This window comes from Rhineura floridana, chromosome 11 (assembly GCF_030035675.1).
Source record: "Rhineura floridana isolate rRhiFlo1 chromosome 11, rRhiFlo1.hap2, whole genome shotgun sequence".
Taxonomy (NCBI): domain Eukaryota; kingdom Metazoa; phylum Chordata; class Lepidosauria; order Squamata; family Rhineuridae; genus Rhineura; species Rhineura floridana.
In genome coordinates, this window is record NC_084490.1 from 43,094,190 (window position 1) to 43,166,278 (window position 72,089).

A 72,089-nucleotide genomic window follows, 5' to 3' on the forward strand; every position below is an offset into this window, starting at 1 on the left:
CTAATTTACCCCAAAGCCTTTCTGAATAGCCCAGGTTTTCTTAGCAGGTCCCACTTTGGGATGGTTTCATCATTGGGGTGCCATAGCCGAGAAGGCCCTGTCTCTTGGGCCCACCCACCTTATTTTTTAAGGCAGGGGGGTACAGAGTAGAGCCTTAGAGCTGGGTATTGCTGAGGCTGGTGAGAGCTGGAGTCCAACTACTAGTGGAGGGCCACAAGTTCCCCATCCCTGCCTTAAATGGTGACCCGAGCACACAGGTGGAAAGACATGAGATGAGGTGGTCCTTCAGATATCCTGGCCCCAGACTGTTGAGGGAAAGTGTTGTATTCAGCTAAATCCTACTCAGAGTAGAATCGTTGAAATTAATGGTATTAATTAATGGTCCTTGCCCAGGACTCAGAATTTCTTCATTTCTGGATTGCAGTCTTTCAAGTCACAATTTTCAGGTTGAACTCTGATGATTAACTGCTGACAAAAGAATAACAGGAGATTAACAGAAATAATTTCCTGAACGTAAGAAAGAAGAAATTGAGGCACTAAAGGGAATTTGTGACTGCCATCCATGAATTATTCTCTATTCAAATACTGAAGAAGTATGAAATGAGACACAATCCTGGAGATCTAGTCAGTTCATTATTTGAATTGTTTGGAGAACTACTTTGTTGAGAATTTGTATTTGCATTTTGCAATTTTGTGCTCTATAACACTTACTTACATAGGTTCATATGTACTGTTGTTCATGTTCTTACAATAATTATTTTTGATAATTCATTTCCATTGCGGTTCCTGCTACTTTGCCTTTTGGTACTCATATTTGGGGACCCTTTTGTTTGTTTGTTCATTTGTCTGGTTTTGCTATATACCTTAAGGGAAGAATCAAGCCAGGCATGGGGAACCTCTGGCCCACCTCTGGCCCAGGCCAGCCCAGCAGGCCTCTTAATCCACCCCTCCCCAGAATTAATGCTAAATCACACCCCTTCTGCCTTGTCCCACTCTGCAGTGAGCTGGTGATGCAGAAAGAGATCTCCTCTCCACATGACGGTCTTCTTCTTTCAGTTGTCTGCTCCCCGATCCACTTTTGACTTGAAAATAAAACTGTCAAAGACATTTCAGGGTAATACATGTAAAGATGGCCCACATCCTTCTCTTAAGAACTGGGAAAGGAAACTCTTAGTGACAGACAAAGGGTTGAACTTTGAGCTCTCAGACCAGGGGATTCATTTGGTGTTGCCAACGTTATAATTTCCTTGCTGAACTTCAGGTGCATGGTAAAGACTTTATTTTATTTATGATTTAAATTTATATGCTGCTTTTCCTCCAGCACTCATTGCAAATTAGTGTTTGGTTTTATGATTATTGGGGGGGTTGTTATTCTCTGTATGGTTTATTTTTATGTACACTGTTTAGAAGTTCTCATGATGCAGTATATATAAATGCCTTAAATAAACACATAAAATAACCAAATGTGTAATCAAACATGGGGTGGAGTGAGGAAATGGCACATCTGTAATTGGTGCTCCAGCTCCTACTTATCCTCAGGGGAAAAAATGGAAAAGAACCTCTGAGCAAGTGCAAAGTACCTTTGCCTCACCACATGGAGAATAATCACAACTGGCTCCCACGAATCTGGGGTTGGAGGTTAGTCTTCCAGGTCTGAGAATTTGGCATCCAGTAAGATGAGACCCGGCATTCTTCCTTTTTTCTCTTTTTACAAATTCAGTCCATCTTTATTTAATAATACATGGAAGAGATAGGGATGAAGTAGATGGCACCCAGGCATCTCCTAGCCCTGTGATTTCTGAAAGCAGGCAGTGTTGCATCCCTCCTGCACATAACGGCCAGAAGCTGCATAATTCTGGGCTCAGACAGCTTGTTTAGTGATAGTTTTCCATGCTGTATTGCTGTTTAAACAGAAGGCAGGTTAGGCACATGGCCAAAGTCTGTCTTGTGTTACTTCAGATTGTTAGCTTAACTTTTATTGCTTACCTTTTATGTCAAATGATTAACAATAGAAATGATACTTCTAAATGGAGTACATAACTTTCTTCCTCCTCCTCTTCTCCCAGGCATTTTATCATGTGTTTTTTAATTGCTTTTTTAAAATGTGTTTTTAAATTTGTATCTTTGTTTTTAATGTTTTTAATTGTTGTAAACCTCCCAGAGAGCTTCGGCTATGGGGCGGTATACAAGTGCACTAAATAAATAAATAATACCAAGTTCCTCACTACAGTCCTGAAAAGAATGAAACCCAGCCTAAAATGTTTTAAGAAGCAGCTCTTGCAGTTGCTCCTAAGCTCCCCCACATACATGTGCGTCCCACATGGTCATGCCTCTTTGGAATATGACTTGGAGGTTGCTGGCTTAGATCAAACGTGCCTCTTTAGGTGCGAAGGAGGTGGGCAAGAGAGCTGCAGGGGGTGGGAGGGAGCTCAGAGAGTGGCATCTGTTTAGCAAAGAGATGCTATAGATTCTAAAAGTTCTATAGCTCAGAATATGGGATTGCTATGTAGAAACTGAAGTGCTCAGGAGACACACACACCCCAGGCCAAGGAAGATTAGGGGACAGAGTGAACCTGTGGAGCTGAACAGATTTCAAGTCTCTCCTGCACACATCCCCAGCTTCCCTGCCACATCTGTACTTCCTGGAATGTGCAGCAAACCTCTGTGTATGTTCATTTTGGAACTGTGCATTATGCACAAAAGTGTGTATCAGAGCCCAACAACCATTTGTCAAAAAGCAGTTTGTGGGGGCAGTCAAGAGCAAAGAAACAACAATAGGAGTTTAACCCTTTTCCTCTTTGAAATCTCTCTCTCACACACACACACACACAACACACACACACTCTCTCAGGCAAACCTATTTCCCAGAACTGTTGGACGGAGCGATGCTTCTACCTCTAATTGTTTGGAGGAACGGTGCAATAAAAATGTAGCAAAAATTAATGCTGCTGTTGCCTAGGATTGCCCAACATACACTGAGGTAGCATCTGATTTTTGAAAACTGACTTTGGCCATCGTGTGAGAACCTCAGATTTCTGTGCCACAGTTCCAGACAGCTCCAAAGAACTCTTAGCACCCTTAACAAACTACAGCTCCCAGGATTCTGTGGGGGAAGCCCTGACCATTTTAAAGTGATATGATGCTGCTTTAAATGCATGCGTAGTGCTGATGGGGCCTAATTTTGGGACCCTTTGCTTCAGGCATCTGTGGGAGACACATCTGTTCTGCCAGGCTTTCAACTCCTGCTAGCTTTCAACTGGTTAGATTGTTTTGAAGAGCTAGCCTGCCCTCAGAAATATTGTGGTTTCTTTTGTATATTGTTTTGGTTTGTAAATTGGAGAGATGTTGTATTTTTATTGCTTTTCCGCTTAATTGCCATAGCTTGTTGCAGCTGAAACCAGCTGGGCTGCTCTTGGAGCCGAAGGCCAGAACAGGGGAAAAGTTCAGAGGAATAGCTAAATAACATAAAATGTCCTTATCATTGGGCATACAAAGTCAGCCTGGAAACGGCTTCATTCCCATGTTACCCTGAGTCCAGGATTGTGTAATTTCCCCTATTTCCCCCTACCCCACCCTTCAAGGGCATCAAGTTAGCTAAAAGCTCCAGTCTTGGACCATGATCACCCGCTGCCTTTGGAATGCTGTGACTGATTCCCGCTTTGCAATGGAATTTCTCTTTTTGACCGGATCAAATGCAGGAGCCTCCTTTTCAGCTTGGCTTGTGAGGCTCTCCCCCATCTTTCTTTTATGTACAGCGATGCTCCCTCCAGGGCTTTCAAACAGATATATTTCTTTGCTTTTTGGTACAGCGGCGCTTTGTCAATGATGCTGCATGACAACTTGCCCACCGGGGTGTCTGTGGCTTGTGCATGCACAAACATGCGTATATATACACACACCGAACTACTGGCAACACAGTCCAGGAACATGGAAAAGGAAGCACAAGACACTCAATCAGCTGGGTTGCATCTGCAAGGCAGACTGGTAGCCAGCAAAGGTAAATGAAAACTGCTGCTCCCTGTAGTAACTATACAGTATACAAGCCTCTTGGATAAATGGTTTCAGCTCATAGTTAGGGACGGGAGAGAAATCTGATTCAGTTCAAATTTAAAAGCAAGCTTACTTAATTCACGGCTTGGGACCACAATACCTGATGGAACGCCTCTCCCGATACGAACCCACCCGTACACTACGTTCAAGATCAACGGCCCTCCTCCGGGTGCCTACTCCAAGGGAAGCTTGGAAAATGACAGCAAGGGAGAGGGCCTTCTCAGTGGTGGCCCCCAAATTATGGAATGATCTTTCTGATGAGGTGCACCTGGCGCCAACACTGTTATCTTTTCGGCGCCAGGTCAAGACTTTCCTCTTCTCCCAGGCATTTTAGCATGTGTTTTATATTGTTTTAAATTTTTAAATTGTGTTTTAAATTGTTTTTTAAAAATATGTATTTTAAATTGTATTTGTTTTTAGTTACTGTAAACTGCCCAGAGAGCTTTGGCTATGGGGCGGTATACAAGTATAATAAATAAATAAATAAATAAATCCAGACTTTCCGGAACAATGTGTGAACTGAAATGCAACCATCCTTCAAAATTTGCACTTCTCTGAATTTTGAAATGCAGGTCTCCAGCCATGTAATATATACAAAAATACATATACTAAAAATTCATATGCTGCCCTGGGCTCCTATGGGAGGAAGGGTGGGATATAAATCAAATAGCAAATAAATAAATAAATAAATAAGGGTAAAGTGTGCATAAAAATGCATCTATTTATGAAAATAGCATACAAAAATGCGCTATATTACAGGAAAATTGTTCTGCAAAAACGTGTGTATTAGGGGAAATTCGCACAAAATGCGGAGTAATTTTCCTAAAGACTTTTTTAAAAAGAATTGCAAACTAATGAAGAAATGTGCAGAACTGTCCTGTCACATGGTATTTTCATGTGTCCTTGAACTCTGATCATGCCTTTTGCTTGCCTAGGTGGAAGAGAGAGGGATGTGTATGTGTATAGAAACAAGCTGCTGTGCCATCCTGGGCTCCTGCCGGGAGGAAGGGCGGGATATAAATCAAATGATAAATAAATAAATAAATAAAACAAAGGTAAAATTTACATTTGTTGCTATTCCTTCTTTTGCCTCTGGCGCTGGCCGCCATTGGCATGTGGCCCCCAGAAGTTTGCCCAGAAGGGATTGCAGCTCTTGAGCTGAAAAAAGTTCCTTGCCCCTACTTTAAAGAAAGTTACTCTACAGGTGATATGACTGAACTTTCCTATAGTTTCCCAAGATGTATTATTGGCTAATTCAAGTAGCAAAAACAAAAAAACCCTGCTGAACCCTGCTCAGCAGTTGGATTAGACTGGAGCTTCTTGCAAGACCTCAGCTCCTCTGTTGAATGAGTGCCTTTTGTTTTGCAAGAGTTCAGACCAATTACAAACAAAACAGCAGGCTGTGTCCAATTAGGCAATACTGAGAGTAGCTCCATTTAAATCAGTCGGCTTAAGTTCATCATGTCTATTCATTTCCCAGAGTCAGCTCTGGATATGAATAACATTGGAGGCAAAAGCTGAAAAGAGTATTGACAAAGGCTCACTTTTACGATGGGCAAACTCTCCTTTTAATGGGTACTGCCATGTTTAAAAGACAAAGCAAACCAATGCAAGAGCTGCTGGGTCCATCTGGAGCTCATTTCAACAGCTGGGTTTTTGTGCCAGGTAAAGAACCTGAGGTTGACCACAAACTAATCAGCGGACAAATCCACAGGAATCTATTGCTTGAGGGGCTCAGAAAACATAACCAGCAATGAAATTCCTCCTACAAGTTGAACATCAAGGGTGCTTCCAGACTGGCTGTTTTTAGCACTATCTGAGTGGGCCACATATGGAACTGCAACTGACTTCCCACACTTCTGGGGATACAGCACTTTTTCAGAGGATAATACTTCTGCAAACATTCCATAGGCATGACAGCCACAGGGAAGGTGAGTGACAATGCATCTCAGCATGCCATTTCAGCAGCATATTAATTTTTAAAATAAATGAGCTATTTTTTCATTTATATGTTATTGCGCCAATATTTTAAGATTTTTTAAATATATATATATATAGGCCAAAAAGTTTGTTGTGCAAACTAAAGAACTTTAGACACACACACAGCCTAAGTGTGCCATTAAGCTGGAGTTGACTATGAGCTGAAACACACAAGCAATACAGCAATAGGCTCAACCACCCGAAAAGTAACTCACTACACATCATAATCAAATTATTTGTATGCCACTTTCTCACAAAATTGTTTCCAAGGTGGCTCATCATAACATATCAAATAAACATGTATAACAATTTAAAAAATATATCGGAGACAATTAGAAGTAATAATAATATCAATACACATGATCATCAATTTATTTGTACATTTCAAAACATATGTGTGAGATAGAAGCATCAATGCTGCAGTGTCTATGTAAGTCTTTGCAGGAGGCCTCAGCAGCAATAAATCAGGTCAGGCTGGAGGTGACATGTCTCTTCTCACCATGCAGAGATAAAGCAAAATGCTGAGGGAGAGGCATGGGCTTGATGAGGAATCAGAAAGAGGGAAGTGGAAGAGTGGAGAAGAGGAGAGGAATGTTGAAGTTACACATGCTGGAACTATGCTTCTTCAAAAGAAAGGAGGTAATTCCAGGTGGGTGCTTATTGAGGGATTGGTGCTCCTCATGTGTGCAAGTTTTTTGCAGCGGCCACACAATGGCATCAAAATGCCAGCCCGTATTTCCCCCCATTTAATCTAGATTTTCCCTTTCTAAGCTACACATATGCAGGCATTCAACTATGAGAATAACTAGTAAGACACATCCTTCTGAAAGGAGTTAGCTGCAAACTTGCACTCCCTCACACACACACATCCCTGCCTCAGGCTTCCTTGGAATTTTGTTATCTAATCATCTCAAAGGCATGGCACTGTGAGTGAGTACTGTGCCCCACCCTCTAGCAGTAGATCAAGTTAAATACTCTATGCTCATTTGCTCATAACCAAACTTTCCATTGATTTTACTAAAAAGCAAGCAGTAATTACTTAACTGCCAAAGATGCCTCCCCATTAGTGGAAAGTTATTAATAACAATGCATAAATAAGACCATGACCAAAGATTATAATTACTCATAGAATTCTGGTGCAGCACATAATATGAACATCACCTATGAAAGGGTGGGGGGGGAGGAGCACAGGGCAGGAAGTTCAACTCTTGGTTGCTATATAAAAGAAATAGGTGGCTACTTGTGAAATTAAGGACAGATCTACACAATTCGTGGTCCACGAGCTCCTTTCAGTGTGGTCTGTGGAGAGTCTGCAAAACAGGCTGTGAAACAGACAAGAACATCTGCAATTGGCCCTGTATTTAATTTATTTTTTCTGATGATAGGAATCAAGGTCAATTTGATCAGGACCAGATTACTGAATAGGCTGACAAGACCCTCATTTAGGGCCCATGGTTTTCATAACAAGGCTCTCGTTTTGATGATGATGCTAGCACTAGAAAAAAATTATCAATATATGACATATGTGTTTTGATCTGCAGCAGAGGAAAAAGTTTATTAAGACATCTGTCAAGATTCTCAGAAATTTTCAAGTGGTCTTTGAGAAAGGGGAAATGTTGGAGAGCCACTTGTTTTAAATCACAGCCTCAGTTTGTGTGAGACCTAACTAGGCTGTGATGTACTGTTCCTTTAAATCCTACCCAAGTTTGCAGTTTTACTTCCTGTTTTCTGTTTGAAGCTTCCTGTGGCAGTTAAGCTCCTTTGGGTTACTTTAAGGTTGCATACATTTTTTTTTATATATATATATATCTATATTTATGTATTTTATTTACAACATTTTTTTAATTGTTTTTATTGATTTCATAGTAATTTAACATGGATAATGTAATGATACAAAAATACATCAACTTAACTTTAATTCCCTCCCCCCTCCCCCCACTTTAGAGCCAATTCCTGTTTTGATTCGGTTTATGTGCTATTTATGGAAAGTATGTTGGTAAGTATTGATATACAGGTGATTATTGTAGTGAATAAAAATTAAATACAATATTAACATGAGATGGTTTAAAATTGTAAGGGTATTATTATTTGTTTATGAAAACCAGATAGTTTTTGCAGATGAAGAAAGCTGGTTATGTAGATCTCGTTGTGAGGTGTATTCCATATAATTCCACCATACTGACGTGAACAATTCCGGTTTTGCAGCACCTCTTAGAAATCAAAGATGCAGTGTGATTTTGTGCAGTATAGCTATCGTCCAGATTTTGTTGAACCAGATCTGCAAGTTTAGTCCATCTTGATTTTTCCAGTGTTGTAATATTGTTAGTCTTGCTGCTATGAGTAGTTTACACAGCAGATGTTTTGATTTTAATGTTTTGTTTTCATCTTTGAATAAAGATAATAAAAATAGTTCCGGTGTTAAGTGTATCTTTTCTTTCGTAATGTTGTTAAGTTCGGTATGTACTGAAGTCCAAAATTTTTTGATCTGTGGGCAGCTCCACCATAGATGGAAGTATGTTCCTTTCTGATTGCATCCTCTCCAACATAAGGGGGATGTTGATGAAGATACATGAGAGAGTTGTACTGGTGTATAATACCATCTGTGAATTGTTTTCAGCATAGTTTCTTTATGTGCTGCAGAAATTGTTTTGTTGTGTTTAGAATGAAAGATTGAAGACCATTCAGATATTTCTAGTTGATATCCCAGATCTTTTTCCCATTGGTTTTTCAGACCTGTCAGTTTTCCCATATCAATTTCTAGTAATATTTTATATAGGTTAGAAACTATTCCTTTACCAGAGCGACCACTATCTAGTATTATTTTTTCAAACTGTGTGATATTTTTTGTAGCGTATGTTTTGATTTGAGGGTCTTAAGGTTGCATACATAACAAGGCATGTTGGAATTTAGTGTCACCCCATGTGAACTGAGAGAGTGCACTAGAACATGCTTAAACATTTCCCTGCTAGGGGTGCCAGGTCAGAAGCATCCCAAACCCTGAGAATTCAGGGCAGGGAGGCCCTAGTGATGTCAAAAGGATGAGCTTTAGTGATGTCATGGGGGCAGGCCCTAGTGATGTCATTAAGCATGATACATTAAGCATCAACCACAGTTTATTGGAGCATAACACTCAAACAAAAATTTCTCTGATTGGAAATTAAGATAGAAATCTTAAAAGTCTGTGTCTGTGTTGGATGTATGGTTGGTTGGTTGGTGTTACCAGGTCCAGCTGAAGTGACAGGGTCATTCCTTCTCACCTGCTTAGAGAGCCTGGGTAAGGAACATTTAATCTAGTCTACCTAATTCTGGCCAGGCCAGTCTACCTAATTCAGTCTACCTAATTCAGTCCAGTCCAGTCACGTCACCAGAAGGCCATTGTAGGACGAAAGCCTAGTGTAGTGGAGATGTTACATGGGAGCATTCAGGAGTAAGACGGATGCCCCTGAAGGCTGCAAATCTAAACACACTTGCTAAGGGACTAACCCCATAAAACTCAACAAGACTTGCTTCTGATTGTTAAGATTGTGCTGTTGGTAAGGCTTGACTAGGGATCCTCTGCAACCATATCAATGTCAAAGCAGGGTTGGCAACCCCCTCCCTTGAATGCCTTGTCTGCCTTTTAACGTAGCTACTCCAAATTTCTTTAAAGACTTGACCCTTCATTGCAGAGACAGGTTTGAGAAATGAATAAGAGCTAATAAGATTCCCTACTCTTTCCTGCCTACTCTGGGCTGCTATAAACTCACTTTGACAGCCAACCCAATTCCAGTGAGTAATAACTGACAGATAGAAAACACACATGGTTTGGTTTACCAGGCAATAGATTGGGAAAAGCAGCAATTGCAGCCACACTTCCCAGTATGTGAATTCTTTTAACACTATTGGACAAGAAACAAACCATTATGCAAATAACAAGGTGCATCATCAGTGGGTTTAAGGCGGTTGAGCTGACCACATGGTACCACTGTTGTTGCTTCTATGGATGTAAGGGAGTAAGGTCAGAGGTGGTAAATGAAATGCAAACAGAAAAAGAAAAAGGAAAGACAGTGATGACTCCTAAATGCAATACCATACCAACCACAACCCCATTCCTATAAGACAGAAAACTCAGCATCCCACAACCAGTCAGGGTTCCTAACCAAAACTAAAAAGATCCTGGCAGCCAGTCAGCCAAGGTCACAGAAATCCCCATGCAGCACAACCTGACCCAGGGGCTGCAGTTAGTGCAGAATGCTGTGGCACGATTGCTGACAAGATTGAGACCCTATCAGCACATAATACCTCTGCTCTGAAATCTGGGGCTCATCCAGACGACTGTAAAATGTGTGACATGATTGCTTTGTGTTTTCATTATTTTTCGGTCATCCATATGACGCCATACGCTTTTGCGCATTTTCGTGCTGTTAAATCCGCTCCTGCAATACCGCAAATCATGCGATTTGCTTTTTTAAACTGGGAATCATCCGCTGTACCTTCAGGTGCTCGGATGCAATACCGCGGACTTTACAGCTGTGGGCGTTTGATGGGCGGTTCTTGGGCGGTTGCCCATATCCCTTCCCTCATTCTCAGCCAATCACGTATTTCCACTGTTGTGCATGTGCGCGAATGTCCGGGGAAAGCCTGGGAAAAAGGAACCTATCAGAGCAATGGTGTGGTGTTGGGGGGGGGGGCCTGCAACTTCTACTGCACAGATGCAAAAAAGCGCATTTGCGCAGAAGCAGCAACAGCTGTTACTTTTTAGCTAGCCTGCAAACTGGGCAGCTGCTCAGGGTGAGATCTGCAATTGTGGTTGTTTGTAAACTTTTTCAAGGGAGAAAATATTTATCTTTGCCTAACCTCCACCTCCTACCCCTCACCCCCCGCATCAAATGCCCTTCTTGAACATATTGGTCTTTGCTTCCAGGCATCCAGAGTGGAGGGAGAGGGGGGGAGAAGAGAAATAGAGGCTTTCCTCTTAGATTACAGACACTCAGGCACCCTTTGTCAATTTCGCTTTCCTGCCTGCAAGGCTACTCTGTTTGAGTCTTGTCAATTTCAACCACAGCCTGCAGGTTCTCCACAGTCCAGCTGAGCTGAAAAGCATACAGTTGCTTTTGCGAAATATCGCAAATACAAGCAAAAATCCCACAGGAATTATAGGCATGTAAGTGGTTTCCTAGAGCGTCTCAGCCACCCGCAACCATAGAGACTGGTGGTCTACCTTCCTAGACATGACACATTGTTACTTGCTGTTCAGGAGAAATAAGTGGAATTGCAATCATGTGTATCTCCAGAAACGTTTAAGGTAGAAAAGCATACAGTCGGACTTCCGGGAAGGGTGACTTAGCCTGTGCCTGCTTTTGAGACGGGCTCCTGCCTCAAAAGAAGCTTATTCAGATATATCAGTCAGATTTTTTTTTTTTTTTGACTGATTAAACTTCTCCCGGGTAGGGAGAAACGAAGAGATTAACCTCAAAGCCTATTTTTGTTGGGACGACCAGATCTCATTAATTTATGGGACGAGGTCCAGCCGACGAAGGTGGGACGGATTTTCAACAACAAGCTCTATCTGATAAAGCGAACGTTCATCTTATCTTCTAAGAGAGAACGCACTAACAGGCAAGCACCCTTCTTTCTATATTTTTCTTTTACTTGACTTAAATTGTTGCTGTTTAAAAGAGATTTGCCAGATTGATCGGTTTTTGACATCTCACTGGGGAGCCATAACTTCTCTCTGCTACTCACTAATTAATAGCTTATCTCTGTTTTTGTTGCAAAAAGCTGTCCTGGATTTGCATTCTAAAGATATACACAGAAGAGGGATTTCTATTCCAGATTTTTATTTTGAAGAATATTATATTGTCTGAGACTACTCTCTTTTTGGTCTATTTTATTTTGACGAATCTGTTTCCTGACGACCGCCATTAATTGTTTCGATCCTGGGAACTGCATTTTGTTTACTTAAGCATGGAGAGATAAGGCTGTCTGCTCTGTTTATACTGTGATGTCACCAAGTTTGGAGTATTAACCCAATTGTTGCTGAAATAAGAAGTGGTTTTCCTGTATTTTTCTTTTAAAATGGCAATTAAGAAAGTGGCTGAGAATCTGGAAATAACTATGTTTCAGAAAATAATGGATGAGATTGAGATAACGAAACAAAACCTGCGACAGGGTTGTAAGGAGCTGAAAATTGAATTGAGTAAAATGAAGCAGGAGATTAAAGATATAGGGGTCCCTGTGAGAGAGGTGACCCTGGAAGGGGTCCCTGTGAGAGAGGAGACCCCGCAGATTGGAACAAACGTGGAACAGGAAAAAGATTTGGAGTCTATGGACTTTAGAAACAAAATCTATTGTTTGGAGACACAGGAGATTAAAGACATAGGGGTCCTTGTGAGAGAGGAGACCCTGGAGACTGGAACAGGGGTCCCTGTGAGAGAGGAGACCCTGGAGACTGGAACAGGGGTCCCTGTGAGAGAGGAGATCCCGGAGATTGGAACAAACGTGGAACAGGAACAAGATTTGGAGTCTATGGACTTTAGAAATAAAATCTATTGTTTGGAACTCAATGTTATCTCTGAAGAAATTAATGAAGATTCTAGAGATAAAGTTATCAATGGCATGGATAATCTTCTGGACTGGAATGATGTGGTGGAGCCCAATATAGAGAAAATCTATGGAATTAACTGCAGCCATGTGACAATGGAAAAACTTTCAAGAGATGACCCAGTGTATTTTGAAAAAAAGAACAGAGATATGATTTTACAGCAGTATTTCAGCAACCTATTCAGAATGGATGGCAAGAAAATATTTGGGATAGAGGTAATTCCCATCAGACTCTTACTATATGACTATGGCTTTGACAGCAAGATTATTATGGAATACTGATAATGGAAGATTGGATACTGAAATTACTGGACTTAACAAGACTACTGAAGATGGAAGATGGAAAATGGAACTAATAGGGATAATAGAACAATGGCTACTGAAATTACTGAATCTAACAGATTCTGATGTGATGGATTAATTGAAATGTTTATTTTGACTATGGTTATGACAATAAGATTATCATAATTAGTAATGAGATGGATTAATCGATATGCTTATCTGGAAAAAAAATTGATAGATATATTTCTTAAAGAATTGAAACCTCTCTTTGACTTTTTGTGGAAAGAATAAAGTAATGTTTATGAGATTTGATGATTAAGTAAGATAACTACTGGAGGAAAGTGATTTTATAATATGACTTAAGAGACAGGATTGTTATATATTATAGACTTATAACTGATTTGATCTTTGACAAATGGGAAGTCAATATTTTACTCTTTATTTTTTATTTTTTTTTTCTTTTTTTTTTTTTGTTTAACTATTTTTGATTTTGTTTTTTGTCTTTGAATGTTTTATGATTTCGTCTTGTATGTTTTATGAAAATCTGAATAAAAATTATTGAAAAAAAAAAAAGAAAAGCATACAGTCGGTTTTGCAAAATATCGCAAATACAAACAAACAAAAATACAGGAATTATAGGCATATAAGTGGTCTGCATGTTTCTTTTATCAGAAGGAACACCGCAAAGCCTGTGCTGGTCGCTTCAGTGCAGATTGAGACAGCAGCACGCAGGGCTGTTTGCCCACATTGCCTGCCCGAGCCAAGAGCGGCCACCCATGGGGGTGCTGTTTGCTTCCCTCAGGGACAGCATTCCTACCGCCGAGCCGCATAACGGTCCGGGGCTGAACTCTGCAGTGAATGAGCCCAAGGGTTACGGGGGGATTTGCCCGGCGATTACAAGCGCTGATCTCTTGCAGTGCCCACAATCCCCCTGGATGGTCAGGGGCACCTGGAGACACACACTCCGGCCGGCGCTGCTCCAGAGTGGTGAGCGACAAGGAACTCCATTACAGCCACTACTATCAAACCATCAGGAAATTCAAACTTTTGCACTCGTACGTGCAAGCACATGCGCCTTGTTGTGCTTTGTTGCAAAGGGGGAGAGGAGCATACATCATATTTTTGCGGACCAATTGGCTGATAGGGGGGAGTGTTATGGGCGGAGCTGGGAAAAAGCGAGAAGAAGTACGGGTCCTCTCGCTGCGTGTGTGGGCACAAAAAAGCATTTTTTTTATTGGGAAAGAGCGAACAAACAGGCAAAGTGAGGACTGTCAGATGACGAACCGGATATGGAAAACGTGGTTTATCCCGCTCCGTTTGGATGAGCCCCTGCACTGGTTGCCGATTTGCTACCAGGCCAAATTCAAGGTGTGCTTTCCATGTTACAGGTTCAGCATAGTACTTGTTGTTCTCTTGTAAGAAATCGATCCTTAAGTGTGGCAGTGCCTGTGCTTTGGAACTCCCTGCCTATTTACATTAGGCAGGTCCTTCATTGTACTCATTTTGGCACCTGCTAAAAACATTTTTATTTAGGCAAACCTACCCAGGCGTGTAGAAGCTATTATGTTTTTTATCTCTTTTTCACTTGTTGGTTTTATTATTTTGAATTTTTTTAAATACCTGTCTTTAACTGGTTTTGCCAATAATTTTATTGTTTTAATTCCTTCTATAAACCTCTTTGAGGTTTTGTACAATAAAGATGTATATAAGTGTTGTAAATAAAATACATAAACACAATTTGGAGTCACTGTGGCCCTTGGGTCTCTTTCCTCTTTTAGGCACACAGGAATCTGCCTTAAACCAAGTCAGGTAATGTGATACCATCTAGCTCACTACTGATGACATGGACTTAAATAGGGTTGCCAGGTTCATGGCCTGAGACTGATCCTGTATCTTTAGGAGAAGAGAAAGTCAGTTTTAAAGATACAGAAGACCTCTTGGTTGCCAGGCCTGGCCTCCAAGAGGTCTTCTGTATCTTTAAAGGTTTTGCAGGGGGGAGGGAGAATTCCACCTTGTGGTTTTTCTCATTACAGTGTTGCAAAAACACCTGCACTTGGCTGATGTTCTCTTCTCCTAAAGATACAGGATCAGTCTCAGGCCAGGAACCTGGCAACCCTAATGGACTAGCATTGGCTCTTCAGGATTCCAGGCAATAGTCTCTTCCAAAGAATAAAGTTTGGACTTTTGCATGCAAAGCATGTGCCCTACCACTGACCTACAGCCCTGTTTAAAAAAGTATTTTTTTAAATTGTTTTTTTCAGTTCACTAATGATGCACAGCATACTAGGGCAGATCCACACCATATATCATTCAACATACATTTGAAGCACATGAATCACACATGAATCACATCACAGAATCATGGGAACACAATTTGGTTTGGTCTTTCACAGTCCAATCCACTTGCTACTATGTTACCAAATTTTTCCAAGCTACACAGGAAGTGGATTGGACTGTGAAAGACCAACCCATATTGTGTTTGCATTTTGACCAATTTGTAGGGCAGTACAAAATCTCAGAGAGGAGGTCAGGTCTTCTGCTCCCCTGGTGCATTCACTATAGCTGCCCAATTTCCCTGCTTTTTAATGTTTAATAGAAATATCTGTGGGCTATAGGTACGTTCTTAAACCACAAGGTTTTTTGCCTATTAGTGAATTTCTCTGCTTTCTAATCCGGGAGGTAAGAAATGGGATCCTATACAAGTTTGCTGAGAATGGATTGATCATTTGCATGCTTATTGAGTTCAGTGGGATTTACTCCCCTGCAATCATGCTTAGGATAGGTGAAACTGACCACAGGGGATGGGAAGTGGAGGAGGAGGAGGAGGAGGGAGGGGAGGAGGGGAAGGGGAGCAGGAAGGATGGGGAGGGGAGGACAGATTTGATCATTTGCGTGTTTATTGAGTTCAATGGGATTTACTCCCGTGCAATCATGCTTAGGATAGGTAAAACTGACAGGGGGAAGGAGGGAGGGAGGGCTGGAGTGAGCAGGGGAGGAGAAAGAAGGAAGAGGAGAAGGGAGGAAGTAGGGAGGAGGAAGGGAAAGGAGAGGGGAAGGAGGGGAAAGGCAGGTCTGATCATTTGATTGCTTATTGAGTTCAATGCGATTTACTCCTGTGCAGTCATGGTTAGGATAGGTAAAACTGACCATGGGAGAAGAGGGGGGGAGGGGGAAGCAGAAGGGGAAGGAGTGGATTGGAGGGGGGCAAAGGAAAAAGGAGGGTAGGGCAGTTTTGATCATTTGCATGCTTACAGAGTTCTGTGGTATTTACTCCCATGCAATCATGCTTAAGATAGGTAAAACTGACCATGGGGAGGAGGAAGGGGAGGAGGAGGAGGGAGAAGGAGAAGGAGGGGCAAAGGAAGGGGGAAGGGGCAAGAGGGAGGGGATAGCAGGGAGGAGAAGGGAGGGAGGGGATAGCAGGGAGGAGAAGGGAGGGTGGGTTTGATCATTTGCATACTTTTTGAGTTCAATAGGATTTATTAATTTTAAAAAACCTGCATGCACAGTTTTATTATAATTATCACTAAAATTGTTTACTGTGTATGCCCACCAAGATCCTGCTGTAATCTTCTGTTGTAGTGCAATCCTATGCATGTTTACTCAGAAGCAAGTTCTAATCCAGTACCGAGAAAGTACTCTTTATGCTGAAAGCTATATATTTACTGAATTCCTGACGTGAGACAAGCAGGAAAAGGAAATTCTTCTCAGAACTTGAAATGGGGCTTACGTATTGCCAGGGGGAGTCAACAAATTTTGTCAATCACAACCCTGACTTCACTTATTGGCTAAAAACCTGAAAGGGCAGGGATTAAAGCAGTTGGTACGAACAGAAGTTGCAAGGGGTGGCTGACATTTTGGTTTATATCTTTTGAACCAGACCACCTAGAAACTTTTTTTAAAATGAAAGCCAAGAATCCAGAGATTAAGGTGACTTATCCAGATACCTGGAGAGGACCCCCAAAAACCAGGGTCCCCAAGTGAAAACTGGAGACCTAGCACCCTATTCCCTCCAGATGTGCATTACAGGGGGAATAGCATTTAGAGAGGACAAACTGTTTCAGGCAGCTTGCCTGCCATTCCTGATCTTTTTCATTGAAAAATCCTTCTGATCCTCAAAATACAGCTTGGAAACCACAGCTTTAGTTCATCTAATACCTAGGGCTCATATCTAGCAGGAACTTCCATGTTCTCTAAGTGCCATCTAGCCCCATGGCAATATTCCATCCATTGATAAAGGTAAAGGTGTCCCCGCACTTGTAGTGCGAGTCGTTTCAAACTCTTAGGGTGATGTCTTGTGATGTTTACTAGGCAGACCGTATATATGGGGTGGGATTGCCAGTTCCATCCCTGACCACAGATGGATGGAAGGCTGAGTGGACCTCGACCCCTTTTACCGGAGTTTCGACTTCCTCCTTCCACTGGAATCAAACTCTGGCCGTGAGCAGAGCTTTGGCTGCATTACCGCTGCTTACTACTCTGCGCCACGGAGGATCTTCCCATCCATTGATAAAGGGTGATTTATCTTAGTTTTTCCCACTGTTATACCCATTTTAGAGATATGGGACTGAGGTAACACAGAAGTCTCTCTGGAGAAGCACACTGCCCAAAGAAGGCTACATTCACCCTGTTAAACTCATTCTTGTGTTTGCTTGGTTAAGGGGGAGAGAGTTCACATGAAACGTAGACCATCAATCCAAAACTTCCACATTCTTCTAACACTCTAGCAACCAGACCCATCTAGCTCTGTAGGGTTTTGAAAGAGGAAATGAAGGCAGCTCAATGTAGGAGTTAGGTTGATACCTGTGAAGTTGGTGTTGTTTTCCTATTTTACAGATGTAGTACTGAGGCAATGGAGATAATGATTTGGCCATGACCACACCATTAATCTGTGTCAGAGCTATAACTTGAATCCAGGTCTCCTAGGTCCAAACCCATGGGGAGGGTGGTGGAGGTAAAGATGTTTTAGGTGAAACCAGTTCAAATAAAAAACAGAAACGACAAATCTGTTGTCAGCACTTAAGAGCATAAAAATTGGGAAGCCAAGCACACGCACAGATATTTGTGAACTTCTGCCATATTGGCAGCCTCTCATCTGGAACCGCTTCCCAAGCCACTGAACTTTTGAAAACCACTCATTTATTTCTAGCCGATGTAAAGACAAGCCCAAACGGAAGAGTTGTCTGGCTGGGTTTCGAGAAGCACGGTTCCACATTGTGATCATTTGCCAACCAATTCCCTATTAAAAAGCACAGAAACACACTTTGACAGGAATGCACAAAAAGCATCCTCCTTGAGATTAGGATCCGATTGAAATATCTCTCATTGTCTAAAGGGAACAATAAGAACATAAGAACATAAGAAGAGCCTGCTGGATCAGGCCAGTGGCCCATCTAGTCCAGCATCCTGTTCTCACAGTGGCCAACCAGGTGCCTGGGGGAAGCCCGCAAGCAGGACCCAAGTGCAAGAACACTCTCCCCTCCTGAGGCTTCCCGCAACTGGTTTTCAGAAGCATGCTGCCTCTAGGGTGACTAGGGTGGCAGAGCACAGTCATCACGGCTAGTAGCCATTGATAGCCCTGTCCTCCATGAATTTGTCTAATCTTCTTTTAAAGCCGTCCAAGCTGGTGGCCATTACTGCATCTTGTGGGAGCAAATTCCATAGTTTAACTATGCGCTGAGTAAAGAAGTACTTCCTTTTGTCTGTCCTGAATCTTCCAACATTCAGCTTCTTTGAATGTCCACGAGTTCTAGTATTATGAGAGAGGGAGAAGAACTTTTCTCTATCCACTTTCTCAATGCCATGCATAATTTTATACACTTCTATCATGTCTCCTCTGACCCGCCTTTTCTCTAAACTAAAAAGCCCCAAATGCTGCAACCTTTCCTCGTAAGGGAGTCGCTCCATCCCCTTGATCATTCTGGTTGCCCTCTTCTGAACCTTTTCCAACTCTATAATATCCTTTTTGAGATGAGGCGACCAGAACTGTACACAGTATTCCAAATGCGGCCGCACCATAGATTTATACAACGGCATTATGATATCGGCTGTTTTATTTTCAATACCTTTCCTAATTATCGCTAGCATGGAATTTGCCTTTTTCACAGCTGCCGCACACTGGGTCGACATTTTCATCGTGCTGTCCACTACAACCCTGAGGTCTCTCTCCTGGTCGGTCACCGCCAGTCCAGACCCCATGAGCGTATATGTGAAATTCAGATTTTTTGCTCCAATATGCATAATTTTACACTTGTTTATATTGAATTGCATTTGCCATTTTTCCGCCCATTCACTCAGTTTGGAGAGGTCTTTTTGGAGCTCTTCGCAATCCCTTTTTGTTTTAACAACCCTGAACAATTTAGTGTCGTCAGCAAACTTGGCCACCTCACTGCTCACTCCTAATTCTAGGTCATTAATGATTAATGATTAACAATAATGATAATTCCTCAGCAACAGCCCCAGGTTAGTGAGGATGAACTTTACAGAAAAGGATCAACTTCCTGGCATTTCGACAATCAAAACTGAGCTCCTCTCAATAATCACTTAAAAACATATCAAAATTATTTTCTTTAAGATGGGTTTGGCCCAATCCTAGACCGCAATGGTGGCACAAATTAGCACTAGATGTTCTCCACTCTAGTAGATGGGGAGAAAATGAGAGCCTGTGACTATATTTGCAGGGCTGGCTCCAGGTTCGAGAAGACCCTTGGCAATCTGCCTTCTGATGGCCTTTTCCCTACCCAATGGGCCTTGGTGGTGGACAGTGGGAGTGTTGGGTGGCTTGGAACCATTTTAACTTCCCACAATGCCTTCAACGTGGTGCCATTCCAGGGCATTGTGGAAAATTTATATAGTGCCTACTATTTATTTATTTATATCCCACCTTTCCTTGAAGGAGCTCAAGGGGGTGTACATTAGAGATGGGTGAGAAATTCAATGCAGTTAGCATTTCAAGCCAAATCTACCAAATCCACACTTTCCAAACCAATACGAGAACCAAAACACAGTCATCCTTCAAAATTTGCACTTATTTGAATTTTGCAGTGCAGTTCGCCAACCAAACAATGTTTTCAAAATGCATATGTTAGGGGAATGTGTGGATTAAATTGAATCTACGAGTGAAAATAACATACAAAATGCATTATACGATGAGAAATTGCTTGCAAAAAGGTGTACATCAGCCAAAACTGCCTACAAAAATGTGTTTCTTAGGAGAAATTTACACTAAAATGCAGTAAAATTTTCATTAGGATTTTTTTTAAAAAAGCCAGTTGCTACAGAAATGTGGAGAACTGAATTTAAGATTGGAAAAATGAGAAACTGAAAATTGACAGATCTTTCCATCCCTTGCATACATGTTTTCCCCCTACTAATTTACCCTCACAACCACCCTGTGAGGTAGATTAAGCTGAGAGACAATAACTGGCCCAAGGTCACCTAGTGAACTTCATGGCTGAGTGGGGATTTGAACCCTGGTCTCCCAGGTCATAATCCAACATCTTACCCATTACATCACACTGGCTCTACTAGCTGTCCAGTGCTTTTTAAAAGGGTGCCACAGGGCAGGTGTCAGTGGTGGGCCCTGCTGGGTCAATGGCAGCTGCCCAAGAATATCATGCACTGATGCTGGGCCTGACTTTTTGATAGCTTATAGTGCAGCCACTCACTTGGCTTGAACAGGCAAGGTTATTTTCTGTTTAAAATGGGATTACCTGTTCATCTGGTCGATGAATGGAATTCTGAACAATGACATCACATTTCAACTGCGATATCTAGCTGGGATGAGGGAGGTCTGGGTTCAAACTCTCACTTAACCATAAAGCTCACTTAGTGAGCCCAATGTTACAATCTCTCAGCCTAACCTACCTTACAGGGTTGTTGTGAAGATAAAACAGGGATAGTGAGGACCCTGTACACTAACTTAAGCTCCTTGGAGGAAAAGGTATTGTGGGAAGCAATGCCTGTTTCTTTTCTGTTTGAACATATTTCTTTTTCCATGTGGAAGCACAAAGACACAGCTGAGAAAAGGAGAACAGGACCTGGCAACCTCATATTTTAAAACAAAGGTATTAGCCCTCATGGATTCAGAGAGATGTTAAAAATGTAATGAGACAAAATTGTCCAGTCAGAAATGGTTGTTCGAAAGTCACTCTTCACTTCTTACAGAGAAATCTTCATAGCCCCAGAATTTAAGTCACTGTTCTTCAACTTTGGGTCCCGAGATGTTGTCGGACTATGTGACGCCCTTCCCTGGCTCTCCCTGTCAGGTTCCTACCTGCTTGTGGCTACTGCCTTTCACTAGGCACCACCAGGGACTCCACCAGTCCGGACTGTCCTTTTTTATGGTTTCTCTCTCCGCTCTAGCACAGATCTCAATAGATCCCTCTGCTAGGCAGCACCACCAGTCACGTTCTACAACCAATGTTCCCAGAGACCTTGCCTGAGTCTCTCTATCCGGTTACATTCGTGACTGCGTGCCTATGCTGCTCCCAACCCCCTTGTATCAATTCAGATAACTCATAACTCGGGGTTGCTCTGCATACTTATAGTGTTATCTTCTCCTCTTCACTGCTGCCACCATTTGTTACTGTTTCCCTTCAGCCTTGGTTATTACCTTACCCTCCCTTCTGGTCTGTGAAACCCCAGCCAAGGATCAGGCCTTCGGTAAACCAAAATAGTATTTATTAAATAACATTAATAACAAGATAACTTTGATAATGATCTACAAGCTTATGGTTTCATCTATTACTGTGATATTTGACTTATTACTAATCCGAACTCCACCTCCCTCTTTCTCCACACTCCTGACATACACCAACTCACACCCACCTCCCAACTCCACCAAAACAACCCACTAACGTCCACCCAGATTCAACTGTCATCCTTCCATTTATACTCTCAGCCATCCACTCAGCCAATCATCCAGCATTCTACTGCTCATTTACTCCCCCCTCCTCTTTCATTCCACTTACCATGTATCTTCTATACCAACCAGTTGTCGACACACTTGGATGAAACGGATTACTTGGATCCATACCAATCGGGTTTCAGGACTGGTCACGGAACTGAAACAGCCTTGGTCGCTCTGGTAGATGATATAAGGAGGGCACTAGATAGGGGAGAATTCACCTTTCTTGTCCTCCTCGATCTCTCAGCGGCTTTTGATACTGTCGACCACAGTATCCTTTTACAGTGCCTGGAGGGATTGGGAATTGGAGGCACTGTATTACAGTGGTTCCGTTCCTTTCTCTCCGATAGGTACCAACAGGTAGCATTGGGGGAGGAGGTTTCAGACCCTTGGCCTCTCAATTGTGGTGTGCCACAAGGCTCTATCCTCTCTCCCATGCTATTTAACATTTATATGAAGCTGCTGGGGACAATCATTAGGAGATTTGGGCTGCAGTGTCACCAATATGCGGATGACACTCAGCTCTATCTCTCGTTTAAATCTTCACCAAAGTTGGCTGTGGAGACCTTGTCCAAGTGCCTGGAATCCGTGAGTGGATGGATGGGAAGGAACAAGCTGAAGTTGAACCCCAATAAGACCGAGGTGCTACTTGTGGGGGACAAGAGAAGGTTGGGAGATGTTGACCTGAAGTTCAATGGGGTGAGTCTACCCCTGAAGGACCAGGTCCACAGCCTTGGGGTTGTGCTTGATTCCAGGCTGTCCATGGAGGCTCAGATTTCGGCAGTGAGCCGGGCAGCCTGGTATCAACTACACCTCATACGAAGTCTGCAACCCTACCTTCCTGTTCATCAGCTCCCACTGGTAGTACATGCCCTGGTCACCTCTCGATTGGATTACTGTAATGCGCTCTACGTGGGATTACCCTTGAATACGGTCCGGAAACTACAACTTATACAAAACGCGGCGGCTCGACTACTTACGAATAGTCGCCGCCGGGATCCCATCACACCAGTGTTGTTCGATCTACACTGGCTTCCAGTTGTCTTCCAGGCCCAATTCAAGGTGTTGGTATTAACCTTTAAATCCCTATACGGTCTCGGCCCAGTTTATCTAAAGGAGCGCCTTCAACGCCACCAATTATGCCGCCCGACAAGATCAGCCACACAGGGCCTTCTCTCAATCCCGCCGACAAAAACAGCTAGATTGGTGGGAACTAGAGAGAGGGCATTCTCAGTGGCGGCCCCCACCCTTTGGAACTCCCTCCCACAAGATCTACGGCACGCCTCTTCCCTAAATGTATTTCGTAAAGCCTTAAAGACCTGGCTCTTTCAACAGGCCTTTGGGATTTCCGGGGAGGGTTAACTTTTATAACTGAAATGCCTCTTACCCTGCACTAATATTGTTGTTGCTGCTGTATTGTTTATATATTGTATTAATGTATTTTATCACATTGTGTTTTAACTGTTTACATGTACGTCGCCTAAAGTGGCCATCGGCCAGATAGGCGACACATAAATTAAATTTTATTATTATTATTATTATACAAACAGCACTTACCATATATACATTAATACAGGAACATCACAGACTACAACTCCCATCAACCCCAGCCAGCTTAACCAATGGCCAGGGATGATGGGAGTTGTAATCAAACAACAGCTGAGGACTCAAGGCTGAAGAACAGGGATTTAGATTAACCTTAAATTGTTTAGGTAATTAGGCAATGTGAAGCTTCTCATGAAGAGAGTATATCTCTATTTGTGGGTCCAACAAATACTGTACTGACATTACATTTTAAGAGAACACAAGAGACAATTACTTAGAAGAACTCAGGCAAAATATAATCCAACACAAAAATCAGCATAAATGTACAATTCGGCAAAGAACACATTACAACGGAAAAAGATGGTTTTAAAGAGAAAGTTTCAGTACCTTACCCCAATCAGTAGGGCTTTCCCAGACAATCAGGGCGGTGAAGTTTCAGATGGTCCCTCTGCAGCAGGGGCAGCTGGTGGGTCAGGATGAGTAGGGCTATGCTGCTTATCTGCATTCCCTGGGCCACAGTTGCTGCCAGTTGCCAAGAGGAGGAGCAGGGGAGGTTGGCATAGGCACAGTGGTAGGAACATTGGATTGGCTCTGCTGCTGCGCTCATGAGACACTAACCTCTTTCTGCCTCACCTTTCCCTCTCTTCCGTGTGGTAACCAGCAGCAACCCTGGTGTTCGGAAGCCAGGTAAGCAGTGCCGACCCACCCTGCCTTGCCCGACTGCGACAGCTTTGCAGTCTGTCTCTCTGAATGGAAAGCTCCCTTTTAAGACTGTTTTACAGTAGGGATGGACAAGAAATTTGATTCAGCTCACAGTTCAAGCCACGTCTATCAAATTCGCAATTTCTGAAACAATTTGAGAGCCAAAATGCAGCCATCCTTTGAAATTCACACTTATTTGAACTTTGCAATGCAGTTTGCCAACCAATGTTTACAAAAATGCATATGTTAGGGCAGCCTTTCCCAACCAGTGTGTCTCCGGATGTTGTTGGACCACAACTCCCATCAGCCTCAGCCAGCATTGCCAATGGTCAGGAAAGATGGGAATTGTGGTCCAACAACATCTGGTGGCCCACTAGTTGGGAAAGGCTGTGTTAGGGGGAAAGTGTACATCAGATGAATATATGAGTAAAAATAAAATACAAAAACACATCATATGACAAGAAATGGCTTGCAAAAATGTGTACATTAGTCAAAACTGCCTACAAAAATGTGTTTCTCAGGAGAAATTCACACAAAAATGCTGGAGAATTTTTGTGAAGATTTTTCTTATTTTTTTAAAAAAAATGCAAATTGGTGTAGAAATGTGGAGAACTGAATTTAAGATTTGAAAAATGAGAAACTGGGAGAACTGAAATTTAAAGATCTTTCCATCCCTATTTTAGAGGGTTTTCAATTCCTATTTTCCTGGTTTTTCCCTTAAAAACCTCAATACTGATATTGGGTTCTCATCTGTGATTAAAACAGTAATAACAACAACAACACCCTGAACTGGGGATTTGATTTAGTGCAAGTGACATCCGAAACCCCAATCTGGGCTGCTGGAGAGGGTTAGAAACAGGCGGAGGTATCCCTCTGCAGGGCTCCACCACTAAAAGCGTGGGCAATTGGAAAGGTACTGCTGGCATTGTTCCCAATGGTAGTAATCCGTGTAAGCATCTGAAACAGGCCATTATCAGGAAGAACCAGCAGTGGATCTACTGGGATCCAAAGCCAATCCTGTTCAGGCCCCTCTGTTGTGCTAGCCTGGGGCTGGTGCAGGAAAACATTAAAAATAACTACCCCCACCTTCTGCCTTGGCTGGTGCAAGTGGCAGAGCTTCAGATGCAATTGTCAATCTGCCAGTTTGTTCCACCTAGGGATGGATGCACCTGTCAGTTTCAGTTTCTCTCAGTTTCTCATTTTTCCAGTCTTAAATTCAGTTCTCCCCATTCCCACAGCATTTTTAAATTTTTTTTAAAAAATCCTTATGAAAATTCATCAACATTATAGTGTAAATCTCCCCTAATATAAAATTTTTATATCCAAATTTGGCTAATATACACAGTTTTGCAAACAGTTTCCACTAATGCATTTTTGTATGTTGGGTGGGGAACCTTTGGCCTCCAGATGTTGCTGAACTACAACTCCCATCAGCCCCAGCAAGCATGGCTAATGGCCTGGGATGATGAGAGTTGTTGTGCAGCAACATCTGGAAGGTCAGAAGCTCCCCATACCTGTTACAAGTGTGTATTTTTACACACACTTTCCCATAATCTATGCAGTTTTGAACACATTGCTTGGTTGGAGAACTGCATCACAAATATTCAGAGAAGGGCAACTTTCCAAGGATAATTGTATTATAATTCGTGAATGGATTCAAAAAATGTGAAACAAAAGCGAATGGCTCCCTCATTCCTAGTTCTGCTTCACTGCTCCCAGCTGGGGCTTTGGATTGCTCTGCTTGCCACTCATCCCCCAAGAAGGCTGCTGCCTTGGCTTGCATCATATTAAAAGAAAAGCAATTAAAAAACAGTTAAAACTACTAAGACAATCAAATCCATTTAAACAAGAAACAACTAACAGTTAAGATCAGTCGGTCCATAAAACCTTTTAAAGAATACAAATGACCTAACTTCACTCCAGCAAACCAAAGGCTTTCTCCAAGAGGAGGGGGGCTTGCTTGGCTAATCTTCTGGCTAAAGTTTGTGAAAAAAGAAAAGAAAAGAAAAAAGTGGGCCAGCTCAAGTTCCCTGGGAAGGAAGTTTTAGAACTCGCAAAAGCAAACTGTGGTAATGGGCTGTGACTTCTACCCTATACAACGTGGCGGTGGGCAGGGGGATATATGCTTGGATACTGTCCCACATTGAGAGGCCCAGCCAGTGATGCAGTTAAGTAATTTTAGACTCTGCATTGGGGGGAGGTGTCCGAGTGCATTGCTTCCCCTATTCCAAATAGTCTTTGGCGGTGGTGGTGGGCTCTTTAGATTACAATGCATATCATTTCACTCGCTTCAAAATGTGATAAGCCAGCCCTGTTGCATTTGGGGTCCCTCCTGCTCATCCTGCTGCGTGGGCCCCCCGACTTCTGCCTCAAAGTCCTGCATTGAGGGCATGAGTGGACCGAATGAAACCCCTGGATTCTCTGTAAACATGCAAGTTTACAGGCAGCCCCTAGTCAAAACCATTTCCCCATAGCTATACTGCGTATTTGGCATTTATCTGGATTTTAATTAAAGGTGAAACATTGATCAATTATTTGGTCTGCTGTGTAATCCATTAAGTTTAAGACTTAAGTCCATATGAACACGAGCCCTGCTGGAGTAGGCCAAATGCCCATCTAGTTCAGCATCCTGTTCTCATAGTGGCCAGCCAGATGCCTATGGGAAGCTCACAAGTAGAAGCTGACTGCTATTGCATTTTCTCCACTTATGATACACAGCAACTGATGTTCAGAGACAACTGCCTCTGTCTAATCTGAACATTATTTTATTGTTGATGTTATGCTGTCCACCAACATGGTTTTTTTGTTTCTTAATGTTGGTAGCATAGATCCCCCCCCCCAAAAAAAACCTCTGGAAGTACTACATAGCCGTCTTCTCTGTTAGTCATTATAGCCTTATCCATGAATTTGTCTAATCCCCTTTCAAAGCCATCCAAGTTGGTGGCCATAACTACATCTTTTGGGAGCAGGTTCCATAACATACAAAAACAATTGCACTGGGGAAAACTGTTTGCAAAAAAGAAAAGAAAAAAGTGTATTTTTGTCAAAACTTCAGACAAAAGTGTTTTTATTGGAAGAAATTTGCTCCCAAATGTTGATGAATTTTCCTGAGGGTTTTTTTTTAAATCACAAATTGCAGCAGAAATGGAGAACTGAATTTAAAGCTGGAAGATGAGAATCTGAGAAGAACTGAAGTTGGCAGACTTGTCCATCCCATCTAGGGTTGCCAGGTTCAGGGCCTGGGACTGATCCTGTATCTTTAGGAGAAGAGAAAGTCAGCCAAGTGCAGGTGTTCTTGCAACACTGTAATGGGAAAAACCACAAGGTAGAATTCTCCCTTCCCCCTGCACAACCTTTAAAGATACAGAAGACCTCCTGGAGGCTAGGCCTGGCAACCAAAAGGTCTTCTGTATCTTTAAAAGTTGTGCGGGGGGGAGGGAGAATTCCACCTTGTGGTTTTTCCTATTACAGAGTTGCAAGAATACCAGCACTTGGCCAACTTTCTCTTCTCCTAAAGATACAGGATCAGGCCCTGAACCTGGCAACCCTATCCCCATCTGTCCTGAAACTCCCACTGTTCACCTTCATTGAATGACCCAGGCTTCTAGGTTTCTGAGAGAGGGAGGGGGAAATTTTCCCCTATCCAGTTTCTCCACACCATGCATAATTTTATAAACCTCCATCATGTCCCTCCTTACTTGCCTTTATTCTAAACCAAAGAGTCCCAAATATTGTACCCTTTCCCATCCCTTCATCATTTAGTTGCCCTTTTTGGAACCTTTTCCAGTTCAAAAATAGCCTTTTTGGTGTTGCATTCCAAAATACTTTCGAGTAAGCCCTTTGGAACACAGTGGGACTTTTTTTCCAACTAGTCATGCCTAGGATTGCACTGCAGTTGTGTGAACCTGTGCGTGTTTACTCGGAAGTAAGGCCCACTGAGTTCAGTACAGCTTGTAATTGTGCACAGGACCAGAGCCTTGGGCTGCATTTGCTATTAGAACAAAGTTAACATATTAACTGATTGGCTACAAGCAAGAAAGGATATACGGTGGATTATGTGGAGAGAGAGAGAGAGATGCATTAATTATCTACAGCAATTTAGTAGGTTGATTAATTTGCTGGTTAATGAGTTAAAAGCAGCACACTTAATCTGCTAAAAATGTCATTGTTCAGCAGTCCCAATTTCAAGATGATTTACACCCTTTGGAATACATATTTGAACTTCAATGCATTTAGATAAAGTTCCTGTTCATTTCCGGAAATCCACATTAAATTATCTTTATGTGTTAGCTGCTACACCTTTCTAGTACTCATGCTGTCCATTCCTGTGCAGAAGAGATCCCACCTGAGTTTGATGGGCCTGAACTATCAAATGGATGATTTGCTTTCTGTTTCCTCCTTCCAATGGGGATTGTGCAGGAGAACCTCCCAACAGATTGCTCAAGGCAGCTGGCACTTCACGCTGCTTTGCACCACCAAGACCACCACCCCCTTGGCTAATTAATATGGAGCACAATCCCCTAGGAAGTTTTCCTGTGCATGCCTTATTGAAATATGGCTAGGAAGTCCAACCTGATGAACAGAGACTTCAGTTCTTCTGTCTGCAGGAGTCTGAGCAGGATTTAACCCTCCTCTCATCAGCTGATGAGTAGGAAGTTAAATCCTAATGCTTTGGCTGCCACTTCCCTGTGGGAACACAGAATTGAACTCCATCTCCACCCTGCCCATCAGTTGATGTCACCCACCCATCGGAGTGACATCGGTGTGGTTTTGGGGAAACATTCTTCCAGGACAATTTGGCCTGCGTGCAGGCTGGAGGTCCCCCAGTACTGCTCTATTTGAAGGGCTGTCTGATCCAAGTCTGCTTTAAAGATAAAGAATCTGAAGAAGGGAGACTTGCTGGGGCCATGAATTTGCCTATCAGCAGTGAGCACTTGGACAGCAGACTGAGCAAGCATGCAGGCCCCCTGGTCCCCACCACGGGGAGATGCATTGTATTTCTATATTAAAATTTTAGTAATTATTTTAAAAGTTGCATCTGTATGTATAAATGAGCATATGCAAATTGTAGGCAAATCTGTGTCCTTTTTGGGTAATGGTGATGCATTTCACCTCACCTCCACTGTCACTTTATATATGAGCTAGGGTGGGCACATGAATACGTGACCTCATCTGATCAGATTCTCCCTCGTGGATCTGTCCAAGAAAAGTCACATAGATTCAGCTGAGTGTGGTTTCTACATATAAGTGCTCTTGGAATCGCTTCACAAACTGACCCCGGAAGAGACTTTTCCAGTTTTGCTAGAAGTTGATAACAGGGCGCTACAAGGAAGAGACTGTGGCATCTTTGTAACAGCTGATGCATGAGAGTAAAGTGACAGCTACGTAGCTGCTATATAAAGCAGATTTGATGTCAGGGCATGGGTAAGTGGTGGCTGGCAGTGTGCTGTTACTACTCTTTTAAGTTATGTACAACTTAACACTGCCCATGTTGGATGACTTCTAAAAACAATATTTTTAAGATGCAGGGAGTAAGTGATGCTATGTTGCAGCCATGTTTAGAAGTACTACACGCTTTCAGTCTGGTATGGATTGTATTACAAACTAGTAAAAATGCAAAGAACAAAAAAACTTGCCAGCTATTGGCATCCTGATCCCCTTAACTTTGTACAAGGTAAATGGGCTAGAACATGTTTCCACCCTTCCCCCCCCCTCCAAACTCTACACAAAGTCTGATTTCCATTAATGTCAAAGGATCCTGCTCTGGTTTCCATTACAGCCCTTGATTCGCAACCCTATAATTTCTCCTAATGTTGCCCCGCCACCTCCCATTTCACTTGTTAATCTTTTTTGGTTAAAGGTTTCCTATCTTCCTTTCTTTTCATACAAAGTGTCCTTTCAACGGGATGTCTCATTCTGAAGAATGACAGGCCAAGGGGCAGCCGACGTAACACGGCTTTGATTTTTTACAAGGAACCGGCGCAACCAAATGCAACAATGTCCACGAAATGTGATCCGTTAGAAGAGGAGGGAAGACAGCGAACAGAACTGAATTAGAGAAAGATGTAAAAATGGATGTGCACGTGGGATTGTGTGTGTGTGTGTGAGAGTGAGGGGGGAATGTTTTCTAAAGAAATTCAGATTATGCACTGAAGGATAAACAACTGTAGGTTTGGGGAGGGTATTAGAAAAAGATCAAGTTCCTTGTGGCGAATATAATAAGGCACATAAATATGTCTGCAAATGCTTGTGGATTGCATTATCAATATTTTTCTGCTTAAAATATTGATTGATTCCACATGCAAAGGGCCCGGCAGCCTTTCTTCTCACCGGCCAGGGCTTTAGGAGCCGATTGATCCGCTTATGTTGTTGATAGAACAGGATTTCTGTTGTTCAAAGGAAATGAACTTCAAACACTGGGTTGCTGTGGATATAGGGAAAACAAAAGAGAAAAAGAGAGGTGCATGCAAGCAGCCTTGTGTTAGCATTTACAGGGCAGAAATGGCGAGGGGGTGGCAGAGAAGGGGAATCTTTTACCCCTCAGTGCTTAATTTCTTCAGTAGTAGTAGTAGTAGTAATAAATGCAGTGCCATTGATGTTTTGCTTCCAACTTTGCAAAAGAAAAGTATTCATGGATGCAGAGAGATGTTTGGAATGCAGTGATCTACTCCAGCAGTCTTCAACCTATTCAGACCCAGCTGGGAGCGATCTTTAGCCCAAACATAGATTTGGAGACCCACTTCTTAATTTTTAAGCCATTATTTCTTTAACATATGTTTATATACTGCCTTTAATGGTTAAAAACGTTCTCAAGGTGGTTTACAAGTCATAAAACAGTAGTGCTTATATAAAATACAATTAGCTAAAACAACAGCCTGTAGAAGATTTCCACACCAAAACAGTTAAAATTATAACTGCAAAATCTAATGCATCAATTAAAAGCAGACTGAAACATCTAGGTCTTTCAGGCCTGTTTTAAAAAATGTCAGGGAAGGAGTTAGGCATACCTCATGAGGAAGGGCATTCCATAGAGAGGGGGCCACCACAGAAAAAGCTCCATCTTTTGTGCTTGCCATCCTAATGGACCTTACCAACTGGCGATGAACAGGGCCTCTGTGGCTGTTCTTAGGGGTGCATAGGTTCTTACAGGTCCAGGCAATCTGAAGGTCCCAAGGCATTAAAGATAATCACCAGTATCTTAAATTGGGCCCAGAAGTGCACTGGCAATCAATGAAACTAGTACAGAATCAGTGTTATATGTCTGGTTGCCTAGCCCCAACAAGCAACTGAGCAGCTGCATTCTATACCAAATGCAGCTTCCAGACCTTTAAAGGCAGTCCCACAAAGAGTGTATTATAGTTATCTAGTCTGGATGTTTACAGGATGGTTTATATTTATATAGTGGCAGTGCTGCTGTCAGGTTGCAACCCAGAATGAGTCCCACCCAGTGCTGGCACCAGGCATGACTGAGCCCTTGGGCACCAGCCTGCCCCAGGCCCACAGCGCTCACCCGCATACCCCACCTACCTTTCCCATTGTCTTGAATGCTGCACTACTTGCACACATGCCTGCCATCAACCAAGATGGCGGCAGGGGCATCAGCCTCTTAGGGAAGCCTCTGCCACCATCTTAGTTGATGGCGGGTATGTGTGAGCAGTACACACAGCATTCAAGACAACAGGAAAGGTAGGTGGGGCAAGCGTACAGGTGTTGCAGGGCCTGGTCTGTATAGGGGGAAGCCTGGGAGCTTGCTCTCTGTGATCTGCGGCAGGGTCAGGAGTCAACGGTGCCGCAGATTGCAGAATGGGAGTGTTACCCTCCTGCCCTAAGGAGTAGACCTGGCTGCCGTCTGGTGTTGGCCCTTGTCCTGTTAAGACCAATGGTCTGTTCAGCTTTTACCCAAAGCCCTGTGCTGAACTCTTCAGCCTATAGTAACCTTTGTCATCTCTGCTCATATTGCCTTATCTCCCCACTCTGGAATATCATTTACTGCTCTACTGTTGTCCTTATTGTTTGCCTAACAGAGGGTATATGGAGTGGTACAGCCCAGACACCACAGGAACTCAGAAGCAGGCACTAAGGATGGGAAAAATCCATCAGTTTCAGTTCTCTCAGTTTCTCATTTTTTTTCAATCTTAAATTCAGTTCTCCACATTTCTGCAACAATGTGCATTTTTTTTCAAAAGCCACATGAAAATTCTCCAGCATTTTAGTGTGAATTTTTCCTAATAAACACATTTTCGTAGGCAGTTTCGATTTATGTACACATTTTTTCAAGCAATTTCCCATCACACGGTGCATTTTGGTATGTTATTTTCACTCATATATCAATTTCTATGCACACTCCCTAATACATGCAATTTTGTAAACATTGCTTGGTTGGCAAATTGCATCACAAAATTCAAATAAGTGCAAATTTTGAAGGATGGCTGTATTTCGGTTCTCAGATTGTTTCAGAAAGTGTGAATTTGATAGATTTGGCTTAAAATGCAAATGGAATCAAATTTCTCCCCCATCCCTGATAGGCACTATGTAACAGTTCAGTGTTAACAAAATTAGTCCTTGAGTTTAGCAGCCATGGGAGCAAATACAACTATCTTACAGGCAATAGAAAGGTATCTAACTGTACTCTTGTGACACTGAATTCTACTTGTCTGAATTAATAACATATTTTGTTTAATTAGCTTTCTTTGCATGGTTAAAGTAAAAAGAAATATTAGGCCTGTTTTGAATTCATCATAGAAATGAACTGGGAATCACCTTGCTTGTGCTAAAATGCTGATGGTTAATTTACTTGTGTGTGTGGAAGGAGAAATGCTAATTTGCTGAATTGAAGAATCATTGTTTGTTTAAAGCTGTGTCTGCAAAATAGATAACTATGTTGTTCTCACAGGCTTTTAGTTGCAAATGCACCTGTGCCCAGACTATGTTGCAAACTATGTTGCAGAGATACAAGGTCAATATGAACATAACAAGTGTGAAAAACAATCTCCTAATATGGTTACCAGGAGGAAATGGGCATGGATTAATGATGTAGTTATGATGTAGATATGATGAGATTGATGCATGCATAATTAGTAAAATAAAGCTTATAAAAAGGCCAACCCAGCAGAGTCTGTCAGAACTGGCTTGGCCCTTCTCCACGTGCACGTGTTAGAAATAAATATACTCTATCCTCCATCTTGTTTTGTTCGTTCTTAAGCTCTATTGGGTGAGTATTGGGAGTGGATCCAAGCTACCAGAATCCCTAAAAGGGACTGGGGCGTATTGTTTGTAACAATTTGGCGACTCCGCCGGGACTCATTTTGTTGGCATTCCTCTTTGCCTTGGACGTGGTCCCTGCAGGGGTTGGGAAGAGCGCTCCAGGCTATATTCAGCCTGCCCAAGCCTGTGGGAGCGGATTGGGGCGACGAGGTATTGCCATGATGACTCCCTTTTAAATCGAAACAAGGTTGGAGAGGATTGGAGAAGAGCAGGGGGTTTCAACGTTCCAACGTCTCTTCGAAAGGGGTAAGAGCTCATTGGGCTTAAGTGTGAAGAGAGTGGTGTGTGAAAGTGTGTGCATGAGACAGGGCTTATCCTCAGAGGTTTACCCTGAAGCGAGTGAGGACCGTGAGTAGCGCGTTTCCCTACCTCCGCGAGGAGAAGGGCCGCGAAAACCGGGAAGTGAGTGTTGTACGTTATTTGTCCGTTGTTCCGTCTTAGGCATCTCCCCTGGTAGACAGAGAGGCTACCCAGACAGAGAGGCTACCCGGGTGTCATTTGGACACGGGAGGGGAAGGGTGCATCGGAACGTTATCTGTCTGTTGTTTTGTCTCAGACATCCCCCCAGGTAGACAGAGAGGCTACCCCCCAAAGTCATACATCATCTGCAAAGGGCAGATAGGACTGGACAGGGAACATGGGGCAGGGTGCTTCAAAACAGGACAAGATGGAAAGGACAGAACAGAGGAAAGTTAAGAAAGGGTCTCGAAAGAGTCAAAAGAAAAAGGGTGATTGGAAAATGACCCCCCTTGAATGTATTTTGCAAAATTTCTCTGAGTTTAAGAAAAGTGTTGTCTCTTCTGGAGGGCCGGTCCCAAATGAAGAGCAGTTGTCAATGTTTTGTAATGAAGCATGGGTGGAGCTGGGTATTGATTGGCCACTGGGAGGAACGTTTAACATTACAAGGGCTCGGCAGTTGGAAGCCACCCTTTTTGACATGCTGCCAGATGAGTTAACATCGTGGTGGTATGCTAGGGGGTGGAGAATCATCTGCCTAGACCCACCTTCAGAGTGTGCGCTGGAAATGGCTTTGGCTCAATGCCAAATTAATAAGGGAAATAAATTGGAAATAAAACCCCCAGTTCTTCAGGCAGAAGAAGAAGAATGGCTGGTTTCGCCTACGGCCCCACCTCCGGCCATTCCTTTGCCAGCACCACCAGTATTACTAGTGCCACCACAGGGAATTCAGCCACCACAGGCGGTCCAATTGCCACCAGCCCAAATTGAGCCACCTACCCAGGCTCAGGCTGAATCGTCAGTTCAGGCTGTGCCATCAGTTCAAGTACAGCCCCCAACGTATCAACAGTCTATTGTTCAGCAGACCCAGTCCGCCAGTTTTGGAACCCCTTCCTCTGGAAGTACAGCAATGGAACAGGATTTAAGTCAATCACCTATTGCTGGAACTTCGTCTGGAACTGCAGTGACGTTCCAGGATTTAAGTCAATCCTTAAGGCGAATACGACAAGAATATGATATTTTGGATCGTTATGCTTATTCTGTGCGACAAAGCCAGAATTTAGGAGCCTCGCCCCAAATGATTGACCCACGTCTCCAGATGATTGAGGAAGTTAGGAGGGAGAACCAAGGAATGGATGGACATACCTTGCGGAGCGGGCGTACATATAGCTCCACTCCCATAAGAAGAGATGAAGGCAGAAATAGTCTTGCACCAGAAGATATTTTGGCCGATGCCTCTCACCTTATGGCACCAATGCGAGAGATGTTGGATGGCCAGAGACAAGTTGCTTATGTACATGTGCCCTTTACCACTTCTGATTTATATAACTGGAAAAATCAGACGCCAGGCCTGAGAGAAGACCAAGATAAACATTGCCAACTATGGGAGACTATTTTTGCTAGCCACCACCCTACTTGGGCTGATATTCAGACATTGATGAATACCCTTCTTAGTTCAGAAGAAAAGTCACTAGTACTTTCTCAGGCCATAGCTCTTGCATTGGAAGAGCAGAGACAAGGAGGTAATGCACCTGGTTTAGCCCCAGTACATGTTTTACCAACACAAGAACCTCGTAGATGGATTCAAACTCCAGGAATAGGAGCCCCTGAGATTACTAGATACAAAAGATTGATTCTACATGGACTTAAGCATGCTATTCCTAAGCCAATGAATGTGGCAAAGATATATGAAATCCATCAAGAGAAAGAGGAAACTCCCTCTTCTTTTCTTAATCGCCTTACCACAGCCATGCGAAGATTTACCACTCTTAATCCAGAGGCGGATGAAAATCAACGGCTTTTAATTTCCTTGTTTATTGGCCAAAGTTCTTCAGACATTCGGAAGACGTTGCAGAAGGTGGAAGGGGTGATGGGTATGAGACTGGGACAAATAATGGACATCGCGTTTAAGGTTTATGTGAATAGGGATGAATTGACTAAGAAGGAAGGAGAAAAGTTGATGAAGAAGCAATGTAGCATGCTTGAAAAGCAGTGCGACTTGATTGCGGCAGTAGTTAGTGTAAACCAAATGGATAAGCCAAGAGGGCCACGGAGGAGACTGGAGAAGGACCAGTGTGCGAGGTGTTTGAAGAAAGGCCATTGGGCAAAAGACTGTAGAAATAAGGAGGTACCTAGACCTCGCCAAAATGGACGGGAAGGCCCGAATCCACCCTATGAGCGGATGATGGCTGCCAAAGGGGAACAGGAGGAATCAGAATGAAGATGGACGGGATATGAGGGCGGCTCGCGGGAAGAACCATATGTGTCCCTTACCCTGAATAATTCGGCGATCCAAGGACTAGTAGATACAGGAGCGGCCTTCTCTATGATTCCACGAGCAATGTCCCGTCTACCCTTGACCCTCACTAAAGAAACCAAAGATGTAATGGGAATAGAAGGACACCGTTGTCGAGTCCCTTTGTCCCAACCCATCCAGGTACACCTTCCAGGAAGAGAAGATAAGCAACAATATTTTACACATCAGTTTTTGGTTTCGGATGATTGCCCTATTGCAATATTTGGAAGAGATCTTGTAGCAAAACTTCAAGCCCAAATCATATTTAAAGGAAAAACCTTGGAAGTAATGATACCAAAGCAACAAGAATGCGCTCTCCAAATGACCTTAAGGGGGGAGCTAGAAGTTAAAGAGAAGCAACAGTGGGAGCCTCCAGAGGAAATCCATCCTGATATTTGGGCCAGAAAGAATAATCCTGCTCATGCGGTCAATGCTGAACCAGTAAAGGTCAGATTGAAGCCTGGGGTAGGCCCAACTCCAGTACGTCAATTTCCTTTGAAGCTAGAAGTACGCTTGAGTTTGAAGGAACTAGTAACGGACTTTATCCATTACCAATGGTTACATCAAACTACTAGTCCTCATAATACCCCCATATTTGGAGTTCCCAAGGAAGGCCGCCCAGGACAGTATAGGATGGTGCAAGACTTGCGAACTATCAATGAAAAAGTTTTAGAAGATGTTCCAGTAGTGCCAAACCCACATACTCTGTTGGCTCATGTACCTGGCGATACTACCCGGTTTACTGTTATTGATTTAAAGGATTCATTCTTTTCAATACCTCTTCATGAAGATAGTCAAGACCTTTTTGCATTCCAATGGGAAGATCCAGTTGATCATCGACAGTGTCAGCTAACCTGGTCTGTGTTGCCTCAAGGGTTTATCAGTTCCCCATCAGAATTTACAAAGGCTTTACAAAAAGATTTAGGACCATGGTATCAAAGACAACCAAAGTCAGTGTTGCTAGTCTATGTGGATGATCTTTTGATCTGTAGCCCAGATAAGAGGAGCAATGAACAAGATGCTGTGAGTTTATTGAATCATTTGTATGCCTGTGGATATCGAGTGTCCAAGGATAAGGTACAATGGAACCAGAAGCAAGTAGCGTACCTAGGATACCAACTATCACAGGAGGGACGAATGTTATCAACTGAAAGGCGGACAGCGATTTGTGGTTTACCACCACCAACAAATGTTAGGGAGCTACGATCGTTCTTGGGTTTGGCTGGCTTTTGCCGACAGTGGATACCAAACTACAGTAGCTATGCCACTCCTTTGTATGAGTTATTGAAGAAGGAAATAGATTGGAAATGGACTAAAGAATGTCACCAAGCTTTTGAAGATATCAAACAAGCTTTGCAGAAAGCACCAGCTTTAGCCTTACCAGATGGGCTTAAACCATATAGACTTTATGTTTCAGAAAACAAGGGAACTGCGAGTGGAGTTTTGACACAGCAGTGGGGCCCTGACCATCTACCAGTGGGTTACTACTCGTCTCAACTGGATCCTGTAGCAAGGGGATGGCCAGCATGTTTGCGAATTGTGGCAGCTACAGGAATTCTTTTGAAGAAAGCTGAAAAGATCATGATGGGAGCTCCTGTAGAAGTATTAGGACCTCATGATTTGAAAAGGATCCTGGGAGAAAAGGCAGCTAAGGTCCTTAGCCCAAGTAGGCTTACCCAGTATGAACAACAGCTGCTAGGACGACAAGGCTTACATCTGAAAGCTTGTAATACTTTGAATCCAGCAACACTACTGCCCCAACCGGAAGAACTAATACATGATTGTATCCAGACATTAGAATGTTCATTGAAACCTCGGATAGATTTGACTGATCAGCCAATAGCAGGACGACATTTATATGTGGATGGAAGTTCGAAGGTAATAGATGGACAGCGGTATGCAGGCTGCGCTGTGTGTGAGGACCTGAAGCCTATAAAGAGTGTTAAATTGCCACCTACCTATTCAGCCCAGATGGCGGAATTGGCCGCAGCCATAGAGGCTCTGAAAGAATTGAATCAACAAGAAGGAAATATATACACTGATTCTAAGTATGTATTCCAAACTGCACATGCCTTCGCTATGTTGTGGAAGGAAAGAGGCTTTATCAAAAGTGATGGACACAGGATTGAGCATCAACAGATGATAAAGGAATTTTTGGAATGTGTTCAACTGCCAAAAAAGGTAGCTGTTATTCATGTGAAAGCCCATGGAAAAGAATCAGATTCAGCTAGGCGAAAGGGGAATCATCAAGCGGATGAGGCAGCAAAGGAAGCAGCATTGAGTGGACAGCCGTTGGAGAAGAATTTAATGAGCATCATGATCCCATGGAGAGAGTTGATCCCTCAATATTCTAAGAAAGAAGAAGATGCTGCAATAAAGTATGGGGCTCAGAAGTTATCCAATGGTTGGTGGCAATTACCTACTGGATTAATTTTTGTCCCAAAGGCAGTGCTTCGAGCTCTTGTACTAGAGACTCATAAACAGACTCATCTTGGAGGCAATGCTTTAGGGGATCTTTTAATTAGACAAATAGTTGCACCAGGATTGTATGAAGAAACAAAGCGGGCAGTATATGGATGTACTATTTGCGCAGCAACTAATCCTGCCCCAAAGCCACCACCAGCGATGGGAGGAAGACCATGGGCCTACTATCCTTTCCAGCGATTACAAATAGACTTTGCAGAATTACCAAGATGTGCAGGGTATAAGTACCTGCTAGTTATAATAGATCAATTGACAGGATGGATAGAGAACTTTCCCATGCGAGCAGCAACAGCAATTACAGTAGCGAAGATACTGTTGAAGGAAATTTTTCCAAGATATTCTATGCCAGAGACATTTGAGTCAGACCAAGGCCCACATTTTGTGAGTAAAATAATTTGTGCTGTAAGTGTGGCCTTGGGATTCAAGTGGAACCTCCATACCCCGTGGAGACCACAATCATCCGGTCAAGTCGAACGTGCTAACCGGACGGTTAAGACTTTATTGACCAAGCTTTGTCAAGAGACTAAATTGAATTGGATAACAACATTGCCATTGGCTTTAACTATTATGAGAAATACTCCCAGGGGAAAAACAAAACTGACTCCCTTTGAGTCACTGTTTGGCAGACCTCCCATTGAGCCTGGGCCCCAGACAGAGATTAATGGGGAATTGGGAAACAGACAATTATTAGAATATGTTACTGCCTTGCAGGGTGTCTTGTCTTCTATTCACAGGCATAATCGTGAGTTTCAGAGGTTACCCTTGGATGTGGCCATTCACCAATACCAACCAGGAGATTGGGTACGAGTTCGGAAGTGGAAGCAACAGCCTTTGCAGCCTACGTGGGGACCCCCGGAGCAGATCATTTTGATTACCGAATCGGCAGTAAAGCTCGTAGGCCATAAGCGGTGGGTCCATGCCAGTAGGATAAAGAAAGCAGAGCCTGTCATTACTGAGGAACCAGAGAAGGGAGTAGCCAAGGACTCCCCACCTGGAGAGGCGAAGGATCAGACGCCTGAAGAAAAGTGGTTATCGGAAACCATACCGGGTTTCAACTTGAAGCTCAAGTTGAAGAAACAGAAAGACTGAGATTGGAGAAAAGTTCCAATAATAGTAATCCAATTTATAGATACAGAAAACAACATCTATATAACATTGCTCGAACCTTTCTGAATTCTGTTTTTCCACCCGATATTAATCTCAGAACTGGACGCCTAAGGTGGTAAATGGGAGGGTCTCCACCAACAAAGCCACCGGAAGCATACACTGTAGATTGGAGATTTGAATCTGATCAAACTTGGGGACGTACAAGAGTAAAAGTTATTTTGCCCCATGTTCCATTGATTGCCGATATACCAAAAGATCCTAGACAGTATTATTATCATCCCATTATAGAGACAAAACTCACACACAGGCGATGAGTGTGGCGTGTAAGGGCAGGTCGCTACGTCCTTGATCAAGGCCCTTAAGTCAATGGGAGGAAGTGTTCCACCTTCCCCATTAATTGCAATAATAGCTGCAAGAAATGAAAGGAACTATCAAAGGTATCTTTGAGTTCCTGTAGTAGTAATTCAGAAACGACCACCTTTAACTGGTTCACGTCTTGATAGACAATATCAGTGGCATACAGTGGTTCGGACTTGGGTGAATCACAGAATTCCAAACAGTGGTATTAGATTTGTGTACTAGATTTGTGGCCTAAGTTGTATCTCGTGTTAAAATGGGAAGAAACTCAGCAGATATTAATTCTCTGGGCTTTAAGCCTATCCTTGGTACTATTTTGTGTTTCACTTCTTTATTTGTGGTATATATCTGCCTCCCAACTCCTTTTTCTACTCAAGAAGCGGGAATATGTAGAGGTCAAAGGAGCTCATTCCAGAAGGAAAAAAGGGAAAATGTGTTTGTTGAACTCGCTCAGGAGGTAGCCAAAGGGTTTAACCTCACAAATTGTTGGATTTGTGGAAGTCCAAAAGGATTTTTAAAATGGCCATGGATAGGATTTCCCCTTGCACCCTACTGGCTTTTAAGTAATAAAAGTGAAGTACATGTTAATCTGAGCACCTGGACAGAGCCACATGAATGGGAGTTGTACAAATCAAGTTTGGGCAAATATTGTCTCCAACAGAATATTTCAAGAGGCAAATATGTTGGAGCCAGTAAATGTAATTGGACGTTGGGATGGCGAGAGTATTGTTCTATTGGTAATTGTCCAGTTACAAACTGTACTAAATTTGTTTCTCAATGGAATAATACACACATCCAACTCGAAAATGGAACATGGTGCTCATGCATTCCTGGTGCACGTAATCGGAGTTCATGCAGGTCTAAATGTTCAGATCCTTACACAGATGTTCAATTGAGTGACTGCCAAGAAAGGAATCTAACGATTCCTACCATCTTAAAAGATCAAGGTTGGCTATGGAAACACCTTAATGGAACTGTTATTATGGGATTTCAGAATTATTGGACAGTATGGAACCAAACTAATAATGATACTAGATGTACATACAGAAATGAATCCCAATTATGGAAGTGTAATTTTGTTTTGGGACAAGGATACCGCATTGTCACAGGCCCTCTCGGTGCAAAGGATACATACTACATTCCTTATAATAAAAAGTCTCCAATTTTACACAATACTACTATGCCTGCACTGAAAGGACACTATTGGATTTGTGATCAGAAAGCTTATGCAATCCTCCCCTTAAATTGGACTGGCATTTGTTATGTTGGAATCATACAGCCAATGTATACCATAAAAGGTGGAAACTTAAATCCTTTAGTCCCAGTGTTTGATGAAGAACAGTCTGAAAGAAAGAAAAGGGCACTTGATCTTTCTTTGACAAAAGGCCAAGATAATGGTTGGAGGGACACTTGGCCTCCAGAAAGGATCATTGAACATTATGATCCTGCTTCATGGGCACAAGATGGTTCAGCGGGATACCGTGGCCCAATATATATTTTGAATCGCCTTATTAGACTTCAGGCGGTAATAGAGATAATAACCAATCAAACAGCTGAAGCTTTAACCTTGCTTGCTGATCAATCAACTCAAATGAGAGAAGCGATACTTCAAAACCGACTGGCCTTGGATTATTTGTTAGCCAAAGAAGGAGGTGTCTGCGGACTCCTTAATTTGACAGAATGTTGTGTGAAAATTGATGACAACGGCAATATAGTAAAAGACATTGCTAATAAAATCAAAAAGCTTGCTTATGTTCCAGTGCAAACTTGGAAAGGAATAAATCTTGGAGCCTGGGGAAGTTGGTTCAATTGGTTTGGAGGAATGAAGACAATGATTGTATTGGTTCTTTTGATTTTAATGGGATGTATGCTTTTACCTTGCCTAATGCCTGTAATCATGAATGGTATTCGCAGCATCATAGATAATGCAGTAACTAAAAGTAGTATGCAGATGTATGGCAGAATTATGTATCAACAAGTGATCCAGAATGAAGAAGCTATATGATATAAATATCAAAAAGCTTCTAAGGGGGGAATTGTGACACTGAATTCTACTTGTCTGAATTAATAACATATTTTGTTTAATTAGCTTTCTTTGCATGGTTAAAGTAAAAAGAAATATTAGGCCTGTTTTGAATTCATCGTAGAAATGAACTGGGAATCACCTTGCTTGTGCTAAAATGCTGGTGGTTAATTTACTTGTGTGTGTGGAAGGAGAAATGCTAATTTGCTGAATTGAAGAATCATTGTTTGTTTAAAGCTGTGTCTGCAAAATAGATAACTATGTTGTTCTCACAGGCTTTTAGTTGCAAATGCACCTGTGCCCAGACTATGTTGCAAACTATCTTGCAGAGATACAAGGTCAATATGAACATAACAAGTGTGAAAAACAATCTCCTAATATGGTTACCAGGAGGAAATGGGCATGGATTAATGATGTAGTTATGATGTAGATATGATGAGATTGATGCATGCATAATTAGTAAAATAAAGCTTATAAAAAGGCCAACCCAGCAGAGTCTGTCAGAACTGGCTTGGCCCTTCTCCACGTGCACGTGTTAGAAATAAATATACTCTATCCTCCATCTTGTTTTGTTCGTTCTTAAGCTCTATTGGGTGAGTATTGGGAGCGGATCCAAGCTACCAGAATCCCTAAAAGGGACTGGGGCGTATTGTTTGTAACACTCTGACTAAAATGTACACATCACTTTCAAGCCCCCTCAAACTCTTGCCATACCCATGCAGCAGATGGGATAAGCAGTAGTATAGCAGCAAATTCAGAAATGCAGGGTCCCTTCATGTTAGTCACAGCCACTCCCACCCCTTTTTTGCTGCTGGGTTGAGAATGAGATCCTTGTTAACACCTTCTTCCACTACCACAGATATCCCTAGGAGCCAGTAAGTATGAAAGAGGAAAGTGTTAGCTGCTGAGATGAGCCTTCTCAATGGCTGACTCACCTCCTTTCACTCTGGCTCCAATCAGCAGGAGAGGACAAGGAAGCATGTTAGGAGACTCTTCTCAGTGACTAGCACACTCCCCTTTCATGCTGATTGGCTCATAGGATGTTGGAGACATAGGGACCCTTTTGGGATCATGCTCCCAAAAAAGTAAAAGATCTAAGACCCTCTGAGACCCTGTATGTCTACACTCCTGGGGATAAGTATGCAAACAGAATTAAGGTGGACAGCCGTAACTAATTTCTTGTAATACCTCTATGGGGAAATGTGCACAGGATTACCAATTTAAGATGCTGGCTAGTACCTGTACAACAGCCTTGGTCTCATATATCTTGTTTGATTTTTAGGGTGCCAAAGGACACTTCTTTATTTTTGATATGCTAGGGGTCACACCTCAGGGAGGTACTTTCTTAGAGTCCCCTCTTTTCAAGAGGTGAGGCAGCTGGGGGCTCCAGGCAGGGCCTTCCCTGGGTTGACCCTGGTCCCATGGAATCATGCTTTAGCAGCCATCCCTAAGTGCAGGCCCAATACAGTTTGCTGTCAGAGGCAAAGCAGCCACTGGCACTCCCCCTCCAAGTAATGGTGCATAGCACCCTCTGACACAGAAAAACCCAAAAGCGTCTCTCTCCATCCCTGGCAGTAGCAACAAAATAATAATCACTTAAAGGAGCATTCCTAACCTCCTGGAGAGGACAGCTGAAGGGCCATAAGATACTGCAGAACTTTCTCTGCACAGGCAGAGAGGAAAGTCCACAGAGAGGCGTGATGACAAAAAGCTCTGCTACCATGGCTGACCTGCTGGCAGCTCTCTGCATGTTTAGGAGCCAAGAGCTGGGCATTCTGGGGGCATGTTAGCAGTAGTGTAGTGACAAATTCAGAAGTGCAGGGTTCCTTCATGTTAGTCATAGCCATGCCCCCCCTTTTTTGTTGCTGGGTTAAGAATAAGATCCTTGTTAATGCCTTCTCCCACAACAACAGATATCCCTAGGAGCCAATAAGCATGGAAAGGGAGAGTGTTAGCTACTGAGAAGAGTCTTCACTCTGATTAGCTCCAATCAGCAGGAAACAAGGAAGTATGTTAGAAGACTCTTCTCAGTGGCTACCCTTTCATGCTGATATGCTGGAGACATAGGGACCCTGCTGGGACTTAGTTCTCCAAAATGTAAGGGTCCCTGTGTCCCCAGATGACTGCATCCCTGCCTGTTGGAGGAAGCTGTGACTCTGCAGGATCCAAAGCCTCCTCATTCCTTCAACATTCCTCCAAACAGGCTAGTGGTTATAAAATACACAGGCTGGAGCTGGCGTACTTGAATTCCCTCCCATTACAGCCAGTTGGAGGGAAATTTTAAAAGAAAAAAATGGAAAAAGGGGTGGAAAAAGACACCCCTCCCTTTTCCCTTGGTGAGGATGAGCCAGCAATGCTCTGGAAGTGGAAGTGGCTGTGCTGTGGATCTTCCCTATCCTGAAAGATGGGATTGCTCTGCCCATAACTTGACAATTTACTGCTTTCCCATGACACCCAAAGTAACTGCTTTGGTGGCCCACCTGACTCTCCCTGATGGTGGGGCCAGCTCTGTGGGGGATCTTTATAGGCTAAGGGTTAGGAACCTATATCCCTCCAGATGTGGTTGGACCCCAACTCCCATCAGCCCCAGTCAGCATAGCCAGTGGTCAAGGATGATCTTTGTACACATTTTTGATTAAAGGACTGCATCACAAAATTCAGAAAAGTGTGAATTTTGAAAGAGCTCCATTTCGCTTTGGGAAGTATATATTAGGTCAGTTCATATTAAAATGCAAATTGAACTAATGTATCCCCCACCCTTAGTCTGGTCCAGATTAAGAGGCAGGTGAACAAGCAGGTTGCCATGATGAGCAGAAGAAACAGGTCCAGGTGGAGCTCTTGTCAGTGAATCCCTAGATAGAGTGTGCCCAACTATGCCAACCTTGACACTGGTCATGAGCAAAACAGAGACAGCAAAAGTCCTCTCCCAGTCTTCTTGCTGCTATTGTGGACTGATAGAAATCACAGAACTGGAAAACACCCAAACACCATCCAAACCAAACCCAGAACCAGCAATCCGTCCAAAGGCATATCTATGCAGTCCAAGTCTACCTTGAGTCACAAAAAGCAGGAAGCCAAGTGCACCACGGGATGTGTTTTCAGAGCAAATTGCTCTAGATGTGTCATGCAGGAGGAGAGGGAGCAACATCACAGTTATTGGCCAGTCAATCCTGCTTGGGATAATTCCTTCCAGACCCCAATGTAGGGATCAACTCAAGCCCCAGTATGAGTCAAATGCATCCTCAAACCTAGACTCAAAACAATAACTTAGGGTTAAGTCCACACCTTTTACTTGTCCAACAACCTGTGTAGGCAGAGGTTTTGCTGGCCCCGAACTGATTTCCCATCTGTTACTGCAAGGCTGTTGCAAAATTGCTAGGATCAATCAGAAAGCCCTGCTCCCGAGTTCTCCTCAGGCTGGCTGCCAGGAAATGGCTCAGATTCCTGTTTGCGGATGGGAATCCCATCCCTGGACTCGTTAACTCGAAGCATAGTTAAATCACAGGCCACCATCCTTTCTTTGGACAGCTGGGTTGATTGGCGTGCTCACCTCCTGCTGCCGGGGCACCCCCAGAAACCGCTGGTGTCTGGATAGCAAGATTCATTGACACAGTCACCCTGCTGCTCATTCATCATCCTACACTTTGGGTCAATGGCCTTTTGAGGTTCCCTGCCCTTAAATCAGGTTTATTTCCCTTTCCCGGTCCCTCTCCTTAGCTTAAGAAGGGCTTTGTGGTGCGGGAGGGGGGAAATGTGCAAATGTGGAGGAAGACAGGAGGGCCTGTAAATGTGAGCAGGTCAGGGCAACATATGTGGGGCACAGCCCTATGATGTCAAGGGGCCGCATCCAGTTCCCAGGTGCACCCTAAGTCTGAAGTTCAGAGATGGCTGTTCAGGACTATCCCATAAAGCAGCCACTTCCTTTCCTTTTGACAAGAGAGCGTGCTGAGGTGGACACGGAAGGAGATGTGCTGAGCCACCACAGCTGTGTCTTTTATTCATCTGTGTCTGCTTCTTTTTTTACATTATATGCATCATTGTAATCTCTCTGAACTCCTTCATATTTTAAGAGACAGGGCTTCCAGTGGTGCAGTTAAGGTAGTTTTAGACTCTTAATGGTGTTGTGAAGGGGGCATCTCTGGACTTAATAATCTGAAGGCCTCTCCCCTCTTTAGATGGCAATGTGAACTACTTCAAAATGTGATAAGCCAGCTCTGCTGCATTTAGCAGCCTTCAGGGTCATTCTGCTGAGTGGGGTCCTGGACTTCTGCCCCAGAGCCCTGTCCTGATGGCACCACAGGGCCTTGACTGTGGTTTATTGATTTGTCATATTTCTGTCCCTCCTGTTTACACAAACAAGGGGTATTTGTACAAGAGCAGTGGCCGCTAATGGCTCTTTGTCAGTGGGGCAGTGAAATCCACTCTTGGTTTTAGTCCAAACTTTCAAGGAGAAGTTCAGGCTTCGGCACCTTGACAGCTCCTTGAAAATTCGGACTAAAACCTGGAGAGGTTTCCACTGCCCCACTGACATGAAGCCACCAACCGGCACTGCATATAATAAAAGAATTTTAAAATGTAATGCATATAAAATTATTGAACATTTGATGACTTATATTTTCCTTTTCTCTCTCCCCTTCCTTTTTCTTACTCTATGAACTATTCAATATACGGTATCTTTTTTTAACCCTTGGAATTCTTCAGTATATAGCTTGTATACTTTGTACAGAGACATAATTTAAAAATGATAAAATGCTTGGCAAAGCAATCCAAAGTATAGGAAGCTGTCAGAACCTATGCCAGTGTAAGTTACCCCTATTCCAAACTCCAGTCAGGAGCTGGGCTGCTGCTGGCTGATGTGAGCCTGGCAGAGGGAAAACAACCCTTTAAAACAGAGTTTGACTTACATCACCCTTTTAACCCGTGTAACGTCCGGTGAGATGATAGGCCATATGACCAAGCTGAAAGGAGTTTGGAACAGGGGTAAGTCTCCCCTTGCCCCATCCCCACCACACCCCTGCTACTCCCGCAGAATGCACAGCCTCAGCTCAGTCAGCTTCAGCTGAGCTGGGATGGAGGACTTACACCAGCGTATCTTCAGCTGAGCCAGTACTTCAGCTGGCTGAGACGCAGGTGAGACCAGGCTCAGCCAGAGATCTGCCTGTTCCAAGCTCTGCCCATCCCAGTGGATCTTGGGTTTGGATAGCTCCCAGAATCAATCAGTTAAAACAAAATCATTTTTAAAAAGCAACAGAAAAAAACACATTTTCAGTTAAATCACACATACTGAGCAGAGTTAAAATGTTTTAATATAGCCAAAACCAGACCAAGGAAGAACACAAATGGGTGGAACTTGTCATGGAAGTATATTTCACAACTTCAGGGCCACAACCAAAAAGACGCTGCTTTATGTTAGTGCTGATCTCAGCTCCTGGAATGATGGTGTTTGGAGTAGAGCGTTGTGGACAAATTTTAAAACAGAGGGCTCAAATATGAGAAGGCATTTTCTGAAAGAGTCAGGTGCTTAGCAATTTCTAAGCCCTCCACCACTTCCCTTGGAACTAACCTTGGGGAAAGTAAAGATTTTTTCATGGCCCTTTATTGATGCTGAAATTCAAAGTTCACACTGCTCAGGTAGATTGCTCCTGTTCAGACATGTGTTGCAACCCCCCCCCAAAAAACAACCCAAAATCCCAAAACTGCCAGCTGCTGCAGTCTAATATTACAGTCTTTGATTTTTCTCAGGCACAGGACCAGTGAGAAACTGCAACAGTGCTACTTTCTGGCCCACTGGCTGGCAGCTCCCACTAAGCCTCTGAGCAAGGGGTGATATCTGGCTTTTCATCTCCATCAGAAAAACAGGCTTCATTATTTAACACTGAAGAGAAAGCATGACATTATTGGTTGTATCTGCTGCTAATCATACTCAAAGTGGACCTATTCAAATTAACAGGCACAACTACCTTAGGTCCATTAATTTCAGTGGATCTACTCTCAGTAGGAATTGAATTATCTGCCATTTTCACTTATCTCAGTTTCTCATTCTTCAAATATTCAATTTGGTTCACCACATTTCTGAAGCAATTTGCAATTTTAAAAAATCCTCATGAAAATTCTTCACATTTTACTGCGAGTTTCTTCCAATAAACACATTTTTGTATGGAGTTTTGAATAATGTACCCCTTTTTGCAAGCCATTTTCACCATATAAATGCATTTTTTTATGTTATATTTGGCTTTAAATGCAAACGGAATCGAATTTCTCCCCATCCCTAACTCTGGGTGGAACTTAGTTGGATACAAGCCTATGCAATGTTATTTTATTAACTGTCAATGTATCACATATCCCAGGCCGCTGTCTTAGGCAGGCTCCCTGTCAGACACCTACCCTGAGTCCCCCTTTTCAAAAAGCTCTGGGCAGCTGGGTACTGCCATTTTCATTTTCTACAGTACCCCAATGCATTATTGGGGGGGGGGGGAAATGGCTTCCAACCACCCAGCAGTCATTTAAGAGCAATGCTCAAGCCCATCAAGGTAGGAGGAAGCTCCACTAGAGGGCACCTTGGTAAGCAGCCCCCCCCCCGCTCTTTGGGAAGAAAGCACTGATCAGAGAGCACCTCACATGCCACCACAGTCTCAACATAATGCACCCCCCATGCTGAGAGATGAGGTGCTCTATCCTGTACCACTTGCCTCCTCTGAATGTCCTTCAAAGGCAGCCCTCACAAAGCACTTTACACAAGTCAAGGAGTTAGAAAGGTGTGAATGATTCTAGCCAGATCCAGCTTGGTAGGAAAGGAATTTTAAGCTCGAAGGAACAAGGAACAGCCTCCTGACTATTAAGGAAGGAAGGAAGGAAGGGAGGGAGGGAGGGAGGGAGGGCAGGCCAGTTGGTTTGTATTTTCATTGTCCCCCTCTGGAGTCTCACGTCGGGGTTTGGAAAGCATCCTCCACCATGGTATATGAGCCCTTACAATTTTCTCCCAAGCAATTAAGTGTTTGTACTAAAGTTTATCATATTACCTCCTTATTACAATCCTATGACATTTCTGATGATGGAACAGAGGGCCTTAATATCCCTCATCTGATGGCTGAGTGCTTTCCCAGCTATTTTCAAATTAACTGAAACTCTAAATATTTAATTATCTTGCTGACTTCCAACAAAAAACAAAACCCAGCAACCTCAACTAAAGAGGTGCCACTGAGTTTGCAGACAACACTTCCAGCCCCATGAGACAACCACCTATTGACAATGGGTGGCTGTCGCTGGTGGAGTTTATTATTTATTTACTTCTATCCTACCTTTCCTCCAAGCCCCTCAAGGTGGCATACATGCTTCTCTCCCCCACCCCATTTTATCCTCACAACAACCCTGTGAGGTAGGTTAGGCGAACAGACAGCGACTGACCCTTGGTCACCCAATGAGCTCCATGGCTGAGTGAGGATCTGAACCCTGGCTTTCCAGGTCCTAGTCCAACCCTCTAACCAGCACACCATATGGGCTCAGTTAGGTTGCAATCCCTTGCTCTCAGGTTTGCTGTGGATCAGGATCTTTCTCTTCCCATTTCTTAGCCATCCAGACCTTGGGCCTATTACTTTTGTACAACTGAACTGAGGGTCTTGCCTTGCAGTGTCTCCATGGAAAAACCTTCCATCTCAGAGCTGGTCACCTTGGCAATTTGATTCATCTTTTGGTTATCTGTTTTTAAGGTTTTATCCCACAGGTGAGGAATTTCAGACCCTGGGGGCCAAATGTGGCCCTCTGGACTTCTCTGACTGGACCTTGGCCTCTCTATCTCTGCCACAATCTATCCCTGGGTCACACCCCTCACTGGCTCTGCTCTGCTCTCTCCCTGAGTGCCTAACTGTGACAATGGCTCTTTTTTTGCCTGGATGGAGAGGTGTGTATGCACCATTTTGGGGATGTAAATGGTATCTAAATTAATACATGATAATAATGTTGAGAAATCTCTAAGTTTCGCATGGCTGGAACATAACTTACTGTACACCAGCAAGAGTCACAGCCATTGTTCTGTGCATTTTTGCCTCTGACCCCTCCCCCCAGCATGTGGCCCCAGAAGATTGTCCATGAGGAAATGTGGCCCTTTAGCTGAAAAAGATTCCTCCACCCTGTTTTATCCCATGCATTGTGACACAGCTTTGTCAGGGCCCCATTCTCAGACCACAGGCACAAGAGAAGCAAACTGGAGATGCTCCTGAGTCTGGCTCTCTGGGGGTCCCACATGGCACAGCCACTGGCAAGAACCTTGGCCACCTCTGGTTGCTTTCACTCAGGGATGCTGGAAGCCTGTGGCCCTCCAGAAGTTGCTGGACTACAACTCTCATCAAACCTGACCAGGGGTGGGGAATCTGTGGCCCCAGGCTGGCCACCTGCCTGGGGGTGATGGGAGTTGGAGTCCAACAGCAGCTGGAAGGCCGCAGGTTCCTCCCCCCCCTCCGCTTTATATGTTAAGGGAATGGGAGAGGCACTGAAAGACTGAGAGAAGACAGCTCAGTGATGATGAGAAGAAAAAATGAGGAAAAGGTATGGCCAGCCGGTTCCCCCATTAGCTGACTTGCCTTTGGGAGGCTGACTTTGGTGCCAGTGCACGTAAAAATAAGTGGCCAGAAAGATCTTCATCCTCCTCAGGTTTCTTCAAGCCTCCATCCCCACTTAATGGCAGAGCGAGTATAAATGCAGTAAAGGCCAATGAAGAGACCGCACAAAAAATGATACTTTCTATGAAAAATGGTTTATCTTTATTAGATTTGTTGCAACCAAAGAACATGATTGGTGCCTCCCCACCCCTTCAGTGCATTCCTCCTTGTGAAGGGGATAGATCTCTAATACCTTACTGATCAATAATTTCTATCGCTTGGTTTTTAATATCCCCAATCCCTTGTTTCAACTACTTACTCCTTTTTCCATATTGCGTATTGTAATTCAAATGGGTGGAAATTTTATTTTGACCCCTATTGTGTGATGTAACGCATATGGATGAAATTTCTTTGTCATTCTCACATGCCCTGCATTGCTTATTTACTTTTTTATTCTTTCTCCTCCTCCCCCTTTTGCTTATGGAAGTGGCATCAGGATGAATGCTACATCATAAGTTCCCTTCTGGCTCTCTGAGGATTGATGTTGACTCCACCCACAAGCAAGAGGGGGAATCTGCATGTGCAGCATCCCCATCAGCTCAAACATTGCCCATACCCACCCATACTCATCATACTGGTGGACATATGCAGCGTGGTCCTATCTGTCTTTACCTGGAAGTAAGTCTCACTGGATTCAACGGGGCTTCTTCCAAAATAAGTGCACCTAATCCCCAAGAAGACAGAAAGCACTTTATCAAGCAATACACCCCAAAATGTCAACACTTTCTCTGCATGATGCACAAACATACCAGTGTCCCTGTCCTCTTTCAGGCAACGCAGAATGAGTGTTACAGCAGGGTTTATGAGTTGTTCTAGGTCTGGGCAACCTGATAGCAACAGTCCAGGCAAAGGGAAAAGTGGGGTCCAAAGCAGGGATGGGTGAGGAATTTGATTCAGTTCACATTTCAAGCCAAATCTATCAATTTGGCACTTTCCGAAACAGTAAGAGCTCAGAAACACATCCATCCTTTGAAATTTGCACTTATTCGGATTTTGCAATGCAGTTCGCCAACCAAACACTATTTACAAAACTGCATGTGTTAGGAGAAAGTGCATAGGAATGAATATAGGAGTGAAAATAACATACAAAAATGCATTATATGACAAGAAATTGCTTGCAGAAATGCATACATTAATCAAAACTGCCTACAAAAACATTGTTTATTAGGAGAAATTCGCACTAAAATGCTGAAAAATTTTCATAAGGATTTTTTTTTAATCACACATTTATTTTGCTGCAGTAATGTGAACTGAATTTAAGAATGGAAAAATGAGAAAGTGAGAGAACCGAAACTGACAGATCTTTCCATCCCTAGTCCAAAGACAATCCACAACCTCCTCACACAACGGGGTTCAGCAGAAGAAGGGCAAGGAGTCCTTTAGCAAGGCAGACATGTTCCAGCAGCTCTCTCACCCTGATGTTGAGGCTTTTAAGCAGGAGCTGCCAGAACCCCGACCAGGGCTCAACTGTAGCTCCTTAGAGTCTTCTGGAAGAAGTCTGCCTCATGAGGAGGGCCCTACTCATGAAGAGTCCTTTTCTGTCAATGGGTGTTTCTCTTGAGCGTGAGGGTCCTGGCCTATCTCTTGAGGCACTGTCACTCCCAGGGACTTGGGGGTAGTTCTGTTTCTCATTCAGAGATGGAGTTCTCCATCTGCTGGGTGAGAACCCTGGCAGTCTTCCCTGCCAGTGTTAGCATAGGCTGCTCCTGGGTGCTCTTGGTTTCTGGGGGCTCCAGGTCCTCCTCTGAGGAGGAATCGTCCAGGGTGTGCATGACAGTCCCTTTCCCTCTGGGCCACACCTTCACCCTCCACCAGCCTGAAAGTATCTCCCAAGCCCTCTCTGGGTTAAAAGCAACATCCCAAAAGTCTCATTCCCCCATACAATAGACAATATCCGAGGTCATCGCCCATTACACTTTCAGGTTCCCTCCTTCATTCAAGTACCAGCCACAGGTGACCTTGGTTACAATTTAGCAGAGGCTTTCCAGTTGTTTAAGGCCTCAGAAGAGATCTGGCCTTTTCACATTTTTCCCACCTGCTCCAGTCAGCCATTTGCTGGCGCATGCACCTCCCAACATTTCACCAATGCAAACAGGGAAACTCTTGTGTGATCCCCCTGTTCTCTGTGTATGGGCCTGCCCTCTACCCCTCTACTATTACAAAGGCACATCTCTTTCTGCCATATGCTGTTTTCATTTTTCTGCAGTAGCTTTCCCTGCCCTGGCTTCTGAAACAGAGGGTGTTAAGAAACCGTGATAGTCTAGTTTTGCTAGCTGGCATCACAAGCTGCTGTTATGGACAGAGTCAAGGGGGAAGCACACCCTTATTGGTAAGGCTCCACGTGATTGCTGATTAGTTAGCCACTCCCATTGACATCAGCAGCCCATACACAGCCTGGAGGCTGCTAGCCAGCCAGCAACTGTGTGCTTACAAAATGCTTATTGAGCTACCTGCTGCCTCCACCGTTGCGTGCAGATGGTTTTGGTAAGGACAAGCATTATCCCTTCTACTGCAGATTGCTCTGAAGCAATCCTCACCAGCCATGGAACTATTTTTCAGGCTGTTGCTGTTAATAAACAAACAAAGAAGGAAGCTGTTATCTTTTAAAAAGTAAAGAATGCTAAACAGAATGCATAATATATCTGGCTGCAACTTCAACTGGACTCAGCAATATTGACTATCTGGACAGGTCAGGGATAAGGAACCTGTAGCCCTCCCAGGTAGGTGTATAGAGCAGGGGGAGCTAATGTGGTGCCTCTGGATGTTATTGGACTACATCACCCATGATCATTGGCCATGCTGGCTGGGGCTGATAGGAGTTGCAGTCCATCAACTTCTGAAAGACACCACATTGGCTGCTCTTGGTGTATAGGGTTATAAGTAACCTCTGCTGAACAATCTCAAAGAGGAATCTCGAAGATACTGAGGAGGAGTAAGGATCATACGTGATGTTCAGTAGATGACAAGTTTGAATAGATAATAACCCCCTTTCTTAATCCCTGTGGAATGAGGGATTGATAGGGGAAGTGGATATGACCGACAGGTATGGCCATGTGGACTTGGACACAGCTCTAATTTATTACGACACATGAGACATGACAGGTCTGACATGTCCACACACACAGATGGGCCATTGGCAGTTTTCAGCAACCCAGGAAAGTGGAAGTAAAATGAGAGACCTGGGAGAAATATCTAACCTATTTCTGGTAGACAGAACCAGGAGGAAGGGGGGAAAATCTACCCTCTGTGTGTAGGGTGAGTGTTTGAAACATGATGGGTAGATAATGCTAAGTAATGGGGACTCTAGACCAAGGTAATTGGATTTTTAAGGAGACAATATTTTTTTTCAGAGGGCTTTCTTGTATTCCCTAGGTTTTACTGAGGGGTGGACGGGAGAAATCTTACTTTGGAATAGGGTTGCATTAACATTTGCATTGGTTACCTGGATGCAAACGTACTGCAGAACCCTGCTCTTAAAATTGGGGAAGATCCTGTGCATAAAAATTAAAAAACCAACCAGTGAAAACAGCCTCTCCAAAGGATGGAAAGAATACTAGGATGAAGATTATTGCTTTTGTGTCACCACCACTACCCAGTCTCACTGCTACTTTCTAGAGAAATGACCTTGAAATGGAATTGCATGCTCATAAAATCAGGGGCCAATCCTTTGCTCAAAAAGCCCTCAAACAGTGCAAACAGCCTCTCGAAAGGAAGGAAAGAAGATTATTAGCAAGATTATCATTCCTCCTGTGCCCTCCAGCCCTCCCAGCCACTTTCTGGAGAAATTACCTTGAAACCGAATTACTCCCATGCAAGGTGGAATTGATTTTATTTTGTGCATGCTAGACATTGTTGCCATTTTCATGGAAATCTGATGATTTGTAACCTTAGCTCCTTCTTCCTTTTCCTCCATCAGACGGGTGCTCTCCTCGTCCTTCCTCCTGTCCATCTGTCCAGGCGCATTTCCCCTCCTCTGCCACCCTTTCCCCTTCATCAGCTTGGCACCACTAACTCTCTAATCAATATGAATAGATTAATTCCCCATTGGAACACAAATGCCCCTAAGCTAAACACCTTGTTCTTTCCCATCAGCCCCAGCTCTGGCCTTTGAAAGAGTGCTGTCTCCAACACGCTACATGCGGCAGATTCGGTTACAAGAGCCCTCCAGGCTGTGTTTCTTGGCACCGATGAAGAATTTGGTCCCCTAAAGACACCAAGAAGGGGAGAAAAAGGGAAATGGAGCAAAAGAGAAAAACAGCCTGAGCTGCCACTCAGAAACACTGTCCCCATGGCAACCACCCCATTCGACCTCAGGAGCATCCTCTCCTTCCAGCCCCCGCTGCCCTTTATTTTCTCTGGCTGTGCATTAAACTGCACTGAAAGGATGGCTCATCATCAGTTCCAGCACTCTCAGGCTGAAGGAGTAGGCCTTGCATGGGAGGAGGCTCTCCAAGAAACTTCAAGTGCAAGGTGGAGTGTGACAAAGGGCTAGCTTTACCTTGCAAGTTCCTGTCCACAGCAGCTCTATCCTAGGTGGGGGTGTCAGTCAGATGGGGTTCCAGCCTAAGCAGGGGGTTCAAGGAAAGTCTTGCGGTCCTAGCCAGGTAAGCAAAGGAAGGCAAAGTTAGTTTCCAACAAGGCAAGGCATGGCAAAGCAAAGTTCTGTTTCCAGCAATGCAGGGGCAAAAGTTCAAATTCTAGGTAGCACCTTGGATAGCTCCCTATGAAGCTCAGACTGGAGATTCATCCAAGCAACCTCAAATGTTACTTCAGCAACAGAAAAAAAACTAAGGCCTAAATAGGACTTCAGCTTAGTCTGATTGGTTAGCTCCATCTCCATCTGGAGCAGTTAAAGGGATCTTGCCTGCTTCAGCAGCCATTGGCTCTGACAGCATGGGAGAAACCACGGTTCTACAGGGGCTTCTGGGGTTGAGTCCTTCAATTTAGAGGACAGTAGCAGGACCTCCTCAGGCCAGGAAGGTGATAGCGAGACATGGTCAGCATTGGGGGCAATTTCCTTTCCTGATCTCTTCCTCCAAGTTACCTGGAGGAGTCTGACCCCAGGGTCATGACAAACAATGTGCACAGGAATCTTAACAAGAGATGTAGATCTGAAAGAATGGATAAGAAAGTAAGGAGAGATTGGCTGGGTGAGACCAAGGGCCCATCTGGACCACCATTCTGTTTCCAATGGTGAGATCAGCCAGATGCATCTTGGAAGGCTACAAGCAGGACAGAAAGGTAACATGCATTGTGGGCCTCCCAATAAGAGAAAGGCTGAAATACACTGCAATTGAACATGGAGGTTCTGTTTAGCTCCCCTGGCTCATTGGAGATGTTGGAGGAGAAAGAAAGGAAAGATGCCAGTGCAAGAAGCTCACACTGTGGTTCCTGATGCTGCATTGTTTCCAAGAATCATTGCTGGGAGTCAAGTTACTCATTCATAGATTATTTATTTATAACACTTTTTGCATCTTCTTCATTCAGAGTGGGGTACAAACAATTAAGACAAAAGCAATTCCGATAGTATTAAAAGAGTGAGTGAAATATAAGAAGTCCTCAAAGTTACAGTCCATAAAAACATTTGGAGTCATCCACAGCCTCCTTAATCGCAGGAGCATATTAGCACTGATATCCAACAGGTAAGCAGGTAAAGGCAAACAGGTAAGTCTTTACCTAGCACCGTAACAACAAAAGTGTTGGCAACAGTCACACTTCCAGGGGAGGACATTCCATAATCAGGGTGCAACTACTGAGAAGGCCCTATCCCGTGTTACCACATAATGTACCTTCCTCAGGGGTGGGACAATGAGAAGAGCCTCCCATGGAACTTTAAGGACACAGGCAAGCTGATGTGAGGAGAAGCATGGATTATGATATGACCTACTGCTGTGTACTGAAACACAGGTGGAAAAAGGCATTTCTAGATCATTTCAGTTATACTGGCCAGTAGTCTAATGGATCTAGGTCCAGAGTTCCCACAAAGAAAGAAGCACACACACAAAATGATGTGCAGCTTTAGGAGCTTTCTTTGATTCTTTGTAAGCATCACTGGTAGCAGGAAGTGAATCAAAGCAGCAGTTTAAAATTACTCTTTTTTCCCTCTTCATGTGCCTGCCCAAGCTTGTTTTCTGTGATTACTCCACATTTGTGTTGTTGCTTGGTTTTTACCCTGCTGGCTTATTAATGGAGATCATTAGTTTTCACTTTGTTGAGGCACTGGGGAAAACATCACTTGTGCCTCTTGCTCATTGGAGAAGATTAATGGAGGGCATTATTCAAACACTGCGGTCCTGGCCTCAGGCAGACATACTGTGACTGTAACTGAACATTGGCCTAAAACAGCCATCCTCAGTCTGGTGCCCTCCAGATATTTTGGGCAACTTCCATCAGCTCCAGCAAGCATGTCCAATAGTCAAGGATGGGATGGGAGTTGTAGTCCACAACATCTGGAGGGTACCAGGTTGGGAACAGCTGGCTTAAAGTGTATGTGGCCAGGGTTAACAGTGTGCTACTAGTTCTCTCTTGGTGAAAATGCTGATTTCTGGCTTCTTTTCTCTGTGCTAGCACATCAGCTATTATGATGTGAAGACTTGGTTGATGAACTAAGAGCTTGTTCAGATAGTAGTATTTTCCCCTACTGCAGGCCTCCCTGTTTGGCCTGTGAGGCCATTTTGGCCAAGTCATGGCCACCTGGCCTATACCTGATGTTCTATTTGCTACCATGTGGAGGGGCAGGTAAAGTCTTGGCTCTGCCAATAGGGGTTAGCAGGCACAGCCAATCAGCTGGCTGGAGTCACATGAAAAGCTCTGTGCAAGGGGCTTTGCAAGACCCAACAATCTGCTGACTGCCAGGCCTTACGGAGCCCATTGTAAAGCACTTTGCAAGGGCTTTCCAAAACCCAACAGTCAGCTGATTTGGGGGGGGGTGTCTTGAGGAGCATTTTTTAAAGTGCTTTGAGAGTTGTGCGTTTGCTGGCACGGTTTAGCTTGCTAAATTCCAGTTTACGGGGGGGGGGAGGAAGAGAAATCCCATTCAATTCACATGTTAATGCAAAGCATGTACTGTAAGTTGCCTTTCCCAAAACAATATGTGACTGAAACACAACTTTCCTTTGAAATTCACACTTCTATGAATGTTCTAATGTAGCTCTCCAACAACAAAATGGATATAAAAATGTGCACCTTGGGGGAGTGTGCATTAAAATTCATATATTAGTGAAAATAACATACAAAATGCATTTTATTAGGGGAAATTCCTTGCACAAATGTATCCACTGGACAAAAAGGGCATACAAAATATGTATATTAGGAGAAATGTATACTACAATGCTGACAATTTTTTGTGAAAGCTTTTTCAGGAGGTGTGAAAGGGGATCACAAACTGATGCGGAAATGTGGCAAAGTGAATTTAAGATGGAAAAAAAATCAGAATCTGGAAGAAACTGAAATTGACAAATTCATCCTTCCCTGATCCCAATCTGTCATTACTGGGAGCAGAGGTCAGTGCAGGTCCCATGCAGCTTTGGGGTATCAGGTAGAGATGCATGCAGAATTTGATCTTTACAAATTCCAATACAAACTGACCTGATCCACACCTTCTGAACTAATGTGCAATTCAGAAATTAGCTATCTATTGGTTTTTAATGTTCCCAAATGGTCAGCATGGTTCTCAGCTAAAAAACAACAGTTTAAATGTGTGTTTTGAGGGGGGAAAGACATTTACACAGGTACACTGTGAAAGATAATACATTTAGAAATGTGTATTTAGTGAAGTACATTGAATGTATATTTTTGAGATAAAATTCATTAAATTCAAATACTATATACGTTTACATTTGGGTGCAGATTTAAAAGATTGCAAATGAATGCGACAACAGTTCAGAACAGACTGAAGAGTTGAAGTGACTCATATTAAAACAGACTTACTCAGCTGTCCTTGGAGCAGGGATGAAGAACCGGTGGCCCTCCAGATGATGACTCCAGTTCCCATGATTCCTGACCATTGGCCATGCTAACTGGGACTAATGGGATTTGGAGTCCAACAGCACCTGTCCTGGAGGGACAGCTTTTTCCAGCTCTGCATTGCCCCTCTCTCCCCCCCCCCATATTATTCTTGTGCTGGATTTCCAGAAAACCCACAAGATCCCCAACCTATCCTTTCACAGAGATGGTGGTCAGAGCCTTGGAGAAATGGCAAGTCCACCCTGAGTAGAGTTGGATGCATTATCACGTGGCAATGTGGTTCTGGTAAATGCATCTTCAACCCATCTCCTTGCAGATGAGAAGACACTCTGATTAATGCTCAGAAACGCAGTGTGCTTCAAGGTCAAAAGAACAAATGTGGTCATGGTGAGGGGGGATGTTTTGGCTGTCGTGGGTATGTTCATTAAGGTTCCTGGACAAGGACATAAATTTTCAGAGTGCATCAGCTGTTTTCTAGAGAAAGGTGCTGAAAATGGCAAAAAGCTCCTTTGAAGCTCTTGGAATCTATCAGTCCATCTGTCTATCTGACCGCTTTTGCACTCCCTCGAATACTGAATTCAACATTGTGAAGTCAAGCATTTAAAAGTGACTAAACAGGGTTGTGCTTCCTCCATTGGCATAAACATGTATCGTTATTATTAACAATGTATAGTCTCTGTAGAACTCCAAAAACCTATATGAGATGGGTTAGGCTGGGATCAGAGCTGGTATCAGGGACTGGCATAAGCAGGCACCTGCCAGGGCCCACATCTAGAGCTTGGAAAAGTTACTTTTTTAAAACTACAACTCCCATCAGCCCCAGCCAGCATGGCCACTGGATTGGGCTGATGGGAGTTGTAGTTCAAAACATAACTTTTCCAAGCTCTGCCCACATCTCAGCAGGGCCCCACTGCTGACCCCCAGAGCCATCTGGACCTGATCCTTGCTTTATTTATTTATCTAAAAGCATTTATAAACTAGTTAATATTTAAAAATCCCTAAGCAGTCTACAACATAAAAACAACAAACAATATAATTAAAACAAAACAACCTTGTCCCCCATAAAACAGTAAGATAAAAGCATATAAAAACAAATAAAATCAGGAATTAGGTCTGATAAAAATCAGGGTTTGGTCTTATGGGCCCGGGAAAGCCTGTAAAAAGATATCTCTTTCTAAGATATCTGAAGCAACTGGTGGATGATGCATCACATATGGCAGAGAGAAAGGCATTCCATTGTACAGGCACAATAGTGGAAAATGCCTGTTTTGGGATCACTTCCCCATTATATTCTGTAGAGTGCAGTACCATGAGTTTCTCCAGATGATCTAACAGATCTTACTGGTCTATACAGGAGCAGGTGGCCTTTCAAGTAATCTGGTCCCAAATTGTTCAGGGATTTATATATTAACAAGACAATAAACATGGCTCAATAGCTTACTGGCAGCCAGTGCAGTACAGTACTATCACCACAGGTGTAATATCAGAGCTTGGAAAAGTTACTTTTTGGAACTACAACTCCCATCAGCCCAATCCAGTGGCCATGCTGGCTGGGGCTGATGGGAGTTGTAGTTTAAAAAAGTAACTTTTCCAAGCTGTGTTTGCACATCCAAGTGCTCCTCTCAACAACTTGGCCATAGCATTCTGAACGAGCTGCAGCTTCCGGACCAATCCCAAGGGAAGCTCCACATAGAGGCATTACAGTAGTCCAATTGTGAGGTTGCCAATGCACGAAGTACTACCACTAAGAAGGCGTTTTCTCTTGTGATCACCCAAGATATCTCAGCTTGTGACAGCTGCCTTATCTATTGTTTTTAGAAGGCTACTGGGAGAATATGATTTGACTCAAATTGGGAACAGAGTCAGGTTTGGGGCTTGTGGGTTTCATTAAGCTCACACCTTTCCCCCCCAAATTCAAGTATTGATCCCACTTCAGGCAGTGAAAGTTATGGAGAAGCAAATGTTTGACATTTTTCATCCAGAGTAAAATGTCTCTTAAACCCCTTCCCAGAGCAATTATTCTAGGGACTGCACCATCTTTAAAAAGAAAAGGGAGGAAGGAAGGTTTCTAGCTCATATACCTAATGAGATATGCTTCAGAGTTTGTAGCCAAAACTTTGTGAAATCTTAGAAGAGATGAAGAAGTCCAAGCAGAATTTCCTGTAGCCAGAGGATAGGACAGGTATGGGGAACCTTTGGCCTCGCAGAGGTTGCTGAACTACAACTTTCATAATCCCAGGCCATTGGCCATGCTTGTTGGGGCTGATGGGAATTGTAGTTCAGCAACATATGGAGGCTCAAGGGTTCCCCACCCTTGGAATAGGGCATAAATGCCATGTATAGCTCCTTGTCCACTTCCTTTTCTAGTAAGACACATAAATGATGGAAATGTGTGCATTTGCTTAATTTGGATAATATAGTCAGAAAGCAGAACAGTTTTTTCCTCGTGATGCAGGATTTACTTTTATTTCTTATATAGTGTATAGCAGGGAGAAAAAACCTGTAACCCTCCAGATGTTGCTGGACTCCAACTCCTATCAACCTCAGCCAGCATGGTCAATGGCCAGGGATGATGGGAGTTGGAGACCAACAACATCTGGAGGGCCCATTCCTGGTGTAGGGAGTGGAGTGTAGGGTAGTAAATATTAGAAGTGTGACAAGAAAAACTCCCATTTGATCCTCTTTGCATGGGGAGAGAGATTGCCCTCATAGCTGGCTAGGCTGCCACTGACTTGTGCTCATCTTTTCTGTCAGTCTTCAGTGTGTAAACTGATGTGTCTCAGGGAGCTATTCCTACCTCTGACTCACCTTCCTGTTTCTCTCTTCACTGCTGACCACTGGAGGAGAGGGAGCCATGTTCTCTTTGTCTCCTCTCCTTTAGCATGAGGGCCAATGTCCAAGCATGGTCACTGCAGCCTCCAACTTGGAAATGGAAAATGGACTGCCTTCAAGTCGATCCCGACTTATGGTGACCCTATGAATAGGGATTTCATGGTAAGCGGTATTCAGAGGGGGTTTACCATTGCATCCCTCTGAGGCTAGGCCTCCCCAGCTGGCTAGGGCCTGCTCAGCTTGCCACAACTGCACAAGCCAGCCCCTTCCTTGTCCGCAACTGCCAGCTGGGGGGCAACTGGGCTCCTTGGGACTATGCAGCTTGCCCACAGCTGCACAGGTGGCAGGGCACGTAACCCCTGAGCCACTCACTGTGTGGGTGATCTTTAGCTGGCCCTTGACACCAGGAAACATGAGCGGGGATTTGAACTTGCAGACTCTGGACTCCCAGCCAGGCTCTCCTCTCCACTGCACTATATCAGCTGTCCGCAGCCTCCAACTTAATTAGCTAGATAGAAGTAGCAACTCTCCTATCCAGTATGTATCAATAAAGTAGTATTTTCTTATTTTGAAACCAAGTCTGAGTCATTTAAAGCCAGGTAAAAGCTTGCTTTCTCTCAGGGAAAATCACACCCATGCAGCACAAAACCCTGAGCAAGCTACATTATGCTAAACTCTGCTAATTTACTAAGTCTCTAATTGGTCTACCAGCCACTGGAGAACCCAACAGTAAGAAGGCACCAATTTCCATTCTGACCCATGTTTGCCACAGGCAGCGGACTGAAAACAACAGTGAATACCAGTTGTATTCTGGACTTGGGACATCTGCAATTTTTGTTCCCATTTCCACTGGAGTTCTTGTACATCCCTAATGGAATGTGCATTACTTCAAACCCTATCATTACTCTACACCATCCAACCTTTCTCAGATGAAAACCAGAACATGCTTGTAACACTCCCATTTTCATACTGAGGATCACTTTTTGAAGCCAGCAACACATTTTCTGAAAGGCTTTTCATATCCTGTGGTATGCCATATTCATTTACTCTGCAGTAGGCCTCAGCTGGTTTAAAAGCCAGAAAAGGGCAATTGTTCTTTTGCTTAAAAATATACTAGAAAAACCTAATCATCCTACAATATGCTGTCAACAGTTCAAAACAAAGCATGGCAGCTGCTGTGGTTGAAATGGCAGACTGAGGACTGTGGGATGCCTTAGTTTATCTGTAAATTTGTGTACCCCTCAATCAAAACCAAATTCTCTCTAAGCAGTGAACGATCAAATCACAGAAGACAATATAAAAATTCAGAACATTAAAAATAACAGTCAAATAAACCAATAATGCAAAAGCTGGCCACGCTTCAGGGAAAAGCTTGGCTACACAAGGAACTTTTAGGCAAGTCTCTAACGAATAAAACAGAGGCAGTTTGTTTAATATGCATGGGGTGGGAGTACCATAAAATTGGTTGTGAGATTACTCACTGCTTTCCCTTCAGTGTCAGGAGTTTGTTTAGGCTCAATGTGCCCTTAGAGCCCCAAAACCTTATATCATTCACTGAGGGCTTCTGGTGAGTCATTTATTCCTCCAGGAGAAAGTCCAGGACTCTTCTCATCATAGGGCACCACACTTGTCAAGTATTATGTTTGTTTGCCCCTTTTTAGTTACAGAACCCCTCACTATTCTGATCCCCTATTGAGAGCCAGTGTGGTGTAGTGGTTAAGGTGTTGGACCTAGGAGACCAGGTTTCGAATCCCCACACAGCCATGAAGCACACTGGGTGACCTTGGGCCAGTCACTGTTTCTTAGCTCAGAGGAAGGCAATGGTAAAACCACCTCTGAATACCATGAGAACCCTGTTCATAGGGTCACCATAAGTCGGAATCAACTTGAAGGCAGTCCATTTCCATTTCCATTCTTATCAGTAGAGTAAATTCCTCACTTGCCTTGTTTATGCTACAGTGTCCTACTGTCTTCAGCCTTCAAGGTCAGTTACTCTTTGTTGTGTGCTGCCCCTTGCTCCATCTCTCCTGGCTGCCCCCTCCTCCTAAATGCAGTGGGGGAGGACAGAGTAGGTGCATGCCTCAGGCAGCATCTCCTCACATAGGCACTGTTGCACAAAATGCTCTGTTCCTGATGGCTATAGAGCAGACATCATTTGGTACATCTCCTTTAATGAGCATAGAGATCAGGCAGCAGTACATGGCACAAGATAATCCTTCATGTAAACTGGTCCTAAGCGGTTAGGGCTTTATAAAACCAACACCACCTTAAATTGGGCTAGTTATTATATCGACAGCCAGTACAGATGCCTCAGCAAAGTTAATATATGTTGTCAGTAGCTCACACCCATCAACAGCTACATTTGTGCTCAGGGCATATTCTATATACGCTGGTCACTCTGCTATTTAACTCTTAGGCCCAATTCACATGTCACATTAAACCATTCTTTCACAATAGTTTGTTTTATCACCAGTGCATGGCTCATTGAACAAACCACAGTTAAGCCAAATGATGTTTAGTTGTGTTGCACATCTCCCCCAATCTCTGAGTGGTGAGATTTCAGGGGTCCCTGCGCTCCTCCAGGGTTTGGTTTGGGAAGAAGGTCAGCGGAGACTGCGGTGTTTTTATGAAATATGGTTTATTTATTTACACACATTCCAACCTGAGCTCAAGGATGGAGGGGTTCAATGCATCAGCAGTCCAATATCCAGCTTTTCCATCTGGGTTGCAGGAGGCACCCCAAATGCCATGGTGCAGAGAGCTAGTCTCTCTCTGCCTGCCTTCCAGTTCCCAGCAATTCTCTAGACACAACACAAACTACCAGTCTCTGCTGGGCTCCAGGAGGGGGGGGGATCCTCTCCTGAAGAGTTTCAATGACAAAAGGGTCTCCCTGGCCCATTCACTGTTGCTAGGCAACTGATCGGCCCATTATCTTACCTGGCCAATCTATTTGGTTAACAAAAGACTCATTTGACCAGCAGAGAGTTCCTCATTCCAAGGCACAGGATTCAAAATCAGAGGCTGGAAAGGGGACCCACAGGAATCATCCATCCCAACCAATGCTCAGAACAGTTGTTTATTTGAGACATTTATATATTGCTTAGTCATTTGCATTTCTAAGCAGTGTACATAAAAACTCGACATATCTACAATAAAACAATACAACAATAAAATCATCCAAACACTACCTTAAAATGTTCTACATATGATCAAAGTAATTATGATTTATTTTCTCATTCTCTGCCCTCCTTCCACCCTGCCTACTTCCTGTCCTCAGATGTCTCTCCTCTCACCATCCCCTTAAGCCTTTGCAGCGCTCAGCTGTGTGCCTGATCCGGACCTAACTGTTGTGCTAGCCTGGAGCTGACACAGAGACTGAGCCTAATTGTGCTTCTGTGCCATCATCAGCTTCTGCCATGGCTCCGCTGCTCCACAAAGCCCCTCTAATGGGGTGGGGGGAATCCTAAATCTGGATGCAACCCAATGTGCCCATATCTCATCCTGGTAGCTTGGAAGCTAAATTTCCATTCTCCCCACCCCCACTTCCCCATTCTTGTCATTTTTAAATTGGATACAACTAACCTGATTTTTTTAAAGGCTAGTTTTTAGCAAGAGGGATTCTCCTCCTCCTCCTCCTTCTGGGAAAGAATAACCTGGTGATTATGGTCAGTTTATTTGCTTTAGTGGTTAGCAGTGTGTTTGGAGAGTTGGAGATCCTAATAAAAATTCTTCATTAGCCATGTGCTTAGCTCAGGGGGCCACTTGCAGTCCCACAGAAGGCAGGGAGATGATTTCATGAAGGGTTCCCTCCCCCCCCCTTTGAGTAGGTGTTGAAGGCTTGAGAACCCTTTATGAAGTGCGGATTTTCCAGTAACAATTGGTGCTTTGGAAACTCGGCACACGCCTCCTCCTCCAACTGTTCTGAAGAGCTTGGTTACAAAACCATAGAAGGTGGCTCTCTATGCCATAAGACACAGGTAAGCAGCTGCCTCATTCAGCAGATTTTGCGCCTCATTAAGAGTAGCAGAACGGGAGGCAGGCAGATCTGACAATCTACCATGAAGTTCTCCTGTGTTCTTCATTGAAATTAATTTGGAGGGCACCCGTTCATTTAAGCAAGGAAAGTGCAAGAGAACATTGTGGTGGATGGTGCCCCATGGTAATTAGCAAGAAGGGTATGTGCCCTTGAATATTTAAACGTAACGCACAATATGCCTTGGGCTGGCAAAGAGCTGCACAGATGACAAGGAAGCCTCTGCAGACTCCGTAAGGACACATGATCCATCCTGAAAGCCAAGTCATTACTTGGCCAGATTTCCCCTTATGATTGTTTAGGCAAACATCATAAATGATTATCTATAAGCCTCTTGCAGGTGCATGTGGTTGCGCAAAGAAGCTTCCTTACTGCCATTGCCCCGAACATACAAACACACTTACATGCACAACATAGGGATGCCAGCAAGAGAAGGTTTTGTTTTACAGATTTGCCAGCTCTGGGATCCCTGGATTCCATGGTGCCTTGAGCCTTTGGGAAGATGTGATAAAAATGGTTAAATAAATTAATTTAAATAAGTGCATGTCTAGAGCCAGGGGAGGAGGAGCAAATTTGTAACAAATGAAGGAAAGGGCATTCATTAAAATGCCCCCTTGGGTGTTGAGTTTTTCAGGACTATCAGCATCTATATTATATTGCTTTTTCTTCACATTGTGGCTGTGAATTGCTGTGAATTGTGGCATGGATTGCTAGATCTTATGTGGACAGTGTGACATGTACAGTTGCTCAGGAAACTAGACATTATAGTCCAGCTTCTGTGAGGGAATGGGAAGATTGTCTGTTTGGCTGGGATGAAAATCTCACACAGGGGCAAAATGAGGAGTGCAAAGAGGACCTGAGACGTAGAGAAGTTAAAGAACAGGAAGCTCAGAGACAGGGAAGCTGAAAGAAGGGTGCAGAGTTGTTAGTGGAGTGAGAAAGAAGTTTCACAGCATTTCAGATGAGGAGGGGCTATCAGGTATGGAAGGAAGAGGAAGACAGGGTGCCTTAAAAAAGTGGAGCAAAGCAGGCAGTGGCCTGAAAGGCAAATTCCAAGAAACCAATAGGTGGTGAACATGTGGGAGCGGAAAGAAAGGAGGCTCTAAGGAGAAACTGGTGCAAAATGACAGGGAAGGGCTAGAACAAAGATGGGGAACCTTTTTCAGCCTGAGGGCCACAGTCCTTTCTAGGCAACCTTCCAAGGGCCATGTGCCAGTGATGGATGGAGTCAATGGCAAAAGTGGACAGAGCAGCAAATGTCAATTTTAGCTTTATACAGTAGGTGAGTTTCTACACATGCTCACACACCCTTCTCTATCCTTAATCCAGACAAGCAAGAAGAATGATCAGTGTTCAAGAATGATCAGAGTCTCCTGGACTGAGGTTCCCCACCCCTGGCCTAGAGACAGGAGGGGTGTGCACTGTTGGCAGGAATGACGTGGCAAAGAGGGAGGTTGCCAAGGAAGAATACACTTACATATTTTGTCTACAGTCTAGAGCTCAACATGGGAATTTGGCGCACTGTGGTTTCTACCATCTCTACAGCAATATGACTCTAGGTGGACAACAAAGATCAAAAAGCAGTGGGTGGCAACAGGGAGGCTGAACTTTAATTGGGACTTGTCATGGAAGGCTTCGAGGATATGGCAGTCAGGAAGCCAGAACTTTATTGTCTCTCTCCAGCAAGAACAGAACAGCAACAAGAAACTCCTGACTCCACCCAGACACAAATGCCACCTAGTGGCTAAACTAGGGGCCAACAACCTTTTGGGGCCTGTGGGCACATTTGCAAACTAGAGAAACTGGACAATGCCCACCACCACCACAACCAAGCACACACCACAACCTATTATGTTGGCTATTAATAGAATGCTTCTCCCAAACTTAATTTCAGTGGAAGGAGGGGCAGGGGGTGGAAACACTAAAGGTGCCAGGGAACATCTTTGTGGGCACATGTGTGCTCATGGGCACCATGTTGGCAACCCCTGGACTAACCCATATAATGACACTATCCAGCTACATCTTTGGCTTCAGGTTTTTAGTTTAGTTCATGGGTACTCTCCATGCCAATAGCTCCATTTCCTTCCTTTCCCTTCAACCCCACCTTTTCCTGTGATTCCCATTTGACTAAATCATCTCTTGGTCTACTGTGCCCCCTTTGTTCTTCTTACATTTCACTTTCGTGTGTAAAAATGCTTCTTGATAGTCAGAACATTATTTTGTTCTAATGTCATGTCTTGGGGAACTGCACATCACCCACTCTCCTCTACTAAGCCAGTTCATTCACACAATGCATCTGGAATTCTACCATCTCTACAAGTTAGCCAAAGATCATCTGCTGTCTGTGAACCACTCTTCTCCCTTAGCTGAGATGCTGTGATGTCATGGAATGTTCACCCTAACTGAACACCATGATAGAACCATGATAGAACAAAGCTGTGTGTCCATATGCACAGGACCAAAACAGCTCCTCAAGCATTAAATGCAAGTGCTCATATTTTAACTTATAGACAGGTTCTCAATTAATTTTAATTGGAGTTGTTATCATTTCTTTTGATGGACATTCTCCTGAACACCACTAATGCACTATTATTGCATCAATGACGTTGCAGAATACATCAGGGGAGAGAACAATCACTAGTGTGGAGGGGCACGAAGATTGGCCAATTGATTGCTCCCAATAGCTGGTCTTCTGATTGGCTAGGAAATACTGAAAATACTCTCCTGCCAGTGGACCAGTGGACTTTGGCTGTCCACTGGAGTGTTTTAGCTGGGCCTCCACCTGTGCTCAACCTGTATCTTTGTCAATCAGTTGGGGGGGATCAGAATATTACAAAGCACCTATAAGCCTCCTATGATGATCTGCACTAGAGGCATTTTTTTTTGTTAACCTCATTTGCACAAAATTCTCTCTGGTGTATGCATCTGAAATGCAGTGCATCTTCTTGTTCCACCACCCTGGCCCAAAATGCCTTTTGATCTTTAAGATTAAAAAAGTAGGTGAAACCATATATTTGATTGGGCTAACTTGGACATGTATGCAAGTTTTTAAGATTCACAGAAATCTTTTAACTCTTAATAATTTCATCACCTTCAGGGCCACATTCGGTGCCAGAAGGAGGGAAGCAGGGGGTACATTTCCTTCAGTGGAACCTGGGCTGTCCTCTCATCAGGGCTGAAATTTGACCCTTGTCAGTGATTGATTTGATTCTGGGTTAAATGCTCCTTTTCAAAGGCTTCTTGGCTTTAAAAGCATTATGGCTCCCCGGCTAATAAAGGAAAGGGGAGAAAAAAACTTGGGGCCTTTCATGAAAAGGGGGGGGAATCTGCTCTTGGAGGACCCATTTTCTCTGGAACCCTTCTCTGTGGCATGAATCACCTGATAGTATGAACTCAATTAGTTCAGACAGAAGGCAGGAGATAAATCACAGTCCCATTAGGGAAGCTCATGAGGTTAATTTATGGCTTTCAAGCTGGGCTTGGCTGGCTCCTTCCATTCCCTACACATTTGCTTCTCAGAGATAGCTGAGCTTCTATTTTATCTTTGCTATTTTCAGCAGGGACATCGCCGTGGTTGCGGGATGACTAGCCATAAAGCTAGTGGGTGCCTTTACAGTGGTGTTACTGAAAAAGCCACTGCTGGATGCTCTCCTGCTCACTCTGTGGCTCACACATGGCCAGAGGTAGTTTGGTGTTGAATTACTGCAGGAAGTCCCAACTATGGTTTACTGCTATCGCCCTGAGTTCCTTGGAAAAGCCAACAGAAATGGTTTGGGAGGAGAATGGAACCACTCTTCACCATCATCATCATTATCTAATTAATTTATATACTGCTAAATTGCCAAAATGGCATCTAAGTGGTTTACAAGTGCCAAACTAATTACACACAAAAAATAAGCACACATAATTAAAATACACAATAAAAGAATTCCATCAAAACATTAAAATAAGCACCTCCAATGAAAATGTGCAGTAAAAGTCCTCTAGCTGATGATAGAGAGGTTCAGTCTGGGGCTGTGTTTCGATTTACAATGCTCACATCCACACCATACTTTGAAAACACATTTAACACACATTTAAGGCATATGGCTTTCCCCCAAAGCATCATGGGAACTGTAGTTTGTTAAGAGTGCTGAGAATTATAGCTCTGTAAAGGGTAAACTACAGTGTCCAGGATTCTTGGGGGGGGGGGAGAGACATGCTTGAAATATGCATTAAATGTGCTTTAAATGTATGGTGTGGATGTGACTGATGAAGGGAACTAAACTGGCAGGATGTTATGGTTAAAGACATTTCTAGATGCAAGGTCCAGCATGCTGGACACCCACAACCTACACAGGGACTGTATCAATCTGAAAAAGCATAGTGCTGCTAGTCCAGATGGACAAATGGCAATACTGATACAGGTAGCACATCAGCTACCACAGAATATGCATCCACATGTCACCTCATTTTCCACATGCAGAGCTCCTGTCACCCTTCAGAAACACCCAAGATAATTCTTCCATACAGGAAGTAAATGCAGCCATCAGTAAATGACTGTTCCTTTGTCCAATTTTAATAAACCCCCTGAGCTTTCTTTGTGTCCGCTGATGCGATGTTATTTTAGAAAGCCAAGGGGGATAAAAGGAATGCTTAGGTCCAGTCATCCCTGCAAAAAAGATTTTAATAAGACACCGGGAGAACAGAGGAGAAGCAGGAAGGTGATCCATATTCTGCACAGCTGTGACAGGACAATGGAATCCCAACTTGGCAACGGTCTTTACTGTTATTGTACCTGTGAGAATCAAGCTTCTGAATGGCTGAGCTGTTGCGATGGCATGGAATGTTCATAAGCACTCCATGTGCTGAGAGAATAAAACTGTCAGAATACATCAAAACGGACTTCTTTAGAGAAAGAGGATGGTTAGTATGGTTGGGATTAAAATCTAATACATACTCAAGAGACAGTACCTTTGTGGAGCAGGCTGAACACTGAAAAAAGATCCCAGGTGGGAAACTGCCCTTTAGCTGTATCAAAGCCCAGAGGCAAAGTGACTGAAGGAAGGGTACAGAGTAGGCAATGGTCTAAGAAGAGTAGTCAAAGGAAAAGGAGACTTGAGGAAAAGTGAAAAGCAGATTGTGAACTGAGACAAGAAAGGCCAAGAATGATAACTGGGACTGGGCATTATTACAACAGTGTTACACCAGCACTTTATCATCTTCAGTGGCTTCAGCTCCATTTCTGGGCTCAATTCAAAGTGCTGATTCATCAGAGCTTGGAAAAGTTACTTTTTTGAACTACAACTCCTATCAGCCCCAGCCAGCATGGCCACTGGATTGGCCTGTTGGGAGCTGTAATTCAAAAAAGTAACTTTTCCAAGGTCTGCAGTGATTCTGACCTTTAAAACCCTTGAGATCTTGGTACTTGAAGTATCACCCCTTCCCACATGTACCCAGCCGGACCCTGAAATCTTCATCTAAGGCCCTTCTCTGGGTATACCCACCAAGTGAGGTATGGCAATTGCTTACAAGTGAAAGTGTCTGCAGGATACCCTCCCTAGAAAGTTCCACGAGTTGCCTACTTCAGTGTCTTGTTGGTGCCAGAAAACGACCATCCCAATTTCCAAAGGTTTTTAAATTCTGTTGCCCCTTTTGATGTTATTTTAGCTCTATTATTATGATTATGATTATGAGTGCCACCCTGGGCTCCTGCTGGGAGGAAGGGTGGGATATAAATCAAATAATAAATAAAAATAAATTTTGTTGTTTAATTCTCTACTTTCCAATCTCTTTGACTTGTTTTTGAACTTATTTGACATAGTGTTACCCAGTAGGGTTGCCAGGTTCAGGGCCTGAGACTGATCCTGTATCTTTAGGAGAAGAGAAAGTCAGCCAAGTGCAGGTGTCCTTGCAACACTGTAATGGGAAAAACCACAAGGTGGAATTCTCCCTTCCCCCTGCACAATTTTTAAAGGTACAGAAGACCTCTTGGAGGCTGGGCCTGGCATCTGTTATCTGTAACAGGTATCTGTTGCCTTATTGTATTTTTATTTACTGTGGTATTTTTAATTGGTTAGTTTTATTCTGTGAGCTGCCCAGAGAACTGTTCTTCTGTAGAGTTCCCTGCAAATAACATAAAAAAGTAAATAATAAAATAAATAAGAGGGAGGGAGTGGCTAATTTTCACACATCAATTTGAACCAGCCAATGCTATGGCAAAAACATTCACTACTAACATTGTGCTAGGTGCTATACAGTAATCATGCAGTTCCTGCTCAGGAGGGTTGTACAGTAGCATTATGGACTCAATGGAGGTTAGGTAGAATTGGGGTAGAAGATTGCTCAGGGACTGGAAAATGAGTTGAAGGTGTCGTCATGACCCATGACCTGGGGACCTTACAGTATGTGGGCAACAGAGCTGGGGATGGATTAAATTCAGTTTGCATTTAAAGCTGAATTTATCAAATTCACACTTTCTGAAACAATATAAGAATTAACACAGCCATGCTTCAAAATTCACAATTATCTGAATTTTGCAATGCAATTCTCTAACCAAACAGGGTTTAGAAAAAGGCATGTATGAGGGG

The 72,089-nt window shown here is 43.5% G+C and overlaps 1 protein-coding gene and 1 long non-coding RNA gene across 8 annotated transcripts; one reads left to right on the forward strand and one right to left on the reverse strand.

Moving 5' to 3' along the window:
* Positions 1-5,511: 5,511 nt before the first annotated feature.
* Positions 5,512-42,596, forward strand: LOC133366814 (syncytin-2-like). Of its 7 annotated transcripts, none has more exons than XM_061590321.1 (5): positions 5,512-5,981; positions 6,537-6,679; positions 7,975-8,026; positions 33,395-33,559; positions 39,261-42,596. In XM_061590321.1, exon 5 carries the CDS (start codon positions 40,270-40,272, stop codon positions 42,016-42,018), a length of 1,749 nt encoding a protein of 582 aa, XP_061446305.1. In that variant the 5' UTR covers positions 5,512-5,981; positions 6,537-6,679; positions 7,975-8,026; positions 33,395-33,559; positions 39,261-40,269; the 3' UTR covers positions 42,019-42,596. The 7 variants fall into 7 exon arrangements, with proteins under 7 accessions (XP_061446305.1, XP_061446310.1, XP_061446306.1 ...); XM_061590326.1 differs by having other exon boundaries at positions 39,284-42,596; XM_061590322.1 differs by having other exon boundaries at positions 6,537-6,669.
* Positions 42,597-54,502: 11,906 nt separating this feature from the next.
* Positions 54,503-55,452, reverse strand: LOC133365893 (uncharacterized). The gene is made up of 3 exons (XR_009758327.1): positions 55,399-55,452; positions 55,189-55,286; positions 54,503-54,894 (listed from the first exon to the last, which is right to left on the reverse strand). It is a non-coding gene; the product is annotated as an uncharacterized LOC133365893 (long non-coding RNA).
* Between the last annotated feature and the right edge of the window lie 16,637 nt (positions 55,453-72,089).

Coding starts and splice junctions, on each gene's coding strand:
- LOC133366814 (XM_061590321.1), top strand. CDS start 40,270: ATGGGAAGAAACTCAGCAGATATTAATTCTCTGGGCTTTAAGCCTATC.